The 60,948-nt window shown below is 39.1% G+C and overlaps 6 protein-coding genes across 6 annotated transcripts; all 6 read left to right on the top strand.

Moving 5' to 3' along the window:
• The first annotated feature begins 478 nt into the window (after positions 1-478).
• On the top strand, positions 479-19,757 carry smarcd2 (SWI/SNF related BAF chromatin remodeling complex subunit D2). The gene is made up of 13 exons (XM_039655718.2): positions 479-909; positions 1,829-2,025; positions 5,961-6,003; positions 6,093-6,215; positions 7,811-7,930; positions 8,547-8,642; positions 8,789-8,890; positions 11,666-11,827; positions 15,152-15,249; positions 16,305-16,440; positions 16,544-16,666; positions 16,746-16,847; positions 18,279-19,757. Exons 1-13 carry the CDS (start codon positions 736-738, stop codon positions 18,330-18,332), a joined length of 1,530 nt encoding a protein of 509 aa, XP_039511652.1. The 5' UTR covers positions 479-735; the 3' UTR covers positions 18,333-19,757.
• Positions 19,758-19,880: 123 nt separating this feature from the next.
• On the top strand, positions 19,881-24,265 carry LOC148971044 (uncharacterized). Its single transcript, XM_089121812.1, has 4 exons — positions 19,881-22,871; positions 23,001-23,522; positions 23,734-23,892; positions 24,082-24,265. The coding sequence occupies exons 1-4, from the start codon at positions 22,620-22,622 to the stop codon at positions 24,217-24,219; spliced, it is 1,071 nt and encodes a 356-aa protein (XP_088977938.1). The 5' UTR covers positions 19,881-22,619; the 3' UTR covers positions 24,220-24,265.
• Positions 24,266-26,751: 2,486 nt separating this feature from the next.
• Positions 26,752-29,086, top strand: LOC120466817 (uncharacterized). Its single transcript, XM_089122473.1, has 4 exons — positions 26,752-27,692; positions 27,822-28,343; positions 28,555-28,713; positions 28,903-29,086. Exons 1-4 carry the CDS (start codon positions 27,441-27,443, stop codon positions 29,038-29,040), a joined length of 1,071 nt encoding a protein of 356 aa, XP_088978599.1. The 5' UTR covers positions 26,752-27,440; the 3' UTR covers positions 29,041-29,086.
• Positions 29,087-32,274: 3,188 nt separating this feature from the next.
• LOC148971043 (uncharacterized) lies at positions 32,275-34,052 on the top strand. Its single transcript, XM_089122472.1, has 4 exons — positions 32,275-32,508; positions 32,638-33,300; positions 33,512-33,670; positions 33,860-34,052. Exons 1-4 carry the CDS (start codon positions 32,353-32,355, stop codon positions 33,995-33,997), a joined length of 1,116 nt encoding a protein of 371 aa, XP_088978598.1. The 5' UTR covers positions 32,275-32,352; the 3' UTR covers positions 33,998-34,052.
• Positions 34,053-39,385: 5,333 nt separating this feature from the next.
• On the top strand, positions 39,386-41,150 carry LOC148971042 (uncharacterized). The gene is made up of 3 exons (XM_089122471.1): positions 39,386-40,379; positions 40,591-40,749; positions 40,939-41,150. The coding sequence occupies exons 1-3, from the start codon at positions 40,134-40,136 to the stop codon at positions 41,074-41,076; spliced, it is 543 nt and encodes a 180-aa protein (XP_088978597.1). The 5' UTR covers positions 39,386-40,133; the 3' UTR covers positions 41,077-41,150.
• Positions 41,151-41,964: 814 nt separating this feature from the next.
• On the top strand, positions 41,965-54,111 carry psmc5 (proteasome 26S subunit, ATPase 5). The gene is made up of 12 exons (XM_089121811.1): positions 41,965-42,094; positions 42,497-42,568; positions 43,129-43,198; positions 43,317-43,414; positions 43,502-43,558; positions 45,877-46,107; positions 46,209-46,335; positions 50,384-50,574; positions 52,650-52,748; positions 53,535-53,645; positions 53,741-53,827; positions 53,963-54,111. The coding sequence occupies exons 1-12, from the start codon at positions 42,062-42,064 to the stop codon at positions 54,014-54,016; spliced, it is 1,230 nt and encodes a 409-aa protein (XP_088977937.1). The 5' UTR covers positions 41,965-42,061; the 3' UTR covers positions 54,017-54,111.
• Positions 54,112-60,948: the final 6,837 nt, after the last annotated feature.

The raw sequence follows: 60,948 nt of genomic DNA, 5'->3' as shown, positions 1-60,948 counted from the left end.
ATTTGGGGGTCTGATAGTCTGAGACATCTAAAAGTTTCCTCAAAAGATAACCCTGAAAAAAAAAAACTGCACTTACTTTATTATTTTTTATTTTGATGGCTAAATTTCATTTATGCAAATTTTCAGGGGGAAAAAAAACATTTGTTTGTTGCATTTGAAAAGGAAGTGAAGCTTTACATTGAGTCTATTTTGCCCTCAAAAAGCTAGAATTTTACAAGCACTCTTTAAAAAGCTAGAATTTTATTTTTATTTGCCCTCAAAAAGCTAGAATTTTACAAGCACTCTTTAAAGTATTCCTATAGCCTAATATTATTTATTCCTACCCCTAGCATTTGAAGTGTTTTGTATTTCTATTGTTTCTATTGATATTTCCTCAATAAAAAAAATTAATAAGGAAAAAAAAAACATCTAAAAGTTTCAAAACACCTTTCAAACTTATTACGAGGAAAAGTTATTTGGCAACCCAGGGGGCGGAGATCTGAAAAGCCACACACACTGATAACTGTAGTCGACATTGGTGTGGCAGGCTCTTAAAATGTTGTTGAGAGGAAATCATTAAGTTAAATGGGGATTTGACATAGGAAGAAATGACACATTCAGCGGACATCGACTGACAAGTAAAGACGGAGGAATAAATCGATATTTGAACGAGATGTGGTTACGCGTGACTCCAACGTACGTTTAACGGTTTTAATTTAGTTTCTTAACTATTATTAGCTGTGAAAATAATCACAAATGGCTTCTAGATCTGGTTTCCCCGTCAACCACAGTAACGTTACCCCAATAAACCCCAGCATGAACAGCATGAACCTTATGAACTCGGGTCACAGCAGCGCAATGAGAATGTCAGCAATGCCACAGAATTCACCCTACAGAGGGATGGGCAGTTCTCCGAACCAGTACCACCAAGTAAGTGAAGAAACCGCTCTTTATTATCTGCGTTTAGCATCACGCCATTGCTTCAGTCTTCCCTTCTGTCTTAATTGAGGAAGAGTCATTTCATTTGCAGTCATTGGCACATTTATGACATGAAATGTGTCAGAAAATAATCTACAATGATGCTTATTTATAGAAATACTAAAATAAATGTTTAAATATCATTCTGAACGCTGAGGCCCATGAAGAACAAACATCTAACGTTACTTCCGCATTTGAGTCCCACCACGAAGAAAACGCGCGTGCTTTACTTTGAATAACTAAAGTTTCTTGCAAACATTATAGGCTTGAACAAAAAAAGTGCCATGTAAATACTATTCCATTTCGTTATACCATGGTAAAAAGATTTAGTTCGGAGATATGGTAATACCATGTATGTTAATATTGTAATATTATAATATTTACTTCGCGGTTGGGTAGGCTACCACACTAATGTCGTGTATGAATATTGGTATCCATTACCTCATGATATATATCCAAATAAAGTTTAAAGCCATTTGATATCATCACTGTATATGGAACCGCCACAGTATTTTGGTAACACTTTGCAGTAAGTTCCAGTTAGTTAGTTAGTTAATTAACTAAAATGAGCAATGTATAACAGTATTTATTAATATTTTTTAACATTAGTTTATTAAAAATAAAAATAAACTGTAATTGTTAGTTCATGTTAGCTCAGGTCTATTCAATCATGTTATTATGCAAATTTTGATTTTAATAATGTATTAGTAAATGCTAAAATTACCTAAGGTTAATAAATGCTTAAGAATTTATTTTATTGTTCGTTCATGTTAACTAATGTAGGTGAAGTTTTACTTTGGACAAAGTTTACCTTTAAGAGTTTGTGAGTGTTAAAAGTAGTAAATCTCAAATCCTGCAATCGTACCCACAGCGCCCAAGTATGCCACCCAGCCGAGGAATGCCAATGGGGGGCATGGGGTCTATGGGTTCCCCTATGCCTGGTCCGTCTTATAGTGGAGCCATGCCCATGCGACCCGGGATGCCTCAAGCCGCGATGGACCCCAACCGGAAGAGACTTCTTCAGCAGCAACAGCAGCAGTCCGGTGGTCTTATGGGTCAGAGAAGGGGGTTAGTACTCTTAGTATCATTATTTGTGCATGAATGCTAAGTTATTGTAGCATTTACTTCACAATTCTGTGTCTGGATTATGGGCCTTATGAACAAAGGACAGTTTTATTTTTGGAGCCCCAAGAAAAGTTTGTTTTAGATGATTTTCATTTTTATTTTATTTTTTTATGGAATATTGCCACACTTATTATAAATTATTTACTTATGCACATCATTTTTTTTTGTGTGTGTGTCCTCGTAATTTGGGCTGTCACAGTAAAGGAATCTCCCTTGCGTTGATTTTGTGTGGCTCAATATTGCAATATGCGTTATTATCGCCATATTATAATTATTATTATTTTGCTATATAAATAAGCTTGTTGGGTTATTCAAAAATTTTCTGATTCTCAATGGACAAGAGGCTTTCAAAAAGTGCTCATGTATTTCAGGAGGATCAGCACTGGCATGGCTCAATGCAGTTATTAGAGTTCAACCATTGTGTATGCTAATTTCAATTAATTTATTATTATTGTATTATTAATTATTTTTAGGTATCTTGAAACTATCCAAGCCGCGTTTCGCCCTCACATCATATTTTTGACATTATTGATACTACTTTCAATTGTAATGCAATAGAAATGAACACAAAACACCTGCCTAGTGCCTACTCACAACACTGACGGTGGATTTGCGGTCAGGAGGAGAGCGGACGAATGTTTTTTTTTTTTTTTGAGAGGCTGCTGACGAACGTTTTCTACCCGCACCCAAGACATGCACACACAATATGACCTCACACTATGCGCATAAGTTTTACAACGTAATTTAGCACACTGCCCTCCTTGAGAACCACTATCTTAAAGCATGTGAAATGAAAAGAATAGCAGAGTCCACGCTGCAACTATAAAGATAATGGCACAGAGAAACTATATCATTGGAATCACATTCAGAACTTTTTTTTTTCCAGCTGATGAATGATAAAAAAGATTGACAACCAATCAGAATCCATTCTGCTTTGAGCTCGAGCATTTAAATCGGCAGATGCCAAAACTGCAGAACATGCTTAAACAGAATATCGTCCGCTGTTATTGATGCTTATATGGTTGTCTTTGGGCCTTAAAGGGATAGTTCACTTTGAAATTATTTTTTGGTATGTTTTAGTTTACCTCAAGGGCATCCAAGATGTAGGTGTCTTTGTTTCCACAGTAGTTTCAATTTTGATATTTTTAGGTCAAACCGTTCGTGTCTGTCAGTCATATAATGGAGGTCTATGGTCACCACCTCAAAGCGCATGCACAGAGAAGTCCAAATTAAACATGATTTAATGACTCGTAAATGTAAGTACACTTTGATGGCCCAAGACACGAAACACGCGTTTTTTTCTTAGTTTTTGTTTTTGTTTTTACCTCTTGTTACCACAGCCATAAAGCGCCCGCGCCCTCCGATCACTTGGACGTGGCTGTGATTACAAGAGGTAAAAACAATATAAATACTCTCTGTTTTCTCACACACACCGCTCGTTTCGTATCTTAGGCCATTAATGTGTACTTGCATTTACAAGTCATTAAATCATGTTTAATTTGGACTTCTCTGTGCATGCTGTTTGAGGTGGTGACCATAGACCTGCATTATATGACTGACCGACAAGAACGGTTTGACCTAAAAATATCAAAATTAAAACTACTGCGGAAACAAAGACACCTACATCTTGGATACCCAAGGTAAGCTAAAACATACCCAAAAATTTATTTCATAGAGAACTATACCTTTAATACCGGTACTTTAAATTATGCAAGTAGTTGAGGAGAGGTGCGTTGCCTATTACTAAAAAAAGCAGATGATTTTTTTTAATGATAAAACCGGTGAAAAAACCCACAGACATAAAGTCTGGTCACATTTACCGTTGCTCTGTGAATTTTTGCAGGCAAAATCCAGGCATTTCAATAGGAATCCATGCGATCAGAAGTTTTACGGAAGGGCGAAAGAGTTCCCCATGCAGATTTCACTCATGTTAGTCACGTTGACCAAAAGAAAAATGCTTAGTTTGAAAACTACTTCTGTGAGTGGTGCCTCATGCATCGCTGCATATTTATTTAAACAAAATGAGTAACACGAGACTCCTTATGAATCACATTCCTCTTTTATCTTGTTTTTTGTTCTGTTATAAGCAGGCCCAACTGGAATTATTGAAAAAAAATTTTTTAAATCATTTTGGAGCAGAATAGATTTAGTTCACACTTGTAAATCAGTGTGCTTGGTTAGTTTGATCTGGACCAAAAAAAAAGAAGTAGACCTGGTCCGCTTAGCGTTCACATTGGCATTTTTTCACACTGAACCTGAAGATACCGAATCTAAAGGCATAGGGATATGTTCACAACCTGATTGGTCAACTTTATGAAAACAATACTGTGTGCTGGGATAAATACACTCGTTTCATGTGCGAAACCTACATGGTCTTTTGACCAGCTGAGAACTCGTGAAGAGCTTATAGAATCTGTAAAGGAGTCAAAACAGCTGCAGGAATCCCTCCGTTACACATAAAGAAAGATCTGACGCCTGTTCCAAACTGTAATGGGCAACATCGTGACTATAATAAGAAAAAAGAGGTATGCTTTAGCATTCTGTCCTTTTTAGGGTCGCATCTTTTTTGGATTGTGTACATTTGTTCCGTGTTGCGTTCATATTTCATTCAAACTGCACCAGAGTTCGCTTGGAAGTAAACCAAGACCAATCAGAGGTCACACTTGGTCAGTGTTTTTGGTGTGCACCAGGGTTCGGTAGCAGCGTTCACACTTATTACTTCAAATCAAACATGCCAAGTGTGAACACACCCTTAAAACACTCTTAGTAAAGCATTATTACATTAGAGTCTGTTAACGCAATTCATCATTTGAGCTCGATCAGGATAGATTCATAAGTTTTAAATGTTTATCCAAAGTAATGATTGTTTCTAGGGCTGGGTAATAAATATCGATTTCTCGATAGTAATCGATTCTCATTTTTACGAACCGAATTGATTAGTCATCCTGTTTCATTTGAATGAATGGATCATTGTATCGCGGCTGCGTACATCCAAAAAATCGCAATAGTCTTTGTCCTTTGTTACTATTGATATGAAACAAAGTCTCAATTTTCAAATTACGTCCAATTTCTTTAGAAATTCAAAAACATAAATAGCGTTTTGGCGCTGTGGCGTGAGATCGCTCTGGCGCAGCTCCAGAGAAGCAACAGCGCTGATCTCTCTTCCAGCTTAATAATACCAGTTACAGCGCGAAATAAACATTAATGAGCATCTGAAAGTGTGTTAAAAGATAGAGTACAACTTATCGAAATCCGTATCATGTCACATTGATTCGCTCAATCAGCATTTCAACCGTGGAAAGATGTCGGTTAAACAGCTTGTAATCAATGTCATGTATTGTCATATTTACCTCAGAAAACGCACATAAACTCGTTAGACAGCTAGAAAAAAAATAACTCTAGAGAGGAGCATTTTGCTAAATATATACACCATATTACATAATATGCATTATAATCTTAATGTTCTTCAATATTTAATGCATATTTGAATAAATCTGGCAAGTTTTTATGACAGCCACCATTTAAATGTTTATATTTCACACAACCTTCTTATTATAAAAATAAATAAAACCGCATTTAAGAGATTTGATTTCCTCGAGAAAAATGGCCATTAATGTAACTGATATCCAAAATAATCGATATTGAATCGAATCGAAATCGAATCGAATTGAATTGCAAGCTTGTGAATCGAAATCGAATCGAATTGGGAAATTTGTCTCAATACCCAGCCGTAATTGTTTCACTGTAAAATTTACGAAGAAAAAGTTCTATTTTGTGGCTTACACTTTAGATCTGCTGTGCACTCTGTAATTGAAATGATATTTTACCATATGTTTGTGTTGAGTCATGTTCCTTACACATCTGCTCTACATTTTCAGGGTGAAGAGGCGTAAGATGGCTGACAAAGTGCTCCCGCAGAGGGTGAGTTTAACCAGAATAGTGAAAATCTTTTCTTTTCTTTTTTTGTGATGCTGAAGTGCATAGTTTCTCATGATTTTGGTTTCCCTCAGATCAGGGATCTGGTCCCAGAGTCTCAGGCTTACATGGACCTTCTGGCCTTCGAGAGAAAGCTGGACCAAACCATTGCACGCAAACGCATGGAGATACAGGAGGCCATCAAAAAGCCGATCACGGTAAATGTAGTAGACCGGAGTAGCAATGTTTAATTACACGATGTTGTCAGATTACACGATTTTTTTTGTCTGTTACGATAGTCACTGTGTCAGATTACGCGATTTCGACTCCTAAAATCTTTTCGTGTCGTGGACAAGACACATCAGACTACACGTTGCTTCCTGACCAGTCATAGCATGCCGTCTTTAATGGCGCACGTGATGTCATCGAGAAGGCGAAACTAGTTGCGAGTGACTTCCGGAAACGAACGTAAACAAACAAGTGAGTGTTGTATTGGCTGTCCTGTGTTCAGAAAAAAGTTAAAAAAAAAAAAAAAGACGTTCCTGGATTGCTTGAAGAGGACAGTAATTTGAGGGAAAATATTGTTTTCTTCTTTCTTATTTTTACTTTTAGTTTTAACGTTAGCACCATCGTCTCTCTTTCGTTTCGACATTTTTGAAAGTTGTGTACGGTAAAGCTTCTGTGCTCCTATTGGTCAACCTCATACATTTGACGGAACCATCGTGGACGACCATTAAAAAAATTAAACATGCTAGTCTTTTTGTCGTGATGTCGTAAAGTATCGTAGGTTGTCGCCCACTATGACACACTATACGAGATAATACAATCGAATCTTGCGTCCCGACACCCGTTGACGTTTACGAATCCCCACGACACCCTACTTCAAACGGGTAGGGCTGGGTACCGAGTTCGGTACTTTTCAGGTACCGACCGAATTGCCTCGGAACTACCGAGTATCGAAACATGTCTTGTTTTTCGGTACCAAATTTCGGTACCTAAGTGGTAAGTGAAGTAAGGAATACATGAAGAGTTCAGATGCAAAAGCCTCTAAATGCCATTTGAAATTTTCTTCTTTAATGATGATTTTTATCAAACTTATATATTTAAGTTCAGAAATTTCACTTAAATAACAATTAATAGGTAATTATCATTGCCATTTAAGTGAAATCACTGAACTTAAATATACAAGCTTGATAAAAATTATCATTCTAGAAGAAAATTTCAAATGGCACTTAGAGGACATGAACTCTTCACATATTGTTAAATGATTAGGCAATTAAAAACTTTAGCATTGTTGTTTTTAGACATACTCAAAATATGAGTCTGAAAAAGTCAACAAATTGAAAAAAAAATGTAGGTAATATTATATTGTTAAAACTGGTATCGAAAAAAGTATCGTTCAGGAACCGGTATCGAAGTCAAGGTATCGGTATCAAACATTTTGTTGCGATACCCAGCCCTACAAACGGATCGTGCCAAAATCGGGTAATCTGAACCAGGCATAAGGGAAGCTCACACATTTACTCACCCTCATGTCATATCCAAACCTGTATGATTAAAGAAGATATTTGAAATAAAGCTGGTAACCAACCTGTTTCCGTTTCTCAAAACGTGTTCCACAGGTGAAAGAATGTTATACAGGTTTGAAACGGCATCAAGGCGAGCAAATGATGACAGAATTAAAATTTTTGTGTGAACTAACCCTTTTTGCTTTAGCTTCGGGATTCACTGGCTGCTAGACTTATATTTTTTCTCTATGCCAACTTGAACCAAATCGCTTATTATCTCAATGCGCTTTGTTCTACTCATCCAGCAAAAACGCAAACTGAGGATCTACATTTCTAACACCTACACACCTGGCAAGCCAGAGGGAGAGGAGGCTGAAAAAGTGGCATCCTGGGAACTTCGAGTGGAAGGCAAACTCCTGGAGGATGTATGTAATGATTTTCACTATGTTTTCACTTGTTGGCACACATGTGAACTTCAGGCAAGTTTGAGCGATCACACAGTGGAGTCCATTTACAGTGTTTCATGACAAGTAAAGGCTCTTGTTAAAATCTGACTTGGTCGCCCCTATCCTTAATTCTATTTTATTTGGCAGTCTTGAGTCTCTTGGTCTGTTGGCCAGCTTAACTTCACTGGCTCATGTCCTCAACTCCCTCCTTCAAACCAGATGTGCTCTAAGCTGTTCCATGTTCCCAGACTTTTCAAAGAGAAGGGAATTGAAACTTCAGTCCAGTTTGTGAAATTAGTCCGTAGACGTCTAAGCATGTATTTGCCAGCTTAATATGCTCCTGCCACATAAAAAGTGCCACGTTTTCTTTACTTTCTTCTGCCCGAGTTATAAGTTGTGTGGAACTGCAAGGGAGGGACAGGCAAGGCATTGCGCAAACACATAATGGCGCAATAACTGTGGGAGCCGCTTCTAAAAAAAAATCCCCCCAGTGCGGTCAGCTCCAAACAATGCAGTATCAATCAATGGCATGAACACATTTTGTGTTCTCTCTTCCCTTTTCCCTACTTCTCTCTCTCTTTCTAACCCTCCTCAGCCTGGGAAACAGAAACGAAAGTTTTCATCCTTCTTTAAAAGCCTGGTCATTGAACTGGACAAAGAACTTTATGGCCCAGACAACCACTTGGTGGAGGTATGACATTATAGTGTTATTATAAAAATAATAATGCAATGAATAAATATATTTAAATAATGATGACCTCATCAAACACAACTGTACTCTCTTGCAGTAAATCCAGTCATTACATCTGTAGTCATATCTATTTCTGTGTGTCTTAGTGGCACAGAATGCCCACAACTCAGGAGACGGATGGATTTCAGGTGAAGAGACCCGGAGATGTGAATGTGAAATGTACTCTCCTTCTCATGCTAGATCACCAGGTACACATCTCACAAACACATACAATACCAGTCAAAAGTTTGGAAAGATTACGATTTTTGAAACGTTGTGTTTATTTGAGGAAAACTACAGTAAAACAATAATATTTTTAATTTAATCTATTTTAAAATTTAATTTCATTCTGTAACGGAAAAGCTGAGTCCACAGCGTCACATGATCCTTCAGAAATCATTCCAATATGCTTGATTTGGTGCTCAACAGTTATTATCGGTGCTCAATTATTGATAATGGCTCTTATTATCAAAACAAAATGAAAAAGTTTTTGCTGCTTAAAGGTGCAATACCTAAGATTTTTGCATTAAAATATCCCAAAATCACAAGGCCAGTGTTATATATTTAGTAAAGATGATAACTCACAATATTCCAAATGTTTCAAACAATGTTTAAATCACGAGAAAATTGAGATTTTAACCAAGGAAACGGAACGTGTCAGCAGGGGTGAGCTGGGAGTCGCGAGTCAATCGCGTCATATCCGCTTACCTCGGTTTCCGCTCTTACTACGTGTAGTCCTGGACAAATGCGGTAGTTGTGCGTTAGCGTCTATCAAACGACAGCTTGTTTCGCGCATTTGTTATGGAATGGAGCACATATATTCTTTTCATTTATTCTCGGAATGTGAACTGTTGGCTGTAAAGGGGGTCGCACACTGGACGAGAAGCGCCGCGTCACGTTTAGGACAACTCCACAGTAACGTTATCGAACACCGGACGCGCACTTTCTCATCAGTGCATGGCCAGCAATATTGTTATGTTTAATGACAGAAAATGAAGATAATGTCTGTTCTATGTTATTGTACTGTACAATTAAATACAATCGTTGCTGAGTCTGCAGTCTGAAAACTTTACCTCAGAGAATCCGTTCACAGAATGAATTGAGAATCTCACCTGAAAAATCTAATAATAATCAGTAATTGTCATTCAAGCAGCTGATTTCTGTAAATGACTGCAAAACTAAATGCATATTGCAGCATAGGGCAAAGTCAGGATCCATTAGCAACGGTTTGAGGCAAAAATAATTACAATTTTATATAAAACTATGTAAATGGCGCTCTGTGGCGCAGCAGGGTTTTGAAACGTTGCTGGGCGCCGCCGGTATGTGTACACTTATAGATAATAATGTGTTCGAATAATTATGTGGTGCGATGCGGCGCTGCAGCTTCTCGTCCGGTGCGCGACCCCCTTAACGTTAATTTTGTGAAACTGTAGCTGTGGTTGAATACTTACACGACATGAAAAGATGTGTCAAATGTACATTGCAGACATCCCAAGTCTCCCGGAAGTTCCGGGAGTCTCCCGCATATTGATAGCGTTTCCCTGATGCCCGCAAATTAGTTCAAATCTCCCGGGATATAATGTTAGAGCGAGACATACTGCACGCATAACAGACAGCGCGCTGCGCGTGCACTGTACAGAGGGAGAGACTTTGCGTGTGTGCCTCGCGAACGCGAAAGTTAGCCTTCCCTCCCACCCCCACAATCTTGTTATCGAAATATACCTCCCGGAAATGAATTCTTGCAGGTTGGGATAACTGACATTAAATTGATTTTTTATTTTTATAAAGTTACCAAGGAGGACCAACCACGTCAACTCCTTGCAAGAGACCTGCCCCTTCAAACCCTCTCCACCATAGCTTCGTCCAGTGACTCGTACAGTAACATCTGTGATAACTAATTTACTTTTAAACCTGACTTTTCTTGCGCGGTTATTTCAGTTTAATGAAAAACAAGCATGTCATTAAACGCAACGTTTATAGAAATCGAACTTTACCTCATCCATGACAACTAATTTTCGATTCCCGTCTGACTGATTTATCCACGGTGGAGTTGAAAACAACAGTTCCCATCATTCCGCGTTCCTCCACGTCGTCATCAAGCAAAGCCGTTGTTGTTGTTTTGAATGTAGCGCCCCCTAGCGGCATCTAAATCTTAGGTATTGCACCTTTAATATTTTTGTGGCAATTATTTTATTTCTATGAAATAGAAATCTTTTGTAAGATTAAATGTCTTTACTTTATTATTTTACTTGCCGTTTGAATTGTAATAGATTACAGTTCCCACACAAAAACACAGCTAAACAGCAAAACTATTACTAAGAAAATATTCTTAAGGAGCAAATCAGCATACTAGAATGATTTCTGAAGGATCGTGTGACTGAAGACTGGAGGAATGATGTTTAAAATTCAGCTTTGCATTAGAAGAATATATTACATTTTGAAATATATTCAAAAAGAATAGAATGCCATATAACTGTTCACTGTATTTCTTATCAAATAATAGCAGCCTTATTATTTGAAAAATAATCTTCTTATCAAATAAAAGACACTTCTTTGAGAAATATGAATGAATTATTCCAAACTTTTGACTGGCGATGGATATATGTATTTTTTAATAGCCAGTTTTCAATTGTTTACATCACATTATCATTAAACTAAATTTTAACGTTGTGAATCATGCCACTACCACTTGCTATTCAGAAGCAGGTGACGGTTAGATACGTAATGAATGCAAGATGCGTAATCATTGGTACATTTTCTCTTAAGAGATAGAATGAATTAATGTACATTTTTAACTTACATTTTTTTTTTTAAAGTGTTTGTCTACTTTTAGGAGAACACAAGCATATAGCCTCAAAGCTATATATAGATTAAAAGGGGTTTTCAAAAGAAAAGAAAACTTCAGTCTATTCATGTCATAAGTTTATTTGTTACGGAGTATATGGTTGTCTTTAACGATTGTCTTCTCCTTGTACTTGACTTAGCCTCCGCAGTATAAGCTGGATCCACGTCTGGCTCGACTGTTAGGAGTCCACACTCAGACCAGAGCCAGTATCATGCAAGCCTTGTGGCTCTACATCAAAAACAACAAGCTGCAAGACTGCCATGAGAAAGAGTTCATTAACTGCAATCGATACTTCAGACAGGTACACAAAACGTCTAGCGCTCCTAGCAGAAAATTACCCCTAGCCTGTTCTCACAATTCTTTAATTTCCAGGTTGCAACAGACCACTTATGCTAAGAATGCTCTTTTAAATTATAAATGTAACCTTTATAATTATAAATGAATTATCTCTAAGTTTTTTTTTTTTCTTAACTAATACGTTTTTTTTTTAGTAACTAACAGGAAAAACTGCAGAAACCCTGGTATCTAAGCATTGGATTTGACACTGTCTGCCACAACCTGCCTTTCTCTTGCCTCTAAGCCATTGTTATTACTGGCACAGCTGTGCACTTGTTCACATCCGACCTAAGTGATAGATAGCAATTTGTCTTTTTTCCAGAGAAAGAACATTTCCAGTGCTCCTGACCTGTCAATAGAGGCGTCCCCCAGGGCTCGGTTCTTGGCCCAATTCTCTTTGTAGTCTTTATACTTTTACTAAATCTTAATTGCTTGAAATCTAGTGCTGTTGTGGCGCGTCAATGACGTTGACGCTTCGACGTCAAAATAACGTCAACGTCACATTTTTGCGTCGACACTTCTTTATTTATTTATTTTTTTGCACATTCCTGGTGGTACAGCTTGCCACACACACATGTGGGAGACCTAAATATTGCAGAGTAAACACAGTAAGTTATAAGAAGTGAGCAAGTTGAGGGAGTTGAGGGAGCATTCCTGTGGGCGGACGTTAGTCAAAAAACTGTTCTACTGACATCATTAAAGGGATACTCCACTTTTTTTTGGAAATAGGCTCATTTTACCACTCCCTCAGAGTTAAAAATTTGAGTTTTATCGTTTTCGAATCCATTCAGCCGATTTTCTGATATTTAGAAGAATATCAGTAACCAGACAGTAAAACCCAACTGTTTACAGTAACTCTGAGGGAGTTGTAAAATCAATGTTAATTTTGTCAGCAAATTTTGATTTAGTTTTAGTTTTAGTCTTTTGACTAAAATGGCATTTAGTTTTAGTCATATTTTAGTCATCTGAATTGTTTTAGTTTTAGTCGACGAAATTCAATGTGATTTTAGTCGACTAAATCTACAGTAGATTTAGTCGACTAAAATATAATTGGTTTAGTTAAATTTTAATGCATTTATTTAGAATTTAGAATAGAATAAAATGTACAAACCCATATACTCCTTTTTCCATATACCACTTTTCCTAAAGTACAGCAGTCTTTTCAATGGATGATATATGCATTCTTTATAAATACTTGCATACATCATTCTTTATTCTTTCAAGCAGACATATTTATTTGAATAAATTAAATATAATTAATCCTTATTAGCCTATATACTAAAGCTATTAACAAACAGTGAATGCTTTTCTCTTTTTCTTTGCTGCTTGATCAAAATTAAGGACACAGACCACATTATGTTTAATGCCACTATCACTTTAAGACCGGATCATTTCCAATGACATGCGGATCCAATTTCACTGATGCACATCCGATACACTCACAACTGTTTGTCATAACCGACAAAGTTTGCATGAATGCTGTCCAAAACGGACATTTAGGCATAATGTTGTGTGTATTTGTCCATTCAGACCCGAAAGAGAGCTCAGTTCAGTCCTCACGCGCTTTATATGTGTGTGTGCATGGCTGCGAGGTTCGAATCGGGGCGGGTTTGTGCGCACGGAGAACCGTACTGAATATATCTCTTTTTTGGGTAACACTTTACAATAAGGTTCATTAGTTAACATTAGTAAATGCATTAACTAACATGAACTAATGATGAGCACTACATTAGTTACAGTGTTAATTAATCTTTGTTAATGTTAGTTAATATAAATACAGCTGTTCATTGTGCGTTCATGTTAGTTCACAGTCCATTAACTAATGTTAACCAATACAACCTTTGATTTTAATAACGTATTAGTAAATGTTGAAATTAATATTAACTAAGATTAATAAAGGCCGAAGAAGTATTGTTCACATATTGTACATGTTAACTAATGTAGTTAACTAATGTTAACTAATGAACCTTATTGTAAAGTGTTACCCTTTTTTGCATATGTCTGCTCTACTCATTCTCCCAGACGATCACGTTTTAACGTTTTATGAGACCGCGGGACCGTAGATCAGCACATCACAGTACAAATGTGCGCATCTACCACACACGCAGGACATCAGTTCTGACTGATCGCTTCCCAAATTGTCACTAACATTTTCGCCTAGTTTTTATTCGTTGCCGAAAATGTCAATAGATTTTCGACATAGTTTTGTCATTCGAAACTAGTTTTTATTTAGTTATCGTCTCGTTTTCGTCTGTGAAAAAATCTCGTTGACGAATAATTTTCGACAAAATGAGCCTATTTCCAAAAAAAGTGGAGTATCCCTTTAAAGAAGGAAGTAGACGGATATAGTCCAAATGGGCCGTTCGATGTAGGCTACTTCTGTTAAATAAAATATCTCCGCAATTTAGACAGGCAAACTGGGTGTAGGTGTGGTGAGAAGTACAAGCTCAAGCAGTTTCGGCTTGAAATCGATCATCCTCGGACGCGGCTTCAGGCGCGCTGTTACAAAAAAAGGCGTGCACACAGGCAAGCGAAATGAGGCCTTCAGATCTCACCCGAATCATCACCCGCACCACTAATTCCACCTCCGTTCCCTTCTCAACTGATATTAGTATTTAAACATTCTCTATCATAAAAAATGTTTGTAAAAAATGTTTTAACAACACGGTTTTGGCGGTTGTAGTGTTATAATGACGGTGTTCAAATACATTAGACTAACGTTAGCCAGCTTATAGTATCATGATTCAGTACGCTAGTATTTACTTGAGATACATTGTTTTTCTATTAATCAAGCAGCAGAAAAATATTCTTTATATTAGTCGCCTGATTAGTCGACTAATCGATAAAATAATCGGCCAACTAATCGTTTAGTTAATAATAGTTTACCCCAGCCCCATTGAAACCACTGTATTATTTTACTTGGTTGCGTTTTCCCCTGTTGAGCTGATGACACAGCTAACTGCATTAGCTCCCGTGTTACTTCCGCCCTTCCTCTCAATGTCAGATCTCGTTTTAAACTGCCCATGTATACAAGGCTGGAGAGACCCAAGCCAAATGTAAAGACTTTATTGTCATAGAGACTTGTTTGGGCCCACTTTGCAATGCCCCTGTCAACTATTCAGAAGACCTTAGCAACTATATAGAAGCGCCACTCTCGTTGTCTTTAGGTCTTGATCTGAGATACTGTATAACATGCTTTGTGCAAAGAAAACTATGGGATAGATGCTTGACCATGAACTCATTGGTTATAGACTGGGCCATGTGTCACTGAACTGCTGTAATCCTGCAGATTTTTGGATGCCCCAGGATGAGATTTTCGGATATTCCCATGAAACTCGCCAGCCTCCTTCAGCACCCTGACCCCATCGTCATCAATCATAACATCAGGTGCGTGCTTATGGTTTCTGGACTGAATGTTCTCAGTCGTTACTTTAGTTAACATGCATATTTTAATGTTTTTTTGTTTGTTTTTTTCTTTATATATATGACATTTTTAACCGAACAAACCAAAGTTTGATCACACTAATTTTTCTGAATATAGCTTGTAGAGCCAGACCGATATATCGGCAGGCCGATATTAGGCATTTTCCAAACTATCGGTATCTGCAGTTATAATGGCCGATGAATGAAAATTTAAAAAAAAAATGTAAAAAAATGACGAAACACGCTTGAGCCATGTCATGAGTGTTGGAGTTGTATAATTTGTCCACCAGAGGGCACTCTACACCGTTCCTGTTGGCAACATTCGTTAAGTTGGTCACAAGACATACATTGCTTGAATAACAATTAAAAGAACATCCGCATTAGTTCACTTAACTCAAATAAGCGTGACAACATTTGCAGTATGACGTAATCCATTGTTAAATTAGGGCTCATCATAGACTAGCTAACCATAAAGCTAGCTAATGCCACTATCATCAGTCTGTTCTGTTGTGACAATAAAAGAAACTTTTAGAAAGTTTCTTTTTAAAATGTATTATCATATTATTTTAGTTAAAACTAATAAATAACTACAAATAACTAATGTTAGGGAAATCTGTTAATGTTTTGTTGCGCCTTTCTGAAATAAAAAAAAAAAAAAAATATCGGCCGATATATCGGCATGTCGGATTTTAAAACCAAAAAAAAAATATCGGTATCGGCCTTCAAAATCCTTTATCGGTCCGGCTCTAATAGCTTGCACCTACTAATAAAATTCTCAGGAAAACTAAAATTGTATTTATTTTAAATTGGTGAGTTTTAGGGGAAAAAAAATAGCCAACTCATGTTCGGCAATGATGAGAACTTTGGGGACTGTTGAATACAATTATTGACAAAATAATAGTAGAAACTTGTATTAACACGTTAGAGTGTGTAGTTGTCTGGATGCTATTATTATTAGTAGTAGTATGGTTATTTGATTTTTGACCAAATGCTGCATTATTGCTGTATCATTTTGTCAGTGTGGATCCCAATGATCAGAAAAAGACTGCGTGCTTTGACATCGATGTTGAGGTGGACGACCCTCTGAAGGCTCAGATGACCAGCTTCCTGTCATCCACAACCAATCAGCAGGAGATTGCTACCCTGGAGATGAAGGTATGTGTGTGCAAGGACGTAAATGACACATCGTGTAAATTATTCTCCACTCATTATAAGGTAAAGAGGCTATTTTTAACCAAACATTTACGTTCTCCATAAGATCCATGAGACTATTGAATCCATCAATCAGTTGAAAACCCAGAGGGACTTCATGCTCAGCTTTAGTAACAATCCACAGGATTTCATCCAGGACTGGCTCAAGTCTCAGAGCCGAGACCTCAAGGTATACTCAGAGTTTTGGATTTGGTGAATCTGATTTTTTTCATTCATTCATTTATGATGTTGTGTCTTGGTTTATGCAGTTAATGACAGACACTGTGGGTAATCCAGAGGAGGAGAGGAGAACTGAGTTTTATCACTCAAACTGGGTTACAGAAGCTGTTGGACGCTACATATTTTCAAAAGTGAGTGCTTTCCATTACAAAACACATCAGATGCTATAGTAAATAAATAGGGCTGGGTATCGATTCACATTTCAATTTCGATTCGATTTCGATTCACAAGCTCTCAGTTCGATTCGATTTCGATTCTCGATTCAATTTTCGATTTCGATTCCTGATTTGATTCTCGATTCGACTATAATGAAGATGTAATACAAATCCTATATTTATAAAAAAAGAACAGTGGACATAAGTTTACTAGTGGTTAATTAATACAAGGAAATTAAGAGCCGTAAACCTGTATATAAAACTCTTTTTATTTTAGGTACACTAAATGCATACAGAGAATAAACAGGATTTTGATGCAATATGCAAAAAAAGTCAGAACAGTCGCACAGCTTGATCAAACAGTATCATGTTATTTTATGTTTAAGATAGATATAGATAAATAAATATATAAATATTTAGACTTTTTTTTTTACATTGATCTTACCTAAATGGTAATGTAAATTTTTGTTTATTTTTGTTTTAAGAGTTTCTGTATGGAAGCTTGATTTCAATCTTTGAATTAAATTTAAAAAAAGTAGCACAAATAAATACAATAGAATAAAGACACAAATTAAGAGACATTTTGGGGGTAGTTTTTTGGGTATGTCAGAAATACTACAGAAACTGACTAAAGTAATCCAATGTAAAATAACACTGGATAGTCTTTTTAGTCCAGACTGAATTAAATACAAAGGCTATTAATTCTGATTGCTTACAATTAATACTATATTCGGTTGTTATGACAACAGAATTAATGACTGACACAAATGGCTGCGTTCACTTTAAGAACTAGTGTGCGAATCCATTACTGTTTCATTAACTTTCTGTTACACGCGTTTAATGCTAATTTAAGACATTACCGACTGTCTTTAGGAGGTTACTCACCAAGACCAGAGTTTTGACATAATGTCGCGTGTTTTAACCCTTAAAGTGATATAATCCAGAGATAAAACTTTTGTTTCTGGCGAGCTGTTTGTGAGGCAGATTTAGGCTGTAACGTTACTGTGCACGCAGTGAAAGACATCTCTGAGAGTGCGCGAGCACGGGATGGTTTAACATTGCTTGTAAAACTCAAAAAGACGTGAAAATGATAAACGTTAGTTACGATCATAGGTTACGATGCAATGCTGGCCCGATTGTTAAGTGAATATTCCGTCATGTCCCGACTCCTAAACGCGTGTGTGTATCGACTGCAGCGCTTGGCGCTTGCCTAGTGCAGAGAGACGAGAAGATGCAGCACCGCGTCCGCGAGCCCTTTATATGGAAAAAATCGATTCCGGCCGTTGAGAATCGATTTTGAATCGAAGACATTTTAAAAAACGATTAATCGAAAAATCGATTTTTTTTTTGCCCAGCCCTATAAATAAATAATATCTATTATTTTTTTGTTGTTGTTGTTTGTTTCAGGTCCAGCAGAGGAGACAAGAATTGGAACAGGTACTAGGAATCCGACTCACTTAAGAAGATTCAGACTCCAGATCCAGTCATAAAAGGAATCCGCTCAAATACAGATGAGAAAAAAATCAATAGATGCACTTCATATAGAAGTTTTGGGTGCTGGTATTGTTTGGTATTGTCATAAACTTCTGGTCACTTCCAATTTCAAATCCTGTTACATTAACTGGAACTCTTTTTGAATTCAATCTCTGATTTTGTTTTATATTATTCTGAAAATAAGCCATTCAGTTCATTTTCTTTATGATTCAGTTTTTTTGACAGCTTTACTTTTATGATATCCTCTTAAATAGGGCTCTTTTATTTACAATAAGATATACAGTACTGTAGTTAAATGCCTAAAAACCCCTATCGGTAACAGATGCGACACAGATTCTAGTTGTTCATCCTTTTAATGTTTATAGTTTAATAGTTAATTAACTATATAGTTAATTAGGAATTGCCAAACTCTGTCTACATTCACCATTTTGTTTCTGAAATGTTTGAATTCTGACCGCTAAGCAAATTAATTGCACAATTTTTGAGTCAGATACTTGTAATTCGGTTGACTAGTAATGAAAATGCAATGTTTTTATTTTTTCGATATATTGTGGATTTTTTCCATTTCGTCTCTCAGGAAAATATGTGCTGCACTGCGTTCAAGAGCCATCTTTTTGTGATTCCACCCCAGCACATTTGGTTGTCCAGCTGGTTTAGTTCAGTACACCAGACTTCCTATGTTCATCTCGTTATGGTTTACGTTTCTTTGCTTTTTTACCAGTTCATGTTCTTATTTAGTGTCGGTGGTAGAGACCGTACTGCAGCGACTGAATTTGTGAACGATGGTGTCCTAACCATCAGCATATTCTTTATTTTCAGGTATTCAAAGCCATATTTTGAAAGTAGATTAGTTCAGTGTGTACTTCTACATTCCAAACAGCGGATGGAAATTTAAGTGGGTTTTAGTATGTGATCATTCATATTGGTGGTGTTGTTATTTGTGGTATTGACAGGAAGTTGAATTTTCAATTAAGGAATTTAACAGGTTTAACATCTGTGGCATGCTGCTGATTACCACAGGAAATCGGTTTTGACTTTCCAGTTTATAAAGTGGTTAAAAAACGAAATTTTTAAATGCATCTCTGAAGGATGAGTTGAAACGGTTTTGTTATAATTGACAGCATGCCACAGATGTTATCAATAGAATGTTCCTTTCGATGGTTTCCTTTTGTTTATAGTGGAGTTATTCAGACAGTATTAATGCTGATCTGAAACGCCACAAGCTCTTGTACTTTTGATTTACTTGTGAGTGGATTGAGCTCTTTTTGTGCAAGTGCTAACTTACAACGCAAGTTCTGTTTTATATTTTTGTATCAATCAAATGCTTTTGTACTTTTTTTTACTGGGACATTGGAAAATTTTAAACAATAAAGTTCTTTCCATAAAAGGGAATTAACATGTGACTGAGCATAATATAAGTATGTTATAATCAAAAATACAATGTCTGAAAATAGACATTTTGATGGAATATTAAATGTTAGATTAAATATGTATGCAGAAGTAAGAAAATCAGGTATGTCGGTCTGTCTACTAGAGAGTAGATTGTTTGTTAGACACCAGTCATGTTGATGCATGTAGTGTCTGTTGTCCTGGTTAGTCTGGTAATACCGGCCTTCATTACAGTTTATTACAATAGCTAGGACCCATTGCTCAATACTTTGGTAATTTTTTATTTTTTTCAAAAAAAAATATACACAGTTCTCCTAAACATCTTCCAACTTGATATAGCAGTTGATTTCACATTCAAAATGCACTAAAATACCAAAACACTTCATACATCTCTCAAATCAACTCATTCTTCCATAAGCAGAAGTTTTCACCTAACAAACACACTTTCTCAAAAAAACCATTATCAAACAGCATTATACATTTATTTTTTTTACAAAACAAGAATGACACTCAACTTACTGTATAAAGCTCTGCATTAGCCTACATAGTCCATGTTTACATTGTAGTACAAAATTATTATTATTTTGTACAAATGGTAATGAAATCGAAAACACTGGGGTGTTCAGCTTGTTATTTTGATAGTTGGCTTCTTAATTTTTTAGATTCAGAATATATTTCATTATGGTAGTATTACTGTAGAACATTACTGTCTGAAACATTTTGATTTTTAACTTTAGTCTAACAATTTTGAAAAGAGTATGTAGCCTAAACGTGCAAACTGACCTGTAGTTAGGCCTACATGTGTTGGTGAAGTTTATGTCTAAATAAGACATTTATTTATGTAATTTGAAAGATGTAGTAATTTCAGGCATTTTGCCCCAAACAATAAATGATGACAGTTTAGCCCATAGACTGATGTTGTGCTCTCTGTGTGAAGAGTTTTGAAAAAGTGGCCTAAAATTCTATCCAGATAAACTGTTCATTCGTCATTACATCACTTTACTTCTGACTTTATCCCCTTTGCTAATTTATAATGTGTTTTGTTAATTCGGCCATCAGTCACAATCAGGTAACTTCCACCGTGTCTAGATGGCGAGAGTCGCGAGGCCGGTTTCTACGGGGTCTTGTGTGTAAACTTTCATTGATTATGGTTTGTTAGGATAGAACAATATTTGGCCGAGAAATGACTTTTGGAATATCTGGAGCGCCTCAAAGGAAAGCATTGCTGTGTGTACATTGGATTACCAACCGTAAACTGTTCCCTCTCAAATGTAACCTACGCAATGGCGGAATTTGCACATATAACCAACACACACACACACACTCTCCGGCTACAAAAATATATTGTATTCATTTAAAGCATATGCTTATTATACAACCCAAAATATTTGCAACAAACAATTAGATGAAAACATTCATAATAATAAATCAATCTGAAAACAATTTTTTGAAGGTAAACACATAAACACATGCAAACCATAGAAATTGAAAACGGATAGAGATAATAATTATGCAACTTATCAAAGGGAAAGCAAATGCTTAGGAAAGAAGCTAGCTGTTAGAATTATTTAACAAAGCAGCTGAACAAAAATGTTATGAACATCAGCTACCAGTTTATTATGAACAATCATAAAATAAACATAGGCCACTTGTCACTGTTTGTATTTGAATTGAAAATTCCGTTTTAATAATCTAACATTCTTCACATTCATTGAGATGCTTGAGCGCCTCGCGCTACTGTGACATCATAGAGCGTTCGCTGAGAAACTGAGTGCAAAGTTATCTGGCGATTTGTAGCGAGTCGGCGAGTGATGGTGAGTAGACGGCTTTTTATTCAGGGGTTGAATATTTGAATTTTATTACATAATTGCATTACTCAGAATATAATCTACTTTAACAATATAATGCTATTGAATCTAAGCATAAATTAATGATATCAGTTGTAATTTGTGTGCACAAATTTAATAGGCTGTAGGCTGAATTGGGTTTGATGTTTTTTTATATAGGCCTAACGTTAGCTATTTGTTGATATGCTCCCATACACGGGTGATAATCTCCTATATTCTTTATAATTATAATGACACATTATTCTTTCAATCAGATGAAATCAACAAATGACCATTTAAACATGTATGCGTATATGAAGAGCATAGACATTATCTAATCTTTGCGAGAAACTCCGCAGCTTTTCAATTTCTCTTGCCTTGAGATCCTTTATATTGACCAACCAGCAGATCTCATGACACATTATATAATGAAAGCTTAATGGTTATCTCTGTATCTCTGACTGTAACTGATATGCAAAAGGATGTAATTTTTATTTAGACTCCTTATGCCTTTTATGGCCATAAAAGGACAGACAAATTATTTGAATATTTATTCTCATTGGTTTGTTAATTAGCGCTAGAGTATTTATTGCTGTCATCCTCTTCAATTCGTGCAGTAAATAAAATGTGCCTTGACTACCAGGCATGATATACATTTTATTGACTAGTCCAAAGTGCAAAATCAGTTTGTGTGTGTGTCTTGGTTTGGTGTGTGTGTGAGTGCTCATTGTTACAATTAAACATCAAACGTTCAGTGACATTTTTAATTGTGCATGGTAGAAAGCAAATACTGACACTGACATTTTCACATACAATAATTATATATATATTATATACATTATATGTCTCTTAGTTGTCCACATTAGTAGTTACATTTAATCATTTATAAATAATTCATAAAGTCAAGAAGCTTAATTGTTCATTTTGAATAGATTTTAAGGTGGAGATTGCTTCTTCTGATTGACAGCCATGGGCAAAATTGATTTTTTCAACTATGCATTTATTTGATAACTAAGACAATCAGCTTCCAGGTTCATATATGTGTTTGCTCAACTCATCTCTTCCATTTCTCTGTCTTTCACAGTGTTCTAGAGATTGTCCAATATCAGTATTGTTCAGTTCTTCAGATATCATCATGAGTATGTCAAGAGAGCAGCCCTTATGTCGGGAAGACTCAGAGGAGCTCTCCAGGGCCCTTGCAGCAGGAGAGTGGTGGGCTATTGTGGAGGTTGAAATACCCATCTCTGAGTTGCCCGAGTTTGGGGACTTCACCTGGTGTGGACCACTGGAGGTGCGTTTAATATTCAACAATATAATTGATCTGTGTTGTATTATTTTCATGTTATCACTGTGAAGCTGCTTTGGTACAATCTGTTTTGTTAAAAGCGCTATATAAATAAATGTGTCTTGACTTGACTAGGTAGAAGAAGCAGAGGCTCCTGTGCCCACCAGGACTCCACTAGGATCGCCAGTGCCAAAGTCCCAGGATTGGCGGAATCGTCATTTGTCTGAGACTGTCAAGCCGGAGCGACAGCATCCACAGGAAGGACCAGCGGCTGTTGAGTCCCCGCAGCATGCTCCTGTGCCCACTTGGTTTTCTCCAGGATCAACTGTGCTCAAGTCCCAGGATTGGAGAAATCGCAATGTCTCTGAGACTCTTAAGCCGGAGTGGCAGCATCCACAGCAGAGTAAGTGGATGCAGAAAAGGGTACAGAAAGCACCAGCGGCTGAATCCTCACAGCAAGCCCCTGTGCCCACTGGGTCTCCACCAAAACCACCTCTGCCCTTGGCCCCAAGGATCCCAAAAGGTGCGCTTGTGAATTCGGGGACCTCACAGGGATCACTTGTGCCTTCAGTTTCCCCCAAACTGGGAGAAAGCCTCAGGATCCCTAAACAGCCGTGGCAGAAGCAGAGGGAGCAGAATATCCCAAAGGGAGCATCTGTAAGTCCCTTCCATCTCTTGATTTTACTTATTTTCAGATTTATAACAAAAAACCAAAAAACATTGACTTCAAATATGCTTCTTAACTAGATCGTCTATTCAAATCCTGTTATATATTATTTAAAAACTTTAGAAAGAAATGTTTAGATTTAGTCCAACAAGCAGCACTCATTAAACCTGCCTAACATGATTATATTTGTTTCTTCAACAGGGCAACGTAGGTGTGTGTCAGCCAGCTCCCAAAAGTAAAATCTGTGTGGATATTGTCAAAAAGGATCGTAAACCGAGGAAAACGGATCAGATAAAGACTTCACACCAGCACCAGATCAGCATTGCTCCCAGGTCCCAGATGAACCGGAAGAGAGCATTGGTAAGTTCCCTTCTTTTTTTCAGATTTAAAAATGTAAACACTTTAATAATTTAATACATGACTAGAATCATATTCAGTTTATAGAAGCCTCATATTGATATTGTAGAAGGAAACAAGTATTAAGATTTTCTCTAAGAATCACTCATTAAATCTGGTCAGTGTGACATGATATGCGTGTTCCTTCAACAGGATAATGCAGATGTGGACCGCTCGCTCATCTCCACACAAAATGCCCCGCTTGGCAACCAAAGTCAAGGACCAGGACCTGGAACCAGTCAGCGTCAAGAAATTGTGCAGTTTATGCACCATATTCATACATTTTTGTAATGTTTTAAATGTTTAATATGTTAAATTGTTTTGGCAATTTTGATTCAAATGCATAATAAAAAAATAAATCAATTTAAACTGTGTTTTTGTTTATATATCCAGGTCAACACACGTGAATTAACACTAATGTTATATAAATGTGTATTTTAAGCCAAAAGAGACCGTTTTCATCTCCTGTCTCTGAGCTGATTAAATGTTAAAAATAAGCACACTATAAGCCAAAGGACAACATCATAACAGCATTCAGGTCCTTCTCAAAAAATTAGCATATTGTGATAAAGTTCATCATTTTCCATAATGTAATGATAAAAATTAAACTTTCATATATTTTAGATTCACACCAACTGAAATATTTCAATTTCAAATATTTCAAGATTCACACCAACTGAAATATTTCAATATTTTCAGGCTTTTATTGTTTTAATACTGATGATTTTGGCATACAGCTCTAACAAACACACTTTGTCAAAAAACAAAACAAAACAAAAAACCATCAAACAGCATTATACAAATTTTTTTTTTTGTATTTTTTTTTTTACAAAACAAGAATGACACTCAACTTACTGTATAAAGCTCTGCATTAGCCTACATAGTCCATGTTTACATTGTAGTACAAAATTATTATTATTTTGTACAAATGGTAATGAAATCGAAAACACTGGGGTGTTCAGCTTGTTATTTTGATAGTTGGCTTCTTAATTTTTTAGATTCAGAATATATTTCATAGTATTACTGTAGAACATTACTGTCTGAAACATTTTGATTTTTAACTTTAGTCTAACAATTTTGAAAAGAGTATGTAGCCTAAACGTGCAAACTGACCTGTAGTTAGGCCTACATGTGTTGGTGAAGTTTATGTCTAAATAAGACATTTATTTATGTAATTTGAAAGATGTAGTAATTTCAGGCATTTTGCCCCAAACAATAAATGATGATGAACAGTTTAGCCCATAGACTGATGTTGTGCTCTCTGTGTGAAGTTTTGAAAAAGTGGCCTAAAATTCTATCCAGATAAACCAACCCGATCTCACGACCAAGTCGTACGAATTCGACGAATGATTAAAAAGTGGCTAATTCGTAACAATTCATACGACCTCACTCGTACGAATTAATACGATTTTGCTAAATCGTACATATTTTACGAATTGGCCAATTCGTATGAATTCGTACGAATGACCTACCCCTTACCCCGCCCCTAAACCTAACCATCACGTGGGTTTAGACAAATCGTACGAATTAGTACGAGTGAGGTCGTACGAATTAGTACGAATTAGCCACTTTTTAATCATGCGTCGAATTCGTACGAATTGGTCGTGAGATAGTGTTGGATAAACTGTTCATTCGTCATTACATCACTTTACTTCTGACTTTATCCCCTTTGCTAATTTATAATGTGTTTTGTTAATTCGGCCATCAGTCACAATCAGGTAACTTCCACCGTGTCTAGATGGCGAGAGTCGCGAGGCCGGTTTCTTGTGTGTAAACTTTCATTGATTATGGTTTATTAGGATAGAACAATATTTGGCCGAGAAATGAATTTTGGGATATCTGGAGCGCCTCAAAGGAAAGCATTGCTGTGTGTACATTGGATTACCAACCGTAAACTGTTCCCTCTCAAATGTAACCTACGCAATGGCGCGAATTTGCACATATAACCAACACACACACACACACACACACACACACACTCTCCGGCTACAAAAATATATTGTATTCATTTAAAGCATATGCTTATTATACAACCCAAAATATTTGCAACAAACAATTAGATGAAAACATTCATAATAATAAATCAATCTGAAAACATTTTTTTTAAGATAAACACATGCAAACCATAGAAATTGAAAACGGATAGAGATAATAATTATGCAACCTATCAAAGGGAAAGCAAATACTTAGGAAAGAAGCTAGCTGTTAGAATTATTTAACAAAGCAGCTGAACAAAAATGTTATGAACATCAGCTACCAGTTTATTATGAACAATCATAAAATAAACATAGGCCACTTGTCACTGTTTGTATTTGAATTGAAAATTCCTTTTTAATAATCGAACATTCTTCACATTCATTGAGATGCTTGAGCGCCTCGCGCTACTGTGACATCATAGAGCGTTCGCTGAGAAACTGAGTGCAAAGTTATCTGGCGATTTGTAGCGAGTCGGCGAGTGATGGTGAGTAGACGGCTTTTTATTCAGGGGTTGAATATTTGAATTTTATTACATAATTGCATTACTCAGAATATAATCTACTTTAACAATATAATGCTATTGAATCTAAGCATAAATTAATGATATCAGTTGTAATTTGTGTGCACAAATTTAATAGGCTGTAGGCTGAATTGGGTTTGATGTTTTTTTATATAGGCCTAACGTTAGCTATTTGTTGATATGCTCCTATACACGGGTGATAATCTCCTATATTCTTTATAATTATAATGACACATTATTCTTTCAATCAGATGAAATCAACAAATGACCATTTAAACATGTATGCGTATATGAAGAGCATAGACATTATCATATCTTTGCGAGAAACTCCGCAGCTTTTCAATTTCTCTTGCCTTGAGATCCTTTATATTGACCAACCAGCAGATCTCATGACACATTATATAATGAAAGCTTAATGGTTATCTCTGTATCTCTGACTGTAACTGATATGCAAAAGGATGTAATTTTTATTTAGACTCCTTATGCCTTTTATGGCCATAAAAGGACAGACAAATTATTTGAATATTTATTCTCATTGGTTTGTTAATTAGCGCTAGAGTATTTATTGCTGTCATCCTCTTCAATTCGTGCAGTAAATAAAATGTGCCTTGACTACCAGGCATGATATACATTTTATTGACTAGTCCAAAGTGCAAAATCAGTTTGTGTGTGTGTCTTGGTTTGGTGTGTGTGTGAGTGCTCATTGTTACAATTAAACATCAAACGTTCAGTGACATTTTTAATTGTGCATGGTAGAAAGCAAATACTGACACTGACATTTTCACATACAATAATTATATATATATTATATACATTATATGTCTCTTAGTTGTCCACATTAGTAGTTACATTTAATCATTTATAAATAATTCATAAAGTCAAGAAGCTTAATTGTTCATTTTGAATAGATTTTAAGGTGGAGATTGCTTCTTCTGATTGACAGCCATGGGCAAAATTGATTTTTTCAACTATGCATTTATTTGATAACTAAGACAATCAGCTTCCAGGTTCATATATGTGTTTGCTCAACTCATCTCTTCCATTTCTCTGTCTTTCACAGTGTTCTAGAGATTGTCCAATATCAGTATTGTTCAGTTCTTCAGATATCATCATGAGTATGTCAAGAGAGCAGCCCTTATGTCGGGAAGACTCAGAGGAGCTCTCCAGGGCCCTTGCAGCAGGAGAGTGGTGGGCTATTGTGGAGGTTGAAATACCCATCTCTGAGTTGCCCGAGTTTGGGGACTTCACCTGGTGTGGACCACTGGAGGTGCGTTTAATATTCAACAATATAATTGATCTGTGTTGTATTATTTTCATGTTATCACTGTGAAGCTGCTTTGGTACAATCTGTTTTGTTAAAAGCGCTATATAAATAAATGTGTCTTGACTTGACTAGGTAGAAGAAGCAGAGGCTCCTGTGCCCACCAGGACTCCACTAGGATCGCCAGTGCCAAAGTCCCAGGATTGGCGGAATCGTCATTTGTCTGAGACTGTCAAGCCGGAGCGACAGCATCCACAGGAAGGACCAGCGGCTGTTGAGTCCCCGCAGCATGCTCCTGTGCCCACTTGGTTTTCTCCAGGATCAACTGTGCTCAAGTCCCAGGATTGGAGAAATCGCAATGTCTCTGAGACTCTTAAGCCGGAGTGGCAGCATCCACAGCAGAGTAAGTGGATGCAGAAAAGGGTACAGAAAGCACCAGCGGCTGAATCCTCACAGCAAGCCCCTGTGCCCACTGGGTCTCCACCAAAACCACCTCTGCCCTTGGCCCCAAGGATCCCAAAAGGTGCGCTTGTGAATTCGGGGACCTCACAGGGATCACTTGTGCCTTCAGTTTCCCCCAAACTGGGAGAAAGCCTCAGGATCCCTAAACAGCCGTGGCAGAAGCAGAGGGAGCAGAATATCCCAAAGGGAGCATCTGTAAGTCCCTTCCATCTCTTGATTTTACTTATTTTCAGATTTATAACAAAAAACCAAAAAACATTGACTTCAAATATGCTTCTTAACTAGATCGTCTATTCAAATCCTGTTATATATTATTTAAAAACTTTAGAAAGAAATGTTTAGATTTAGTCCAACAAGCAGCACTCATTAAACCTGCCTAACATGATTATATTTGTTTCTTCAACAGGGCAACGTAGGTGTGTGTCAGCCAGCTCCCAAAAGTAAAATCTGTGTGGATATTGTCAAAAAGGATCGTAAACCGAGGAAAACGGATCAGATAAAGACTTCACACCAGCACCAGATCAGCATTGCTCCCAGGTCCCAGATGAACCGGAAGAGAGCATTGGTAAGTTCCCTTCTTTTTTTCAGATTTAAAAATGTAAACACTTTAATAATTTAATACATGACTAGAATCATATTCAGTTTATAGAAGCCTCATATTGATATTGTAGAAGGAAACAAGTATTAAGATTTTCTCTAAGAATCACTCATTAAATCTGGTCAGTGTGACATGATATGCGTGTTCCTTCAACAGGATAATGCAGATGTGGACCGCTCGCTCATCTCCACACAAAATGCCCCGCTTGGCAACCAAAGTCAAGGACCAGGACCTGGAACCAGTCAGCGTCAAGAAATTGTGCAGTTTATGCACCATATTCATACATTTTTGTAATGTTTTAAATGTTTAATATGTTAAATTGTTTTGGCAATTTTGATTCAAATGCATAATAAAAAAATAAATCAATTTAAACTGTGTTTTTGTTTATATATCCAGGTCAACACACGTGAATTAACACTAATGTTATATAAATGTGTATTTTAAGCCAAAAGAGACCGTTTTCATCTCCTGTCTCTGAGCTGATTAAATGTTAAAAATAAGCACACTATAAGCCAAAGGACAACATCATAACAGCATTCAGGTCCTTCTCAAAAAATTAGCATATTGTGATAAAGTTCATCATTTTCCATAATGTAATGATAAAAATTAAACTTTCATATATTTTAGATTCACACCAACTGAAATATTTCAATTTCAAATATTTCAAGATTCACACCAACTGAAATATTTCAATATTTTCAGGCTTTTATTGTTTTAATACTGATGATTTTGGCATACAGCTCTAACAAACACACTTTGTCAAAAAACAAAACAAAACAAAAAACCATCAAACAGCATTATACAAATTTTTTTTTTTGTATTTTTTTTTTTACAAAACAAGAATGACACTCAACTTACTGTATAAAGCTCTGCATTAGCCTACATAGTCCATGTTTACATTGTAGTACAAAATTATTATTATTTTGTACAAATGGTAATGAAATCGAAAACACTGGGGTGTTCAGCTTGTTATTTTGATAGTTGGCTTCTTAATTTTTTAGATTCAGAATATATTTCATAGTATTACTGTAGAACATTACTGTCTGAAACATTTTGATTTTTAACTTTAGTCTAACAATTTTGAAAAGAGTATGTAGCCTAAACGTGCAAACTGACCTGTAGTTAGGCCTACATGTGTTGGTGAAGTTTATGTCTAAATAAGACATTTATTTATGTAATTTGAAAGATGTAGTAATTTCAGGCATTTTGCCCCAAACAATAAATGATGATGAACAGTTTAGCCCATAGACTGATGTTGTGCTCTCTGTGTGAAGTTTTGAAAAAGTGGCCTAAAATTCTATCCAGATAAACCAACCCGATCTCACGACCAAGTCGTACGAATTCGACGAATGATTAAAAAGTGGCTAATTCGTAACAATTCATACGACCTCACTCGTACGAATTAATACGATTTTGCTAAATCGTACATATTTTACGAATTGGCCAATTCGTATGAATTCGTACGAATGACCTACCCCTTACCCCGCCCCTAAACCTAACCATCACGTGGGTTTAGACAAATCGTACGAATTAGTACGAGTGAGGTCGTACGAATTAGTACGAATTAGCCACTTTTTAATCATGCGTCGAATTCGTACGAATTGGTCGTGAGATAGTGTTGGATAAACTGTTCATTCGTCATTACATCACTTTACTTCTGACTTTATCCCCTTTGCTAATTTATAATGTGTTTTGTTAATTCGGCCATCAGTCACAATCAGGTAACTTCCACCGTGTCTAGATGGCGAGAGTCGCGAGGCCGGTTTCTTGTGTGTAAACTTTCATTGATTATGGTTTATTAGGATAGAACAATATTTGGCCGAGAAATGAATTTTGGGATATCTGGAGCGCCTCAAAGGAAAGCATTGCTGTGTGTACATTGGATTACCAACCGTAAACTGTTCCCTCTCAAATGTAACCTACGCAATGGCGCGAATTTGCACATATAACCAACACACACACACACACACACACACACACACTCTCCGGCTACAAAAATATATTGTATTCATTTAAAGCATATGCTTATTATACAACCCAAAATATTTGCAACAAACAATTAGATGAAAACATTCATAATAATAAATCAATCTGAAAACATTTTTTTTAAGATAAACACATGCAAACCATAGAAATTGAAAACGGATAGAGATAATAATTATGCAACCTATCAAAGGGAAAGCAAATACTTAGGAAAGAAGCTAGCTGTTAGAATTATTTAACAAAGCAGCTGAACAAAAATGTTATGAACATCAGCTACCAGTTTATTATGAACAATCATAAAATAAACATAGGCCACTTGTCACTGTTTGTATTTGAATTGAAAATTCCTTTTTAATAATCGAACATTCTTCACATTCATTGAGATGCTTGAGCGCCTCGCGCTACTGTGACATCATAGAGCGTTCGCTGAGAAACTGAGTGCAAAGTTATCTGGCGATTTGTAGCGAGTCGGCGAGTGATGGTGAGTAGACGGCTTTTTATTCAGGGGTTGAATATTTGAATTTTATTACATAATTGCATTACTCAGAATATAATCTACTTTAACAATATAATGCTATTGAATCTAAGCATAAATTAATGATATCAGTTGTAATTTGTGTGCACAAATTTAATAGGCTGTAGGCTGAATTGGGTTTGATGTTTTTTTATATAGGCCTAACGTTAGCTATTTGTTGATATGCTCCTATACACGGGTGATAATCTCCTATATTCTTTATAATTATAATGACACATTATTCTTTCAATCAGATGAAATCAACAAATGACCATTTAAACATGTATGCGTATATGAAGAGCATAGACATTATCATATCTTTGCGAGAAACTCCGCAGCTTTTCAATTTCTCTTGCCTTGAGATCCTTTATATTGACCAACCAGCAGATCTCATGACACATTATATAATGAAAGCTTAATGGTTATCTCTGTATCTCTGACTGTAACTGATATGCAAAAGGATGTAATTTTTATTTAGACTCCTTATGCCTTTTATGGCCCTTTTGGACAGACAAATTATTTGAATATTTATTCTCATTGGTTTGTTAATTAGCGCTAGAGTATTTATTGCTGTCATCCTCTTCAATTCGTGCAGTAAAAAAAATGTGCCTTGACTACCAGGCATGATATACATTTTATTGACTAGTCCAAAGTGCAAAATCAGTTTGTGTGTGTGTCTTGGTTTGGTGTGTGTGTGAGTGCTCATTGTTACAATTAAACATCAAACGTTCAGTGACATTTTTAATTGTGCATGGTAGAAAGCAAATACTGACACTGACATTTTCACATACAATAATTATATATATATTATATACATTATATGTCTCTTAGTTGTCCACATTAGTAGTTACATTTAATCATTTATAAATAATTCATAAAGTCAAGAAGCTTAATTGTTCATTTTGAATAGATTTTAAGGAGGAGATTGCTTCTTCTGATTGACAGCCATGGGCAAAATTGATTTTTTCAACTATGCATTTATTTGATAACTAAGACAATCAGCTTCCAGGTTCATATGTTTGCTCAACTCATCTCTTCCATTTCTCTGTCTTTCACAGTGTTCTAGAGATTGTCCAATATCAGTATTGTTCAGTTCTTCAGATATCATCATGAGTATGTCAAGAGAGCAGCCCTTATGTCAGGAAGACTCAGAGGAGCTCTCCAGGGCCCTTGCAGCAGGAGAGTGGTGGGCTATTGTGGAGGTTGAAATACCCATCTCTGAGTTGCCCGAGTTTGGGGACTTCACCTGGTGTGGACCACTGGAGGTGCGTTCAATATTCAACAATATAATTGATCTGTGTTGTATTGTTTTCATGTTATCACTGTGAAGCTGCTTTGATACAATCTGTTTTGTTAAAAGCGCTATATAAATAAATGTGTCTTGACTTGACTAGGTAGAAGAAGCAGAGGCTCCTGTGCCCACCAGGACTCCACTAGGATCGCCAGTGCCAAAGTCCCAGGATTGGCGGAATCGTCATTTGTCTGAGACTGTCAAGCCGGAGCGGCAGCATCCACAGGAAGGACCAGCGGCTGTTGAGTCCCCGCAGCATGCTCCTGTGCCCACTTGGTTTTCTCCAGGATCAACTGTGCTGAAGTCCCAGGATTGGCGGAATCGTCATGTCTCTGAGACGCTCAAGCCGGAGCGGCAGCATCCACAGGAAGGGCCAGCGGCTGTTGAGTCCCCGCAGCATGCTCCTGTGCCCACTTGGTTTTCTCCAGGATCAACTGTGCTCAAGTCCCAGGATTGGAGAAATCATAATGTCTCTGAGACTCTTAAGCCGGAGCGACAGCATCCACAGCAGAGTAAGTGGATGCAGAAAAGGGTACAGAAAGCACCAGCGGCTGAATCCTCACAGCAAGCCCCTGTGCCCACTGGGTCTCCACCAAAACCACCTCTGCCCTTGGCCCCAAGGATCCCAAAAGGTGCGCTTGTGAATTCGGGGACCTCACAGGGATCACTTGTGCCTTCAGTTTCCCCCAAACTGGGAGAAAGCCTCAGGATCCCTAAACAGCCGTGGCAGAAGCAGAGGGAGCAGAATATCCCAAAGGGAGCATCTGTAAGTCCCTTCCATCTCTTGATTTTACTTATTTTCAGATTTATAACAAAAAAACAAAAAACATTGACTTCAAATATGCTTCTTAACTAGATCGTCTATTCAAATCCGGTTATATATTATTTAAAAACTTTAGAAAGAAATGTTTAGATTTAGTCCAACAAGCAGCACTCATTAAACCTGCCTAACATGATTATATTTGTTTCTTCAACAGGGCAACGTAGGTGTGTGTCAGCCAGCTCCCAAAAGTAAAATCTGTGTGGATATTGTCAAAAAGGATCGTAAACCGAGGAAAACGGATCGGATAAAGACTTCACACCAGCACCAGATCAGCATTGCTCCCAGGTCCCAGATGAACCGGAAGAGAGCATTGGTAAGTTCCCTTCTTTTTTTCAGATTTAAAAATGTAAACACTTTAATAATTTAATACATGACTAGAATCATATTCAGTTTATAGAAGCCTCATATTGATATTGTAGAAGGAAACAAGTATTAAGATTTTCTCTAAGAATCACTCATTAAATCTGGTCAGTGTGACATGATATGCGTGTTCCTTCAACAGGATAATGCAGATGTGGACCGCTCGCTCATCTCCACACAAAATGCCCCGCTTGGCAACCAAAGTCAAGGACCAGGACCTGGAACCAGTCAGCGTCAAGAAATTGTGCAGTTTATGCACCATATTCATACATTTTTGTAATGTTTTAAATGTTTAATATGTTAAATTGTTTTGGCAATTTTGATTCAAATGCATAATAAAAAAATAAATCAATTTAAACTGTGTTTTTGTTTATATATCCAGGTCAACACACGTGAATTAACACTAATGTTATATAAATGTGTATTTTAAGCCAAAAGAGACCGTTTTCATCTCCTGTCTCTGAGCTGATTAAATGTTAAAAATAAGCACACTATAAGCCAAAGGACAACATCATAACAGCATTCAGGTCCTTCTCAAAAAATTAGCATATTGTGATAAAGTTCATCATTTTCCATAATGTAATGATAAAAATTAAACTTTCATATATTTTAGATTCACACCAACTGAAATATTTCAATTTCAAATATTTCAAGATTCACACCAACTGAAATATTTCAATATTTTCAGGCTTTTATTGTTTTAATACTGATGATTTTGGCATACAGCTCTAACAAACACACTTTGTCAAAAAAAAAAACAAAAAAAAAAAAACCATCAAACAGCATTATACATTTTTTCTTTTGTAATTTTTTTTTTTTTACAAAACAAGAATGACACTCAACTTACTGTATAAAGCTCTGCATTAGCCTACATAGTCCATGTTTACATTGTAGTACAAAATTATTATTATTTTGTACAAATGGTAATGAAATCGAAAACACTGGGGTGTTCAGCTTGTTATTTTGATAGTTGGCTTCTTAATTTTTTAGATTCAGAATATATTTCATTATGGTAGTATTACTGTAGAACATTACTGTCTGAAACATTTTGATTTTTAACTTTAGTCTAACAATTTTGAAAAGAGTATGTAGCCTAAACGTGCAAACTGACCTGTAGTCAGGCATGTGTTGGTGAAGTTTATGTCTAAATAAGACATTTATTTATGTAATTTGAAAGATGTAGTAATTTCAGGCATTTTGCCCCAAACAATAAATGATGATGAACAGTTTAGCTCATAGACTGATGTTGTGCTCTCTGTGTGAAGAGTTTTGAAAAAGTGGCCTAAAATTCTATCCAGATAAACTGTTCATTCGTCATTACATCACTTTACTTCAGACTTTATCCCCTTTGCTAATTTATTATGTGTTTTGTTAATTCGGCCATCAGTCACAATCAGGTAACTTCCACCGTGTCTAGATGGCGAGAGTCGCGAGGCCGGTTTCTTGTGTGTAAACTTTCATTGATTATGGTTTGTTAGGATAGAACAATATTTGGCCGAGAAATGACTTTTGGAATATCTGGAGCGCCTCAAAGGAAAGCATTGCTGTGTGTACATTGGATTACCAACCGTAAACTGTTCCCTCTCAAATGTAACCTACGCAATGGCGCGAATTTGCACATATAACCAACACACACACACACACACACACTCTCCGGCTACAAAAATATATTGTATTCATTTAAAGCATATGCTTATTATACAACCCAAAATATTTGCAACAAACAATTAGATGAAAACATTCATAATAGCCTAATAAATCAATCTGAAAACAATTTCTTGAAGGTAAACACATGCAAACCATAGAAATTGAAAACGGATAGAGATAATAATTATGCAACTTATCAAAGGGAAAGCAAATACTTAGGAAAGAAGCTAGCAGTTAGAATTATTTAACAAAGCAGCTGAACAAAAATGTTATGAACATCAGCTACCAGTTTATTATGAACAATCATAAAATAAACATAGGCCACTTGTCACTGTTTGTATTTGAATTGAAAATTCCGTTTTAATAATCTAACATTCTTCACATTCATTGAGATGCTTGAGCGCCTCGCGCTACTGTGACATCATAGAGCGTTCGCTGAGAAACTGAGTGCAAAGTTATCTGGCGATTTGTAGCGAGTCGGCGAGTGATGGTGAGTAGACGGCTTTTTATTCAGGGGTTGAATATTTGAATTTTATTACATAATTGCATTACTCAGAATATAATCTACTTTAACAATATAATGCTATTGAATCTAAGCATAAATTAATGATATCAGTTGTAATTTGTGTGCACAAATTTAATAGGCTGTAGGCTGAATTGGGTTTGATGTTTTTTATATAGGCCTAACGTTAGCTATTTGTTGATATGCTCCCATACACGGGTGATAATCTCCTATATTCTTTATAATTATAATGACACATTATTCTTTCAATCAGATGAAATCAACAAATGACCATTTAAACATGTAGGTGATATCAGGTAAAATGGGCCATCAGGTAAAATGGGCCATTTAAGGTTTGGGGGTCCCAGCTCCTCTGGAATTTAGAGCCAATGATTGCAAAGGATTTCAAACTGTTGTCATAACTGTGCTTGACAAATAACAGTTGATAAGATTGGTTTATGGTTGCTATGGTGGGCGGGGGAATAATTCAAATCGAGACTACACCAGAAAGCTGCATGGTAAGTAGCCTGGCATACCAAATTGCACTGAACTATTATAAGGATGATACATCAATAAAAAAACAAACATGCTCATAAAAAAACTATGCATACTGTCTGTCTCGATGGCATTAATCAGAAATAATGTTGTTAGTTTGGTATATAAACATATTTTTTGTAAAAGTGATGTTTTTCTTGGCGGCCCAATTTACCTTAACCCACTAAGGTAAAATGGGCAACATGGTTTCAGCTAAAATGGGCCATCATCTTTGACACACACACACACACACACACACACACACACACACACACACACACACACACACACACACACACACACACACACACACACACACACACACACACACACACACACACACACACACAAATAGACACAGACTCAGACACAGATACACACAGATGGAGACTCAGACACACAGACTGACACACAGACACAGAGACTCAGACACAGAGACTCAGACACAGAGACACAGACAAGCTTAATTTCAATTTTCAAATTGAAATCAGACTGATACAGACACACAGATACAGACACACAGACTCAGACACAGAGACTCAGACACAGAGACTCAGACACAGAGACTCAGACACAAAGACTCAGACACACAGACTCAGACACACAGACTTAGACAGAGACAGACACACAGACTCAGACACACAGACTCAGACACACAGACTCAGACACACAGACTCAGACACACAGACTCAGACACACAGACTCAGACACAGACTCAGACACAGGAAATCAGACTAAGACATATCGACTCAGACACACAGACTCAGACACAGACACACAGACACAGACACACAGACTCAGACACACAGACTCAGACACAGACACACAGACAGACACACAGACTCAGACACACAGACTCAGACACAGACACACAGACTCAGACACACTCAGACACACACAGACTCAGACAGACACAGAGACTGAGACACAGAGACTGAGACTGAGACACAGAGAGTCAGACACACAGACTCAGACACACAGACTCAGACACAGACACAGAGACTCAGACACAGAGACTCAGACACAGAGACTCAGACACTCAGACACAGACACACAGACACAGACGCACAGACTCAGACACACAGACTCAGACACACAGACTCAGACACACAGACTCAGACACACAGACTCAGACACACTCAGACACAGAGACTCAAACACACAGACTCAGACACACAGACTCAGCCACACAGACTTAGACAGAGACACAGACTCAGACACACAGACTCAGACACACAGACTCAAACACACAGAGTCAGACACACAGACTCAGCCACACAGACTTAGACAGAGACAAGAGACACAGACTCAGACACACAGACTCAGACACACACAGACTCAGACACAGAGACTCAGACACACACAGACTCAGACACAGAGACTCAGACACACACAGACTCAGACACACAGACTCAGACACACACAGACTCAGACACAGAGACTCAAACACACAGAGTCAGACACACAGACTCAGCCACACAGACTTAGACAGAGACAGAGACACAGACTCAGACACACAGACTTAGACAGAGACAGAGACACAGACTCAGACACACAGACTCAGACACACAGACTTAGACTCAGACATACCGATTCAGACACACAGACTTAGACACAGACACACAGACTCAGACACAGACACACAGATTCAGACACAGACACACAGACTCAGACACATACACACAGACTCAGACACAGACACACAGACTCAGACAAAGACACACAGACTCAGACACAGACACACAGACTCAGACACACAGACTCAGACACACAGACAGACACAGACACGCACGCACACACTGACAGACACACAGACAGACAGACACACACACACACACACACACACATTTTTGTTTTTAAATGGCACATATGAACTATGTTTGTTTAATTTGGCTGTATAAGAAATTGTGTTTAAATATAATTGATGATAAATTGCTATTTCCCTTTGCAATTTGACTGGCCCATTTTACCTGAACAGCTGGCCCATTTTACCTGAAACGGCTCATGCAAAAAAACTCGGCACTTCTGATGTTTCAAGAACTGTAGGGCCTAAATTATTTTATTTTATTACAAAATTTCAACACAAATGTATCAAAAACAGTCATAATTAATCATAAAAACACATGGATACTGCATATATGGTATTGTATTATTGTCCCAAACGATTTACCAAAAAGTGGCCCAATTTAGCTGATATCACCCTATGCGTATATGAAGAGCATAAACATTATCTTATCTTTGCGAGAAACTCCGCAGCTTTTCAATTTCTCTTGCCTTGAGATCCTTTATATTGACCAACCAGCAGATCTCATGACACATTATATAATGAAAGCTTAATGGTTATCTCTGTATCTCTGACTGTAACTGATACGCAAAAGGATGTAATTTTTATTTAGACTCCTTATGCCTTTTATGGCCCTTTTGGACAGACAAATTATTTGAATATTTATTCTCATTGGTTTGTTAATTAGCGCTAGAGTATTTATTGCTGTCATCCTCTTCAATTCGTGCAGTAAAAAAAATGTGCCTTGACTACCAGGCATGATATACATTTTATTGACTAGTCCAAAGTGCAAAATCAGTTTGTGTGTGTGTCTTGGTTTGGTGTGTGTGTGAGTGCTCATTGTTACAATTAAACATCAAACGTTCAGTGACATTTTTAATTGTGCATGGTAGAAAGCAAATACTGACACTGACATTTTCACATACAATAATTATATATAGGCCTATACATTATATGTATCTTAGTTGTCCACATTAATAGTTACATTTAATCATTTATAAATAATTCATAAAGTCAAGAAGCTTAATTGTTCATTTTGAATAGATTTTAAGGAGGAGATTGCTTCTTCTGATTGACAGCCATGGGCAAAATTGCTTTTTTTCAACTATGCATTTATTTGATAACTAAGACAATCAGCTTCCAGGTTCATATATGTGTTTGCTCAACTCATCTCTTCCATTTCTCTGTCTTTCACAGTGTTCTAGAGATTGTCCAATATCAGTATTGTTCAGTTCTTCAGATATCATCATGAGTATGTCAAGAGAGCAGCCCTTATGTCGGGAAGACTCAGAGGAGCTCTCCAGGGCCCTTGCAGCAGGAGAGTGGTGGGCTATTGTGGAGGTTGAAATACCCATCTCTGAGTTGCCCGAGTTTGGGGACTTCACCTGGTGTGGACCACTGGAGGTGCGTTTAATATTCAACAATATAATTGATCTGTGTTGTATTATTTTCATGTTATCACTGTGAAGCTGCTTTGATACAATCTGTTTTGTTAAAAGCGCTATATAAATAAATGTGTCTTGACTTGACTAGGTAGAAGAAGCAGAGGCTCCTGTGCCCACCAGGACTCCATTAGGATCGCCAGTGCCAAAGTCCCAGGATTGGCGGAATCGTCATTTGTCTGAGACTGTCAAGCCGGAGCGGCAGCATCCACAGGAAGGACCAGCGGCTGTTGAGTCCCCGCAGCATGCTCCTGTGCCCACTTGGTTTTCTCCAGGATCAACTGTGCTGAAGTCCCAGGATTGGCGGAATCGTCATGTCTCTGAGACGCTCAAGCCGGAGCGGCAGCATCCACAGGAAGGGCCAGCGGCTGTTGAGTCCCCGCAGCATGCTCCTGTGCCCACTTGGTTTTCTCCAGGATCAACTGTGCTCAAGTCCCAGGATTGGAGAAATCATAATGTCTCTGAGACTCTTAAGCCGGAGCGACAGCATCCACAGCAGAGTAAGTGGATGCAGAAAAGGGTACAGAAAGCACCAGCGGCTGAATCCTCACAGCAAGCCCATGTGCCCACTGGGTCTCCACCAAAACCACCTCTGCCCTTGGCCCCAAGGATCTCAAAAGGTGCACTTGTGAATTCGGGGACCTCACAGGGATCACTTGTGCCTTCAGTTTCCCCCAAACTGGGAGAAAGCCTCAGGATCCCTAAACAGCCGTGGCAGAAGCAGAGGGAGCAGAATATCCCAAAGGGAGCATCTGTAAGTCCCTTACATCTCTTGATTTTACTTATTTTCAGATTTATAACAAAAAAACAAAAAACATTGACTTCAAATATGCTTCTTAACTAGATCGTCTATTCAAATCCGGTTATATATTATTTAAAAACTTTAGAAAGAAATGTTTAGATTTAGTCCAACAAGCAGCACTCATTAAACCTGCCTAACATGATTATATTTGTTTCTTCAACAGGGCAACGTAGGTGTGTGTCAGCCAGCTCCCAAAAATAAAATCTGTGTGGATATTGTCAAAAAGGATCGTAAACCGAGGAAAACGGATCGGATAAAGACTTCACACCAGCACCAGATCAGCATTGCTCCCAGGTCCCAGATGAACCGGAAGAGAGCATTGGTAAGTTCCCTTCTTTTTTTCAGATTTAAAAATGTAAACACTTTAATAATTTAATACATGACTAGAATCATATTCAGTTTATAGAAGCCTCATATTGATATTGTAGAAGGAAACAAGTATTAAGATTTTCTCTAAGAATCACTCATTAAATCTGGTCAGTGTGACATGATATGCGTGTTCCTTCAACAGGATAATGCAGATGTGGACCGCTCGCTCATCTCCACACAAAATGCCCCGCTTGGCAACCAAAGTCAAGGACCAGGACTTGGAACCAGTCAGCGTCAAGAAATTGTGCAGTTTATGCACCATATTCATACATTTTTGTAATGTTTTAAATGTTTAATATGTTAAATTGTTTTGGCAATTTTGATTCAAATGCATAATAAAAAATATATATATATATAAACTGTGTTTTGTTTATATATCCAGGACAACACACATGAATTAACACTAATGTTATATAAATGTGTATTTTAAGCCAAAAGAGACCGTTTTCATCTCCTGTCTCTGAGCTGACTAAATGTTAAAAATAAGCACACTAAGCCAAAGGACATCATAACAGCATTCAGGTCCTTCTCAAAAAATTAGCATATTGTGATAAAGTTCATCATTTTACATAATGTAATGATAAAAAATAAACTTTAGATTCATTGCACACCAACTGAAATATTTCAATATTTTCATGCTTTTATTGTTTTAATACTGATGATGTGGGCATACAGCTCATGAAAACCCAAAATCCCTATCTCAAAAAATGTGCATATTTCATCTGACCAATAAAAGAAGTGTTTTTAATACAAAAAAAGTCAACCTTTAAATAATTACATACAGTTATGCAAAACTCAGAACAACTGTTGGCATAAAGAACTCAGAACAACTCTTAGCATAAAGTTTAAGGTAAAAATAACTACAACTGAATATAGTATCTTGCTAAATATCAAAAATGTGTCCTAGAAACTGTAAAAATGATAATGATAATAATAATAATAATACAAATAGCTCATCTGTCCTAGAGTTCCCTTTTTCGCTACTGTTTTGGGGCTGCTAAAATTGTACAAAAATGATGGAGACTGGGGATGAGAGGGCTTCAGCAAACATACTGTACAAAAGCAAGAGCAATTATAGGTTCGAACAGTCATATTATTCATTAAAGCTGTTACAAACAATGCAAACGGTATAAATAAGGCTACATTTTTCTGTCCACATACGGTTTCTCCAGCCTATCGGTGGCGCTAGAGCTCGACGCCTTCACTCTGCATCTCCCCGAGAGGAAAACAAAACGGTAAAACGCCGCTGACGAACGGAAGTTTGTATGTTCAAGATGGCGCTGGACGGGATTGACCAAGTAAGTGTTATTTATGTGTTAAATTTTCTAATATGAACAATATGGTTAGCTGTTGGTTAGCATCACACATTACATAGAAGGAATATGCTGTAACTGTAGTGTTTAGAAATATAAGTTGAAATTGCTGAATGTAACGCGCGTCAGCACCGAATGAGGCAGAGTTTGCTGTCTCATTGTCACTGACTGGGACTGATCATAACATGGCATAACTGGATATATTACATGACAAATTATCAATGTTTCGTATTTACTTGCAGAATCACTTATAACAACAACAGAGGTCTTTATATGCCTAATAATAAAATGATAATTCTCTGATTATACTTAAGAAATGTCGTATTTGATCCTGAAATCATAAGACATTCCTCCTCATCATGTTATTGTTATTAATAATTTTTGCAGATGGATATTGAGGAGAGTAAAGGAGGCTCTGGGCTCCGACAGTATTACCTGTCTAAAATCGAGGAGCTTCAGGTGAGAATAGCCATGAAATGTTGTAACGTTAGTTTGCCTGACACGCAATATATTCTGTTGATAATATTAAGAAGTTGTATTTACAATTACATGACAGTTTATTATTAATTATTTGTTTTAAATGTATATTAAATGCAGTTGACCTTATCCGCTTACATCTATGTAAATTTATCATTACTTCTATTGTTTTTGAAATATGGTTAATGTTTACTGCTGGATGTAATGACAAATATTTATGATACAAACTAAAATACAATTGAATGCCATTTATATTAAAACTTGTGTGTAATGTATTTAAATATGTTTGTAATTACACCTGTGTAATGATTGAGTTGCAATTTACAACACTCAAAATATATTAACTCTAAATGCAATATCAAAATACATACATACTATACTTTGATTAAGTATACTTAAACTGCTATTTATTTTGTTCATATTATATTATATGCAAATTCAGTTTTAAAAAAAATACTCCACTACAATCTGTACATTCAATACAATCAACTTCTTTTCTACAAAGGTAAGTTGTGTCTAAATGTGCTTGTCTCTTCACTCAGTTGACAGTGAACGATAAAAGCCAAAATCTCAGACGTCTGCAGGCTCAAAGGAATGAGTTAAATGCCAAGGGTAAAGCTCTTTCAACCAACTTTATGAATGTCATTTTTGGTGTTCAGATGCCAAATAGCCTGTGCTATAAATATAATCAGTATGACATGACAGGATTGTTTTGCTCTGTTTCCTTTAGTGCGCCTCCTGCGTGAGGAGCTTCAGTTACTGCAGGAGCAGGGCTCTTATGTTGGAGAGGTGGTGAGAGCCATGGACAAGAAGAAAGTGCTGGTCAAGGTTTGACGGCCGTTATTTTCAGCTTTTCTCATGATCACGATCGGTGCTGAGATTGTTTATTCATGTATGTTTATGCTTTATTTTTAGGTGCATCCTGAAGGAAAGTTTGTGGTGGATGTGGATAAGAACATTGATATAAATGATGTAAGTATTTTGTTTGGGTTTTACTAAGGATCAACTTTTCGTCATGATATTGCACTTTCACATAAGTGCAATTCAAGAGAACATAAACTCATACACAGGGTTTATTGTACCTCATGAAGTTTATATCATATGCATCAACACACCTCTACATTATAAAAGCTGGTAAAATGTCAAGAAGCTCCAATAATTCTGAATTATGTTAATATTCAAACAAAAAAGACTGCCCTGTGGCACAGAGGCTGAGTAAGTGCGTTTTATTCAGCAACCACAATCAAGATTTATGACTAGAATGAAGACTTACGCTGGAATTGATACGGAAATACTGACCGCACCGTTCCTATTCGGATCACTGTGGCTGAGGAAGCCTCCGGTGCTTATATTCAGATGTGATAATATAGGCGTTTCGTTTCTGACACACGCAGTAAGTAGTAGACCAATCACAACAGACCATTATATTTGGGCCGTCTGACCAGTCAGAGCAGAGTAGGCTTTTGGAAAGGAGAAGTTTAGAGAGACTGAAACTGAGCAAACTGATTTAAGACTCTTTGAGAAATAATGTGATGGTGCATTGTAGTGCTTTAGCGGATCGTCATTGATTCGACGTCAAAATTGCGTCGACGTCATATTTTTGCGTCGACGCTTCTTTATTTATTTATTTTTTGCATGTTCCCGGCGGTACAGCTTGCCACACACGTGGGAGACCGAAACATTGCAGAATAGAGGACGAAGACAACTAGAAGTGAATGTGCTATCCAATAAATGAATCACATACAGTAAACAAACCCTTAAGAAAAAAAATTGCAATTTAGATGCGCAAACTGGGTGCCGGTGTGGTGAGACGTACAAGCTCGGGCAGATTCGGCTTGAAGTCGTTACCGGACGCGGCGCCGGGCGCGCTGTTACAAAAAAAGGCGTACACACAGCCATCCACAGTCTTCCTGGTCTTGCGCACCCAACGAGTCATTTTTGCCGTGCGCACATTCGCGCTCGTGCGAACGTGTCGAGTATAAACAAGGCTTTACTCCGTGTCAGCACGCGCTCTGATCAGTAGGTGCACAAACCTCTCCCGATTCATTCTCCAGCAGTAGCAGTCTCCGATCGCACCACTAACTCCGCCTCCGTTTCCCTCCTCAGCTGATATTAATATTTAAACATTCTCTATGATAAAAAATGTTTGTAAAAAATATTTTAATAACACGGTTTTGGCGGTTGTAGAGTTATAATGGTGTTCAAATACATAACATTAGACTAACGTTAGCCAGCTTATAGTATTTTGATTCAGTATGCTAGTATTTATTTGAGATGTTGTTTTTTTATTAATTGAGCAGCAGAAAAAATATTCTTTATATTAGTCGTCCAATTAGTCGACTGATCGATAAAATAATTGCCCAACTAATCGTTTAGTTAATAATCGTTTACCCCAGCCCTAGTGCAGTGTTTATTATGAGAATTAAATAAATATGAGATTTTTTTTTTTTTTACCTCAGGTGCATGTAAATCCAATTGTAGGAGACCTCCAAAACAAAATTAATAACATTTTTTAATAGCATAATACGGGCACTTTAAAATTGCTGTTTTCTTTTTTTTAATGTATTTGAATCATTTAACATTAAATATTGCAGCATCTTTACTCCAGCCTTCAGTGCGTCACATGATTCTTCAGAAATCATTCTGATATGCTGATCTGATGCTCAAGAAACATCTCTTATTATCGTTGTTGAAAACAGCTGTGCTGCTTAATATGTTTTAACACAAGACTTCTTTTAATAATAGGTTTTTTTTTTTTTTTTTTAAAGCATAATTATTTGAAACTTCTGACCGGTAGTGTACATATTTGTTGTATTTTCAGATCATCGGTACTATTTGTATTTTTTTTTTTTTTGCACTGCAGAGAGATTGTGTTTATGTGATTGCCCGGTTGAGAAAACTAACTAAAGCTCTTGGAGAAAAGCTCAAATTGGAGGGTTTAAACCCTTGGCATCTGACAACCCCATACAGGAAAATGTTAAATAGATAAATAAAAGTGTTCAGGATAACTAAACAATGGACATTATGCTTGATTAATTGTAAGAAGCAGAAATCGTGATGACGATGAAGTGCCAATCAATCAGCCCTAGGTTTTAAAGTCATGAATGATACCTCTGAACTTGAGGTGTACTACTTTTAGGTGTGCTACTACTTTTTCTAACTGATCCGGAATATGGTATTCGTCATTAAACGGAAAAAAAGAACATATAAAAAATCTGACTAATTACTAATGTGTATTAACTTGTGAACTTATTAAACTTTATAGTATACTAATTTCTTATATCCTCCAGGTAACTCCAAATTGCCGTGTAGCACTTCGTAACGACAGTTACACGCTTCACAAAATCCTGCCAAACAAAGTGGACCCACTCGTCTCACTGATGATGGTGGAAAAAGTGCCAGATTCGACGTACGAGATGATCGGAGGGCTGGACAAACAAATCAAAGAGATCAAGGAAGTGATTGAGCTTCCAGTCAAGCACCCAGAATTGTTTGAGGCTCTAGGAATTGCACAGCCTAAGGCAAGTGATAGCATAACACATCCTTATCAGGTCAAACGTGTCATGTAAGAAATATACTGGTCTGTTGCTTCATATTTTGTAATGTGTGTGTTGGTCTGCAGGGTGTGTTATTGTATGGACCTCCTGGCACAGGAAAGACCCTGTTAGCCCGAGCCGTGGCCCACCACACCGACTGCACCTTCATCAGGGTGTCTGGATCAGAGCTGGTGCAGAAATTCATTGGAGAAGGTTGGTGGGCTTCTAGACATATCAAGTTCATGTGTCAAGGCTTTATGGGTTGTTGATGGACATGTGCTCCCGAGTTGGAAAATTTCGGATCTTTTTAAAAAAACTCCTCAAACTGAACAAACATGTATCAAATAATGTGTTTTTCCTTAAAGGGATACAAGGTGACATTTACATGATTTAAATTAATGTGATTCTGTGATTGCGTACCGAATACGCCCCGCCCCCTGCTACCCCGGCCCCGCCCAGCCCGGCTCAGTGCACCTCATGTCTTATGTGTACAGTACACAACGAATTCAGTTTTGTAGCCTAACCACTATTAACACCAAATAACAAGCTCCATGTTTTGTTACTTTCGATTATAAGCAAGGTGTGATCTTTCAAATTCTGTCTAGTTGATCACGAAATTCAAACAATAAATGGCGTTTTGGCGCTCTTTAATGTGGCGTGACAGATCGCTGTACTAGGCTCCTCATTTCAAGTGGCAGCGCGAGTAAACGCGATCATCTCTTCCTCAGTTAGAGAATGGACACCTGAAGGTATGTTGAAAGATAAAGTATACTTACTGAAAGGCATCATAACTCGTGTAATCACTCAATCAGTTTCAGCAGCGGAAAGACGTCAATAAAACAGCATAGCTTGTCATTAGCATTATATTTACCTCAACAGTCCAGTGATTTAGTGTCCACAACTTTGGTTCCTATAAATGCACTCTTGCATTAAATAAATGCACTATGTTAGCCTATATATTATATTTTACTTAGCCTGTTAATGATGTCTTGATTATTTAATGCATGTTTAAAATATCTTGAAATGTCATGAAAATGACAGCTGTAAATTATTATATTTCAATAACAAATTAGAGTAAAAACACAAGTTAATGCAAAAACTGCCTTATGTTCAGTTTACATGTTTTCATACAATGTGTTGTGTGTTGATTATTATATCTAAAAAATAAATAGCATCTGAATTTAGGTTAAAAGTCTAGGCTACAACCTTTAATGTTATAGTAATGTGTGGCTCCCTACATATACAGCATTAGCAGATTTTTTTTTTAATCCTTTTGAAACGTTTAATGGGCTCTATGCATGGCGTTATTTCCGGTGAAGGTGTAAGGATGCTCGATAACTTCCGCCGATTGTAGAGTCCAATGCAATACCGAGAGTTTATATTGAATTTTATACTCCATGGTTATACTTAAGAAACTTTAGTCACAAAAACAGACATCCCTCGTTGTGTTTATGCTTCATTTTAAAATTATATTAAATAAACATAACTATATATAAAATTACATCTGAAATATGAAAGTTTTGTTTCAAAGACGGGAGGACAGTAAATTTTGAAGACTCTGCCATAATCCCGTTTTCCTCGGTTCTCCTCCGCTTAAATCTCCACAACTGGAAATGGACGAGCATCCTTGCGTCAAATGCAGAACTTATGCGTGCATATAGCCTATTGTAATTGAATTAATTTAAAAACAAAGACAATATTTTCATTAAACCACTGTTTAAAAAAACAACCAAAAATTAAACCGAAACAAACTGAGGCGTCAAAACTGTGGGAAAACCGAACCCACAGTTTTGTGTATCATTACACCCCTACTATTATATAATATTCACTTTTACATGGCGTTTGAACATAAATATGTGTTGGCAGTGTCAAGTCAAGTCACATTTATTTATATAGCGCTTTTCACAATACAGATTGTATCAAAGCAGCTTCACAGTGATAACATGAAAGTAGTACAACACAGATCAATAATATTGTTAAATATTAAATACTAAATAACCCCGACTAAGCAAGCCAAAAGCAAGGCGACAGTGGCAAGGAACCAAAACTCCATCAGATTGGATGGAGAAAAAACCTTGGGAGAACCCAGGCTCAGTGTGTGTACACAACCCCCCTATAAAGATAAAAATCCACCCATTGCTTCTTTTCTTTTTTTAAATCCCCATAAATCATAAGCACTGTCTCAGAACAACCCGTTCTCAGATTCGGGGCAATGTGACGAACTTTTGCACAAGCCCCGCCCACGACTGTTGCCTGACACTGCAGTTTATGCAGAGACCCGCCCTGAGTGAGCTGTACACAGTCGTTACACCATTGTTTCGACACCGGAGCAGCTGTAACGCTAGACAAGAGCGCTTTGTCTCCAAAGCGATTGAGGTGTTCTTTTGTTGGATGTAAGAATGAACATGGTTCATTTCTGGTTGTTACTCGAGGATGGATCTGTTCGTGATCCAGCGTACAGTCTCCGAAGCGATAGGCCTAACATTACTGATCACAGCAGAAGTGAAAGTGAGAGCGCGCACTTTATGACAGCTCATCGGGTTGTTTTAAGGATATAAAGTTCACCAGTTTATTAAGCACCATCAGTATATTTTTGGCCATCATTGGGATGTGGTCCGCTACAACATTGTTGTACTAATAGTGGATAAAAGCAAGGTGAAAGATAAGTTATAACCATAATTAAACTAAACTATGCCTGTTCTATTTCCATACAGCATATATTCTCTGACTCTGGTGGCATAATTGTCTGACTTTGGGTCGAAATGAGCACCCCTACTGAGGGTTTCTGTTTTTATTTGATCATTCCTTGATGAGATTGTCCTGCCACTGAGCATTAGCTTGTGAGACTCCGCCCTCTTTGCCGGCAGCAACAGCTCATTTGCATTTAAAGGGTTAGTTCACCCAAAAATGAAAATTCTGTCAGTATTTACTCACCCTCATGTTGTTCCAACCCCGTAAGACCTTCGTTCATGTTCGGAACACAAATTAAGATATTAAGATCGCTCCTGCATACAGTCCATAGGCTTCTTGAGGGACTGGCTCTTGCTGTCCCCGAAAAGTCATTAAAGACATCGTTAAAATAGTCCAAGTGACTACAGGGGCTCAATCTTAAGTTTATCAAACGACGAGAACACTTTTGTGCGCAAAAAAACAACAAAAATAACGACTTTATTTCAACTATTCACTTCCTTCTCCATGAGCCTGTAAGTCAGTTAACGTAGTGTGATTGCGTAAAGCTACGTCACACGTAGGCTCACTATTGGCCGACGCTGGTCATGTGTGTGTGATGCGTGTGACGTACAATGACAGAAGCTTACGCTATTAAACTAGTAACCTGACTCGCGCAGAGGGAGCAATAAACGAATAGTTGAAATAAAGTCGTTATTTTTGTTGTTTTTTTGCGCACAAAAGTGTTCTCGTCGTTTGATAAACTTAAGATTTAGCCCCTGTAGTCACTTGGACTATTTTAACGATGTCTTTAATGACTTTTCGAGGCCAGCAAGAGCCAGTCCCTCAAGAAGCCTATGGACTGTATGCAGGAGCGATTTTAATATCTTAAATATCTTAATTTGTGTTCTGAAGATGAACGAAGGTCTTACGGGGTTGGAACAACATGAGGGTGAGTAAATACTGACAGAATTTTCATTTTTGGGTGAACTAACCCTTTAAAGGGATACACACTAAAACAGTGTGTTTTTCTGAGCCCCAAGTGACAATTTAAACATGCTTTAAAAAAATATCTGTTGGGTATTTTGAGCTAAAACTTCACATAAATACCCTGGGGACATCAGAGACTTATTTTACATCTTCTGAGAAGGGGCATAATAGGTGCCATTTAAATCATAAGGCTTTGTTTTTTGTTGTTTAAAAAACTATCATGATTTTAAAGTTGTTTGTTAGATCATTTAAGATATTTAATATTTTTTTATGTATGAAATTTCTTAATTTAAAAAAAAAAAAATCAAATTTTAGTCGCAAATGCGACTTGATCACTGTATGACTTTCTTCTGTTAGAAGAATGTTCTTGCTGCTATTTTCCTTACAATAAAAGCATATATTGACCAGGGGTTGTCAAAAATAACTAACACACACCATTAACCTATAATCAAAACAGTTTAAATGACAAATCTGCTCTAATCCAAGTTTTCTAAAGCCATCTAATAGCTCTGTAATAGGAAAATAAAAATAAATAAAATAAAAGGCCGATTTCTCAAGCTGGATTGATTGCCCTAATTGGACTCCATATATTCTCTGTTGTCAGGAGCGCGTATGGTGCGCGAGCTGTTCGTCATGGCCAGGGAGCATGCACCCTCCATCATCTTCATGGATGAGATCGACTCCATCGGCTCTTCTCGGCTGGAGGGCGGATCAGGAGGAGACAGTGAGGTGCAGAGAACAATGCTGGAGCTCCTCAACCAGCTGGACGGATTCGAGGCCACCAAGAACATCAAGGTGAGAAGCAAACATCTGTAAACTAAGTGCTGATCGTTACACGAAAGGTCTCTGGTTTTTAAAAGCTGATATATCAAACAAATTTAAATGCTATTATTATCAGTTATTTTCCAAAACTTACCATACATCAGCAGAATCCTCTCAGAATGTTTAATACAATGACTTAAACATCACACTCGTCCGCATACATGGGAACACATGATAACATGAAAATCGTGTATACAGTGAAAAATAACATGAAAATAATACAACACAGATCAATAATATTGTTGAATATTAAATGTCCCCCACTAAGCAAGCCAAAAGCCAAGGCAACAGTGGCAAGGAACCAAAACTCCATCTGGTGACTGAATGGAGAAAAAAACCTTGGGAGAACCCAGGCTCTCCTCTGGCCAATGAAGGAACAGTGATAACAAAACAAATTAGATGGAAACATTAAGAGAATTGTCCATTTCCCTCTGTGTGTAAGTCGAAGTAACCATGCCGGTTTGGAGACGAGATGTTGAGGATCAGTGCCGATGGCTGTCGTGTCGATGAGGATGAGTCGGGATGGGTCCATGCGAAGGTCCACCATAGAGGGTCCCTCGGGATAAACAGAGAAACTACTTTAAGTGTAGACGCCATCCTTCTTTTGATGTACCAAGTACATCAGGATTTACAGGACGTGTTCCTGATTCCGGCTGATCTAAACTATGCAGCCTAATTTTGAATTTAGGAAGTCTATAGTGTTTTTTTATCTATTGGCGCTTTTCCATTGCATAGTACGGTACGGTTCGACTCTGCGCGGAACAGTTCGGCTCGCTTCGCGTTTCCACTGCGTGGTACGGTACGGTTCGACTCTGCGCGGAACAGTTCGGCTCGCTTCGCGTTTCCACTGCGTGGTACGTTTTGAGTCGGTACGGATCGGTTCGGTTCGCTTAGCTCTGTTGCTTTTCCACTGCACTAGTACCCCTTCAAAGTGTGTGGGACTGATCGTTATTTGCGCGCGCCTCTACTGCCATGACATCATCTTAAAAGCGCCACATTTTCAAACCCACAACACAGGAACAATGGAGACTATCGAGGGGATGGTGTTCTTGATTCTCGGTATGTGGTTGTTTTTAACTGCTAGACGGAAAAATGCGTTTATAATGAGGCTGATGGCAGCAAAACAAACTACTGCTAAAAAAGTGTCTCGTGTCGCAAATCCAATGACGCTGGTAGTGACGATTCTGTCTGACCAATCAGTGATCTGCAGTGTTTCACGTCATATTTTAGTACCGGTACGATACGCTTGGAACCTCAACAGACCAGGTACCATTTAAAGCGACCCGAAGCGAACCGTACTGTACCGTACCATGCAGTGGAAAAGCGCCAAAGTGAGCCGTACCGAACCGAACCGTACCGTACTATGCAGTAGAAAAGCGCCGTATGCTAGGCCAAAGAGATGTGTTTTAAGTCTAGATTTGAACTGACAGAGTGTGTCTGCTTCCCGGACAATGTTGGGAAGATTGTTCCAGAGTTTTGGTGCTAAATAGGAAAAGGATATCCCGCCAGCCGTCGATTTTTGATATTCTAGGTATTATCAACTGGCCGGAGTTTTGAGATCGCAATAGACGTGAAGGACTATAATGCGTTAAGAGCTCGCTAAAGTACAGTGGAGCTAAACCATTTAGTGTTTTATAAGTAATCAGAAATATTTTAAAATTTATACGATGTTTAATAGGCAGCCAATGCAGGGTGGACAGAACCGAGCTAATATGGTCATACTTCCTGGTTCTGGTAAGAACTCGAGCTGCTGCGTTTTGGACCAGCTGAAGTTTGCTTATTAAGGATGAAGGGCAACCACCCACAGAGCACAAAAGTCGGTAGAGCGGTTATCTTTTCTCCTTGCCTGTCAAATCTATAACTGATACTCTCATTTTACCTCAGATTTCCATAAATGCACAAAGTGACCGTTACAGACCACATACTCATTGAACTTTCCAATCATCACCACCAGGGGTGCTATGGCCAAACTTGCGCCTCCTGCTGTGTTTGTATCATTTTTCTAAAGAAATGTATGAATTTACTAAATGTTTTCTTGTTTCCCTCAGGTTATCATGGCAACAAACCGTATTGATATTCTAGACTCTGCACTTCTTCGACCAGGCCGCATTGACCGGAAGATTGAATTTCCCCCTCCAAATGAAGCGGTAAGCTGGGATTGTTACATATTTTTTAGTTTTCTCTATCATCTTGACTTGGGCTGTCACAATTCCTTGATTAAATTTGGAATGTACTTGATTTAAAAAAAAATATCCTTGCTTGCAAATTACCCTTGTCAAGTAACTGGAAAAATACTAGAAGTGGTGCATTTTACAAATGAGAAACCATGAACCACATTATTGGATCATTTCTAAGGCTGCACGAAATATTAAAACCATTTAAAATATCATAATACAGCATAGATAATGCTATTGAGAATTCACAAAGACTCCAAAGCAATTTATTAAATATATGCCCTGCTGGTTTAGTATACCGGTATGTGCTTTAATTATTTACATGCATGTAGGTCACGTACATCTCAGAGCAGCTCCGTTGACCGTAAATGCCCTTGGTTAACTCCATCTCTGCATATACTGTGAGTTTGGGTTGCTTCAGGGAATGCAGTGTGTGCCGTTTTATTAGATTTGTAACATAAATCATTTATAAACCTACTCCAACACAGGAGAATACATAAGTATGTTTCTAAATATGCAAACTTGTTCATCGTGATTTCAGAATATAAGTTTATGCCCTCGCTCTTAAAGGGATACTCCACTTTTTTTTGAAAATAGGCTCATTTTACAACTCCCCCAGAGTTAAACAGTTGGGTTTTATCGTTTTTGAATCCATTCAGTCGATTTTCTGATATTTAGAAGAATATCAGTAACCTGACCGTTTCTGGTCTCATTGACTTCCATAGAAGGAAAAAAATAGTGTTATTTTGTTCTCTGCAGGCCCGTTTGGACATTTTGAAGATCCACTCCCGCAAAATGAACCTGACGCGTGGCATTAACCTGCGCAAGATTGCGGAGCTGATGCCAGGAGCGTCTGGTGCTGAGGTCAAGGTGAGGTCACAGCAGGATCATTTCCAGTCAGTTATGCGCCACTTATTCAGGAGGAGCAGTGCTGAAATCAGCTTTTATTTGTGCTTGTGTGACAGGGTGTCTGCACCGAGGCAGGGATGTACGCCCTGAGAGAGAGGAGAGTCCACGTTACCCAAGAGGATTTTGAAATGGCAGTGGCCAAGGTACTGAAACATATTGTTGTTGTTGTTTTTCTGATTTGTGCTTTCAGTGTAATTATTTTAACCTGCCAATCCTAATATTAGACCCGTTTGTTTTCATGGATATCTCTTCATTTATAATTTACTATATTTTCACAGGTCATGCAGAAAGACAGTGAGAAAAACATGTCCATCAAGAAACTCTGGAAGTAAACATTAGACTCTATAATCTGCAGGTTTTTTTTGTCTTTAAGTTGCTTTATTGTCATCACCCAAATGTATTAAAAAATAAATTGTTTCTCACTTAGCATGATCGTTTTTTCTTTCCACTTTGTAAAAATGCATTTATAATTCCCAAAGTTGATTTTCCCATAGATGTCAATTGCAGCTTGCTTTTGCCACAGAATAAAAAAGCTAATTTCAACTTTATCTGGCTTTCTTTCTCGCAATTGAGTTCATATTTCACTATTTGTTATAACTAACAATTGTTATTCTAATTTTGTATCTTGCAATTGAACGGAAATGGTGAGCTATAAACGCACAATTGAAATAGTCCAAATTGTGAGATATAAACTAGCAATTGTAAGTGAGTCACAATTCCCTTTTTTTATTTTGTGGCGTACTTAAGTTGCCATAAACTATAAGTGCAGAACTCAATTTAAGACGACGATAAAGGGCAAGCTTTGATTAAACGTTTTTTCCTTGGAAAAAAAAAATCATGTTATATTTTAAACCCTACTAATGTGACCAACAGTGTTATTCTTATAACGATATTTTTTTTATTAAGAAACCCCAAAATCGTCATCTCTTGATTATGTTGTTAATTTCTTTATTTTATACCCAAAAGGTTTCTCCTTTAAGTTTTCCTCTTTTTCTTCATGAATTTACCTCGTTTCATCCCTCAGACATATAACAACAACTATTTTTTATGTATTATGAAGAACTATAATGAAGATATTTAGCCTTTTTTATTGTTCTTTTTTCCTGTGTATAAATATAATTTTATATCATAGTGTGATGTACAAACCAATGATCTTTATATTTTCTGTTTTGTCATTATGATTGTTAGATAAACTATAGTATCTTTCCATGATCTTGCATGTAATAAGTTTAAATTATATCAGCGACAGGTGCACTAACACTTCATAACATCAGTAACTCGACAGCACAACCTAGAACAGTTTTCCTATGCGTTTGTAATGTCTGCACAAAGGAGACGGGCAGCTGCTCGAAGATCTCTTTTGGAGAAAACTGTTGATTTTATACTCAAAAAATGTAAGTATCACTCCTTAAAAATTAATATTACCTCAGATTGAATTGCATTGTTAGCCCACCCCAAAACTTATACAAAATAATAATATTAAATGCTGACCAATACTTAATTATATAATTTTTTTATATACTAAAAATATAATTTAATAAAACAAGCAAAATGTAATTTGTTTTAGTTATGCATGAATACATTTATATTGCTAAATGCAGTGAAACGTCTCAATTGTTAGTCAATTGATGAATTAATGCATACATTAATTAAATTTTATATACTGACAACAATAAGAAACATGAATAAATGAGTAAAAGAACAAATAAAAGTAACCATCACAATAAACAAAAGCACATACAAGTCAACACCACATGAAACAAAGCTTTATTCAAACTACAAGCATGTATTTACAGCCGCTGAACACCACATCTACTGCCGACTCAACACAGCCGTTTCCATTCTGCGGCTTTATTCTGATGAATTCACCAGAGGGGACTGTGCCTTCGTGCCGGAGCTTGTTGCTGTGCTGCGCTTCACAATCTGAGGCAATAAGGGCAGGTGGAGAGATGGAGGGTCTCATCCATGGCACCACTTCCAGGATGCAGCTCTGGGCTCCTCATCCTCAGTGCTCACACCAGTCTGCAGACATTTCAGATCCTACAAAAATGCACAAACATTATACAAAAGCAGTCATTTTAACACACAATGTCATTTGATTTATGTATTAAAAATAACGTCTCGGTTACGTATGTAACCCTCGTTCCCTGAGTAGGGAACGGAGACGTTACGTCAGAAGTGACGGAGATTGGGGGTTTCGCATAGAAAGCCAATCCTCTTCGAGTATTTAAACACGAGCCAATGGCATGCAATGCCTTGGGGCTGCGGAAATTTGCATAGCGTACTCCGCCCTACTCCGTGAGTATAAAAGGAGGAAGTGAACGCAACCGCAGTATGTCTTCGCTGAGGAGCCAAGACTGAACTCGGCATCTACCCAGCGATACAGCAGAAGTGGCAGGGAGACGTAACGTCTCCGTTCCCTACTCAGGGAACGAGGGTTACATACGTAACCGAGACGTTCCCTTTCGTAGTCACTTCGAGTTACGTCAGAAGTGACGGAGATTGGGGGTCTGTGCCATCACGCCAACTTCAGGCTGTCTTCCAGTGCCCTGCGAAAGTCTGAACCCCCGAGCCTTACCTGTTTTCCTTAGGGGATCCGACTTAGACACAGGATTACCAAGGTACACTGGGAAACATATCCCGAAGGGGACATGCTACCAGCTGCCTACCGAAGGGAGGACTTACGAATACACATATGGCCACCTAGGAACACATATGGAATCACTGGAGCACCAACCGCAGGTGGCTACTAATTTCAGCTCCAGGGGTGGCAGATGGCTTGCCAAGGGAAGACACATGCTCAGAGAGGCTTACAGTGGATAATACACATGAGACGGTTACCAAGGGGGAACTGTACGCATGGAGGCACCTAGCCAGCATCCAGAGCCACAGCAGTGGTGCCCGCATCGTCGGTGCTGGAGGACTCAAGGCTTCAATGGAAGAACTGAGGAAAAATCGCACTTATCCAGTCCGGGGAGTGGAGTGGCGAGCAAGCGAAGACACCTGAGCGGATCCAGAACTGGCCGAAACGAGTACGTGAGAGGATACCGGCTCAATTCGCAGATTATAGAATCTGGCGAAGGTGTTGGGTGTCGCCCAGCCTGCAGCTCTGCAGATGTCTGTTAGCGAGGCGCCGTGCGCTAAAGCCCAAGAGGAGGCCACACTCCGAGTGGAATGGGCCATCACACCAAGGGGGCACGGAAGGCCTTGCTGCTGGTAAGACAAAGCAATGGCATCCACAATCCAGTGGGACAGCCGTTGCTTTGAGAGAGCCCTTCCCTTCTGGCTCCCTCCATGACAGACAAAGAGCTGGTCTGAGGTCCTGAAACACTGCGTTCTGTCGACATAGGTGCGGAGAGCACGTACCGGACAGAGCAGTGCCAAGGCTGGGTCTGTCTCCTCCGGGGGCAGCGCTTGCAGGTTCACCACCTGGTCCCGGAAGGGAGTGGTGGGAACCTTGGGCACATATCCAGGCCGGGGTCTCAGGATCACGTGAGAGTAAGCCGGCCCGAACTCCAGGCACGCTTCGTCAACGGAGAATGCGTGCAGGTCCCCCACCCTCTTGATGGAGGCCAATGCAACCAGGAGTGCTGTCTTCATGGACAGAAACTTTAACTCTACCGATTGCAAAGGCTCAAAGGGATGCCTCTGCAGAGCACTTAAAACTACCGAGAGGTCCCAAAAGGGTACGAGGGGAGGACGAGGCGGATGCAGCCTCCTCGCTCCCCTCAGGAACCTGATGACCAGGTCGTGCTTCCCTAAGGACTTACCTTCCACTGCTTCATGAGAAGCGGCAATGGCCGCGACGTAAACCTTAAGGGTGGAGGGCGACAGCCTGCGCTCCAACCCTTCTTGCAGGAAGGAAAGCACGACACCGATCGAACATCTCCGGGGGTCTTCTCCGCGAGAAGAGCACCAATTGACGAAGAGGTTCCACTTCAACGCATAAAGGTGTCTCGTGGACGACGCTCTTGCGGAAGTGATGGTTGCCGCCACCGCAGGTGGCAGCGAACTCAAACCTGCCTCGTCCCGTCCAGGAGCCACACGTGCAGCCTCCAAAGATCGGGACGAGGGTGCCACAGAGTGCCCCGTCTCTGAGAGAGTAGGTCTGGTCTCAGAGGAATAGGCCAAGGAGGTGCTGTCGCGAGGAGCATGAGATCGGAGAACCACGTCTTGGTGGGCCAGTAGGGGGCTACCAGCAAGACCTGCTCCTCGTCCTCCTTGATCTTGCACAACACCCGTGCAAGGAGGCTCACTGGGGGAAACGCATACTTGCGTGGGCCCCGTGGCCAGCTGTGCGCCAGCGCATCCGAGCCGAGAGTGCCGCGGGTCAGAGAATAAAACTGGGCGCAGTGGGACGAGTCCCGAGAGGCGAACAGGTCTATCTGTGCCTCCCCGAACTCGTCCCAAATCAGCTGGACCGACTGGGGATGGAGTCGCCACTCGCCGGAGATGGGGCGGACCCGGGACAGCTCGTCGGCTGCCCAGTTCCGGTCTCCAGGAATGTAAACTGCACGAAGGGACCTCAGGTGCTTCTGACTCCATATCAAGAGGTGCCGGGCGAGCTGCGACAACTGGCGTGAGCGTAGACCCCCCTGGTGGTTGATGTACGCTACTGCCGTAGTGTTGTCTGAGCGGACAAGCACATGCTGGCCCTTGAGCAACGCTCGGAAGCGGCGAAGGGCGAGCCGTACTGCCAACAGCTCGAGGCAATTGATGTGCATGAGGCGCTGGGCTCCTGTCCAGGAACCGGCGGCTGCATGCCCATTGCACATGGCACCCCAACCCGTGGTAGATGCATCCGTGGAGACAACGAGATGCCTGGAAACTCGCTGAATACGGACGCCGGTCCGTAAAAAGCTGAGGTTCGACCACGGGAAGAAGGTTCGGCGGCACGCTGGAGTTACTGGAACTCGGAGCGAGCCGCGATGCCATGCCCACCTCGGGACTCGATCGCGAAGCCACAGCTGAAGCGGTCTCATATGAAGCAAACCGAGCGGCGTTGCCGCGGCCGCGGATGCCATATGCCCCAGGAGCCTCTGAAATAGTTTCAGTGGAACCGCACTCTTGCCCTCGAACTGTCGAAGACAAGTCAGCAGTGAGTGCGCGCGCTCGTTCGTGAGCTGCGCGGACATGGCGACCGAGTCTATCTCCATGCCGAGAAAAGAGATCCTCTGCACGGGGCAAAGTTTGCTCTTCTCCCGGTTGACCCGAAGGCCCAAACGGGCTAGGTGCCGGAGCACCAAGTCTCTGTGTTCGCAAAGCTGAGCTCGAGAGTGTGCTAGTATCAGCCAGTCGTCGAGATAATTCAGGATGCGAACCCCGTGTTCGCGAAGGGGAACAAGGGCTGCCTCGACGATCTTCGTGAAGACGCGAGGGGACAGAGCTAACCCGAATGGGAGAACGGCGTACTGATATGCCTGGCCCTCGAAGGCAAACCGAAGAAACGGTCTGTGTCGAGGTAAGATGGACACATGGAAGTACGCGTCCTTCAGGTCGATCGCTGCAAACCAATCCTGATACCGAACACATTCGAAAATGCGTTTGGCCGTGAGCATTTTGAACGTTAGTCGATGGAGAGAACGGTTCAAAATGCGCAGGTCCAGGATCGGTCGTAACCCACCGGTCTTCTTGGGGACAATGAAGTAGGGGCTGTAAAACCCGGACTTCACCTCGGCTGGAGGGACCGTCTCGATTGCACCCTTCGCCAGCAGGGTCGCAATCTCCGCTCTCAGGACTGGGGCATTGCCACCAACTATCGTGGAGCGAACTCCCCTGAAGCGGGGAGGAGACCGTGCGAACTGAATCGCGTAGCCGAATCTGATCGTTCTGATGACCCAGCGGGATATCCCGGGAAGCGCTAGCCAGGCTTCCAGGAAATGAGCCAACGGGGTCATGCGAACCACAGACGTCCCCCCGGAGGGGCAGCGGTGCGGGTCGACTGGCACGCGTGCAGGGGTTACCCCGCTCGGATGCGTCGAAGCCCGCTCCCCGACAGAAGGGACCAGGGAAAGCGGAGCGTTCCACGGGGGTCTGTTCTGCAGGGGGTCTGGCGACAGAGGGGGAAGGGATTGGTGTAGCCCGGGGACGACACACGCACCCTTCCGCGCCCTCAGAGACAGAGAGGAGTGTGTGGGCTGACGCACGGGGGCATCGAGCGCACCCACTCCAATCTGTGAGCTCAGTGAGGATGTCAAGTCTTTCTTTAACCAGTTCAGGGTGCTGCCCACCCGTGGGTGAGCAGCGGGGAGCTGAGAACAAAAGATTCTCCCCCGGCCCTCCACCGGGGGAAGGAGGGGGCCTGCTACCGCCTCCTGAGAAAGACTCGAGATCGTCACTGAGCGGCCCGTGTCAGGATCTTCGCTTGGCCTGGCGTTTAGCGGGGCGAGCGGCCTGAGGGGGCTGAGACGCTGGCCTGCGGCCTCCTCGACGCCGGGGCCCGGGTGAAGGCTGCTGCTGGGGCCGGGCGGGAGGGAGGGGAGCCGCGGGGGGGCGTCCTCGGCGGCGAGCAGAGGGAGGCACCTGCGCCGATGACTGGGTGGAGGCAGCAGCTGGTCGTCGGGGCAGGATGTGTTTAATGGCCTCCGTCTGCTTCTGGGCGGTGGAGAACTGCTGGGCGAAGTCCTCGACCGCACCGCCGAAAAGGCCAACCTGGGAGAGCGGAGCGTCGAGCAGACGAGTCCGCTCAGCGCTCCGCGTGTCTGCCAGGTTGAGCCAGAGATGGCGCTCCTGAACCACCGAAGTGGCCATCACCTGACCGACGGCGCGAGCGGCCACTTTCGTTGCCCGGAGAGCAAGGTCAGTGGCGGACCGCAAATCTTTAAATGCCGTCGAGTCAGTCCCGCCCTCGTGCATGTCTCTGAGCATCTTCGCTTGGAAGACCTGCAAAGTGCTCATGGCATGCAAAGCGGAAGCCGCCTGTCCCGCCGCTCTATAGGCTCGCGCCGCCATAGCAGACGAGAACCCACAGGCTTTGGATGGGTGCTTAGGAGGACCACGGGTGGAGGCGCTCTGTGGACACAGCTGCATCGCAACAGAGCGCTCCACCGGGGGCATCCCAGTGTACCCACGGGCGGCCCCACCGTCGAGGGGGGGAAAGGCGGGGGAGAGATCGCGCTCTCTAGTGGACAAAGGAGCCCCCCAAGAGCGCGATAACTCCGCATGCAGCTCGGGGAAAAAAGGTATTGGAGTTGGCCGTGGCCTTGCGGCGGCAGCTTTGTCCAGATACCAGTTATCCATCCGCGAGAGATCGGGGCAGGATGGA

The sequence above is a fragment of the Pimephales promelas genome, chromosome 17, assembly GCF_988280905.1.
Source record: "Pimephales promelas chromosome 17, fPimPro1.hap1.1, whole genome shotgun sequence".
Taxonomy (NCBI): Eukaryota; Metazoa; Chordata; class Actinopteri; order Cypriniformes; family Leuciscidae; genus Pimephales; species Pimephales promelas.
This window is presented reverse-complemented; position numbering and strand designations above follow the sequence as displayed.

Bases quoted from the DNA above. Each gene is read 5' to 3' on its own strand.
- LOC148971044 (XM_089121812.1), top strand. From the start codon at position 22,620: ATGTGTTTGCTCAACTCATCTCTTCCATTTCTCTGTCTTTCACAGTGT. The intron at 23,523-23,733 runs GTAAGTCCCTTC...TTTCTTCAACAG, and splicing joins ATATCCCAAAGGGAGCATCT to GGCAACGTAGGTGTGTGTCA. The intron at 23,893-24,081 runs GTAAGTTCCCTT...TTCCTTCAACAG, and splicing joins TGAACCGGAAGAGAGCATTG to GATAATGCAGATGTGGACCG.
- LOC148971043 (XM_089122472.1), top strand. From the start codon at position 32,353: ATGAGTATGTCAAGAGAGCAGCCCTTATGTCAGGAAGACTCAGAGGAG. The intron at 32,509-32,637 runs GTGCGTTCAATA...TGACTTGACTAG, and splicing joins CCTGGTGTGGACCACTGGAG to GTAGAAGAAGCAGAGGCTCC. The intron at 33,671-33,859 runs GTAAGTTCCCTT...TTCCTTCAACAG, and splicing joins TGAACCGGAAGAGAGCATTG to GATAATGCAGATGTGGACCG.
- psmc5 (XM_089121811.1), top strand. From the start codon at position 42,062: ATGTTCAAGATGGCGCTGGACGGGATTGACCAA. The intron at 43,199-43,316 runs GTAAAGCTCTTT...TGTTTCCTTTAG, and splicing joins GAATGAGTTAAATGCCAAGG to TGCGCCTCCTGCGTGAGGAG. The intron at 52,749-53,534 runs GTAAGCTGGGAT...TGTTCTCTGCAG, and splicing joins TTCCCCCTCCAAATGAAGCG to GCCCGTTTGGACATTTTGAA.
- LOC120466817 (XM_089122473.1), top strand. From the start codon at position 27,441: ATGTGTTTGCTCAACTCATCTCTTCCATTTCTCTGTCTTTCACAGTGT. The intron at 28,344-28,554 runs GTAAGTCCCTTC...TTTCTTCAACAG, and splicing joins ATATCCCAAAGGGAGCATCT to GGCAACGTAGGTGTGTGTCA. The intron at 28,714-28,902 runs GTAAGTTCCCTT...TTCCTTCAACAG, and splicing joins TGAACCGGAAGAGAGCATTG to GATAATGCAGATGTGGACCG.
- LOC148971042 (XM_089122471.1), top strand. From the start codon at position 40,134: ATGCAGAAAAGGGTACAGAAAGCACCAGCGGCTGAATCCTCACAGCAA. The intron at 40,380-40,590 runs GTAAGTCCCTTA...TTTCTTCAACAG, and splicing joins ATATCCCAAAGGGAGCATCT to GGCAACGTAGGTGTGTGTCA. The intron at 40,750-40,938 runs GTAAGTTCCCTT...TTCCTTCAACAG, and splicing joins TGAACCGGAAGAGAGCATTG to GATAATGCAGATGTGGACCG.
- smarcd2 (XM_039655718.2), top strand. From the start codon at position 736: ATGGCTTCTAGATCTGGTTTCCCCGTCAACCACAGTAACGTTACCCCA. The intron at 7,931-8,546 runs GTATGTAATGAT...AACCCTCCTCAG, and splicing joins AAGGCAAACTCCTGGAGGAT to CCTGGGAAACAGAAACGAAA. The intron at 11,828-15,151 runs GTACACAAAACG...GTAATCCTGCAG, and splicing joins GCAATCGATACTTCAGACAG to ATTTTTGGATGCCCCAGGAT.